The 72,089-nt window shown below is 47.1% G+C and overlaps 1 protein-coding gene across 1 annotated transcript; it reads left to right on the top strand.

Annotated features, from left to right (window-relative positions):
• The first annotated feature begins 31,304 nt into the window (after positions 1–31,304).
• On the top strand, positions 31,305–70,981 carry LOC119456593 (uncharacterized). The gene is made up of 4 exons (XM_037718423.2): positions 31,305–31,490; positions 51,157–51,392; positions 58,334–58,675; positions 70,591–70,981. Exons 1-4 carry the CDS (start codon positions 31,359–31,361, stop codon positions 70,916–70,918), a joined length of 1,038 nt encoding a protein of 345 aa, XP_037574351.2. The 5' UTR covers positions 31,305–31,358; the 3' UTR covers positions 70,919–70,981.
• The last annotated feature ends 1,108 nt before the right edge of the window (positions 70,982–72,089 follow it).

The following is a 72,089-nucleotide window of genomic DNA, read 5'->3' as shown; positions in this document are numbered from 1 at the left end:
ACACATATAAATTGTGTACCTTCGAAAATAAACATCGGTAGTTAGGCAATGTGTGTCTGTCGTCATCTTTCTCTGTCTTCGTTTAGTCGCGCTGCACATTTTGCCAGGAATCTGTACCAACTAGCCCCAAAACGTGCTTTAGTGCATTACTCAACATCACCTTTAGAGGAATTGCCACCACCGCAATCAATAAATCACCGAACGATTGAAAAATGGTTTCAGGCGTTCTGTATTATTACAAGAGCCTTTTCTAGTAGCACGAGCAGCGAGTGACACTCTTGTTTCTTAAGTAGCGGCTTCCGGTCAACCACCGACTTCCGGTTTGCGCGAAAAAAAAATGTTTCTAAATTCAAAATAAATCATTGAAAATAAAAACTACGAAATCGATTACTCTATTTAATGTTGGTGATAGATATGACATCAGAGCCTAAGTTTAGTTACAAATTGAGTTAGTTAAGTGACAGGAATGATTAGAAAATAATTAGAAATCACTAATTGCCGTACACCCATGTTCGTGGCGGTTTCCGGCTAGTTCCGTTCACTCGCTCCTCCGAGTTCGGTTTCCCGCCCGTTCCGTTCGCCATGGAAGCAGACGACGAGGACGCCGGGCCAAGTGTTGTGTACCGTCGAGTTTCCGACGATGAGGACGCCGGGCCTAGTGTAGTGTAGTGTAGTGTAGTGTAGTTTACATCGTTTACATCAAGAATCCACCAGCATTCTCTGTGTCTGTGTCGTACTTCACTTTAATAACACAAAGTTAACACAAGGAAGACACAAAGTTAACCCAAACAATACACCATGGTACACCAACGCCGAGGTGAGAGTGCCCCTTGCAGACAACTAAGTCAAGGATTAGGGTCACTTTTATCTTTTTTTTGTATTTCGCCCACATAGAAAATGCCATAAGAAGACACGACACGAGTTTAAAGCCCAAGCTTACAAAACAGTGCCACGACCACGAATGCTGTCCGTTAAAACTGTCCACCGTTTGCAAGATGACAGCGGATGAAATGAGCGTGCTCAGATGCACACTGGAACGGCAAGGATTGGTTGAGCTCAGAATGACTGCATCTGTGGCTCAGCCAAAACAGCGACCATTGGGGTTCAAAAGAAGAGAGATGGCTTTGCTGAGCGAGACAGCGAGACGTCAGTTGCCAGCGGCTCTGGTGTCAGGAACAAAAGAAAGGGAAAAAAGTGTGCACATATCCCACGCACTGTTGCGAAGCATCTGCAAAATGCGATACCAGGTGGACCAACGTGTTTGTGTAAATGGAGCAGTTAAAATTAAATTAAATTATGGGGTTTTACGTGCCAAAACCACGATCTGATTATGAGGCACGCCTTGGTGGGGGACTCCAGAAATTTGGACCACCTGGGGTTCTTCAACGTGCACTTAAATCTAAGTACACGGGTGTTTTCGCATTTCGCCCCCATCGAAATGCGGCCGCCGTGGCCGGGATTCGATCTCGCAACCTCGTGCTCAGCAGCCCAACACCATAGCCACTGAGCGACCACGGTGGGGGGTAAATGGAGTAGTTGTGTGCGTGTGTGTGTCACCAGCTGCAGCAGGCTGCAGCCTGCAAACTCCACGACGATCTGGAAGGAAGTCGGCTGGTCTACACAGATGGATCAGTCCTGGCGAACGGATCGGCCGCTGCAGCCTGCACCATACCGGCTAGGGCGGCCAACAGACAATGTTGGATCCCCTTCGCCGCGAGCTCCACCGCGGCAGAACTAGCGGGGCTCCACCTAGCCGCCGATGTACTGGCTGAGGACCCTCCTGTGCAACCGGTGGCAGTGCTCTGCGACTCGAAGCCAGCGCTCCAGAGCCTAATCAATCACCGCCGATCAGGGCTTACGGGGGCCCTGCTCAGCTCGAAGTTCTCGGCATTGGCTGCCGCGGGGGTCATCATCTCATTTCATTGGCTGCCTTCTCATGTGGGAATAGCCGGTAATGAGGCAGCGGATACCCTCGCCAAAACCGCCCACCATCCTGAAGTGCCGCTCACACGAGCAGTCGCTTCCTCGGATTTTTCAAGGCAACGCCTAAAAAAACTGCTCACAACCGTCCACCCGGATGCCAGAATGGGAAATGGCAACGGTCCCAGGCCACTTCCAGAGTGTGGCTTTACCAGAAGGGAACGCGCAACGTTGCTTCGACTGCGCACCGGCTGTGTCTTAACGGCGGCGCGGCTGCACGCCAAGGGACGCTCCACCTCACCGGCCTGCGAACGTTGCGGCGACCCCGAGACCCTCGAGCACCTTCTCTGTGCTTGCCCAGCGCTGGCACAGGACCGCTCAAGGGTCATCACTGCCTGCAGACAACAGGGTCTACCTGCTGCGACAACCAGCGACCTCCTGTTCCCGTCGCCTCCCCACCTCCGAGCTCTCCATAGCCTTTTGGAGTTTGTGGAGTTGAACGGAATCACCGCCCATCGCTAAGCGCTCGCCCCCAGCAGGCCACCGCCTCCATCACCAGCCTCCTCCATGATCGGATGAGACTGTTGCTGCTTCTCCTTCTCTTCCCTTCCTTTCAACATCTTTATCTCCTTTTTCCCCTTCCCCTGACGCTGCGCCGTGCTCCCTATTGGGCAGCAGAAATAAGCGTCATCTTCTTTAATAAAATCACTACTACTACTGTGGGTCGCGACCGTACGTGTCTGTGACGACCGCATGACGACGATCGTATGAAGGCAACGGCATCATTTCTATGCCGGCCGTTCAGCGTGAGCTTACGACATGGCCATTGTTGGTTTCTACATAGGTAGTGGACGAGCGTAAGCTAAAGAAATACGGATTGTGAGGTCATCAGCGACTACGTGTTATGCAATCGTACGTAGCTATGGCTACTTCATTGTAGAGATGGGTCGCTCAGGAGCGAGTCAGATCTTGTGAGCGGCTCTTTTTAAAGAGCGAGTGAGCGGTCGTTCAGTAAAAATGAGCGGCGGTTCATTTGGAGAAAGGGAGCCGGTTCTCTCGCGTTCAGAGAGCCGTGCCGATGCGTTCCGTCAGAGCCGGGTCTCCTGCTGGGTGCGACTTCCGCGCCATCTATTAGCGGTACGAGAAAGCAACTGCCCTCCCGCCCTTCCTCGCAAGAGTCGCCTTCACCCCCTCGCCTTCGGCTGAAAAACGAAAGAACCGCCGCTCACTTACTGAACCACCGCCCCCTCGCTCTTCAAAAGAGCGGCTCAAAAGATCCGGCGCGCTCCTTAGCGCTCAGGAGCCAGCCGCTCTTTTCGCCACGGCTCCCTCGCTCATCAACAGACCCGGCTCGTTCCTGAGCCGCTCTTTTCGCCTCGGCTTCCTCGCTCTTCAAAAGACCCGGCTCGCTCCTGAGCGCTCAGGAGCGGGCCGCTCTTTTGAAGACCGAGGGAGCCGTGGTTCAGTAAGTCAGCGGCGGTTCTTTCGGAGTGAGGAAGCCGGTTCTCTCTCCTTGAATGAGCCGTGCCGAACCGTTCCGTCAGAGCTGGGTCTTCTGCTGGGTTTCGATGTTTTTCGATTTCTGACCGACGAATGGTGGCCAGTGTGGGCCGACTCGCTCAACTGCAGTACTCGCTCGCAGTGTGTGGTGTGCGCAGCAGTCCCCTTGGTTTTTTGTGCGTCTTATGGTGTGGCACCCGATGCCACCGAGGGGAGAAGAAGTCTTAAATGGCAAAGGATGGTACCATTCGTTGCCTGCTGCTGTTCGAACGATGTCGCACGACTCTCACCGATCACACATCGTGTGATAGTCCAATAACACTTCGAAGATGGTCTTCCGTGTCTTTAAAGGGTCCCTAAACCACATCAGATATTTTTTTAACATTTCAAGTAAACGCGCATCGAGTTCAGAATGCCGTCACGATCAACGATGCCAAACGCTGCAGCGCTACGCGCTGCGGGAGCGCCACAAAAAACGAACAAACAAACAAAAAACAAACAATGCCATCTCCTACCCTCGCCTTTCCGGTATCCCCAGCGGTCGTCACGATGTCAGCAGGGGGAATCTGGTGATGTCAACTGCGGAAACGACGTCCATTGGTTGAACAAGAACCTACGACTTCCGGTTAGTCTGCTAGCAGGTACGCGCGCTTTCTGCTCTTCCTCGTAGTGTTGCTCGTTTGTGCGCCCTTGCGAATCGGTAATTACAGCCCGCAACGCAAGTGCCAAATCGATCGCGTTCCAACACAGTCGTGCTTAGCGGTCTGATTAGCTGCGCGAACAGAGTGCGACAGTGTTGGCCTTTCCAGACGTGCGCGCAACACAGGGTCTATAGCGGTACGCTTCGCATAACACGGGCCGGCACCGCAGCAACAGCGGGTATAGCCGAGAAGCGCTGAGCCCACGTTGCCGGCACGGTAACTCATCGCACGCCGTTTGCCACTCGCGGGCCGCCGTTCGACAGCGGTTCTTGCTCGCGAACGGCGAGATTTCCTTGCCGTACGTAGAAAGGATGAGACCGGGACTAATTTGTGCGGCATATTCACCGCTGCTGATCGCTCAACGGAGCTGATATCGTCGCTAGGCCTTTTCTGGTTCCCTTCAAAGCTAAAACGGACGGCGCTTTGAAATGAAATACCGACGCTCACAAGCCGCAATATTTTCTTATCGTTGCTATCGCTCTTCGCAATACTTGTACACAAAGAAGAAAAATACGCTATTAGCGGCGCCGTCGGCTGCGATGCGAGCACAGCCGAGCCCGTCGTCTGACGGCTGCAGCAGATATTTTCGTTGCCGGTGGCGGAGGCGCGCAGGTTCGCGGTCGTCGATTGCGCCATTGATGGTGCAGCGGGCGGGGCGCCGGCCGAACTGCCGTTTACTTTGGACACCGCTCGCGCGGCAGACGTTCTACGGCACTGGCGGATGGTTCGCCGTATGTGCCGCTAGCGTGGACGTGACCGGAAGTATGCAGTGTTTGGGAAGCGCGTTGGCGATGACGTATGTCACGTGACCTTTTGAGAAGCACTCGGCGAGGAGGGGAGACCAGCCGATGAGGAGAGTAGCGAATGAAAGAGCGAAACGAGCGAGGGCCGTTTTTCGATCATCAAACGCGTGTAACTCCGCTATTACGGCACCATTTGGAAAAATTCTCGCGGCTACGTGTTCGTTGTAGACTCGAGCACAACTGCAACACCACAACTAAATTTCGACCTCTGGGTGGTTTAGGGGCCCTTTAACGACAAGAGGTGAACGTACAGTTTACGTCCTGGTCTTCATTTGTGCTAATTAGTGTAGTCATGAAAATGTCGCCCATGACATCCACTTCAGTGCATTTTCTGAGCGTATATCATTAACACATCAATAAAACGCGGCTAATGATCTGTTGTGTTGTAATAGAACTTCATTTCTTTTTTTTTCTTTTTTTGTCCTCGGGTATGATGGCAGGATCGCCAGTATCGCGCGTGCACTCAAGAGGAAAAAAAAAAAAAAAAAAACGAAAGGTACGTGCGGCAGTTTTGTGGATCTTTCGTATGATTTTTGCATTGTACTTTCAGAAATGATTTCGACATTCATTTTGCATGGCGTTACAGCTTGCTCATATTATAGTATGTGAATAAATGAATAAAGTTGAAACATAATGTACAATCATTTTGTGTTCTTAGTTTGACAAAAGTTGATTTTAAAGTACCCCAAAAACGGACAAGCTTCTGAATGACGATGAAGTTACATTTTTCTTTCTGAAAAAAGTACGTCGCATTCTGCCTGTCACAGTATCATAAGCATTTTATCCCCAATATCAGAAAAGAAAGCTTCAATTCACGCTTTTAATAAATGTAAAAATATTCTCTAAACATAGCGAAAATACCAATAACACGGTTATTAAATTACGCATATATCGTTTTATTTCAAAGCCACATAACTATAGAATATGCATAACACAGGCTACACGTTTAAGTGAACCGGTGAGCCGTTCAAGTGAACCGGTTCATTTCAGTGAGCTGAGCCGTTCCGAGCCGCTCACTGAAGTGAGCCGTTTTGCCCATTTCTACTTCATTGGGTCTACATGTTAAAACTATCATGACATTTGCACTCCGGCGAAGAAATTTTAAAGCATGTTTAACTTGGGCGATCATGAAGTCTGTACAACGTCGCACAATTTCAGCGTAGCGTTATATGGAGAAAGTACTGAGGAAAGCGGGCCAGTCTCAGAGATAGTGCAACCTAACCCTGTGGCACAGAGCGGTAGCTGTCACAAGGAAAGAAGGGCATTAAGGGGAGAGGGGGGTCAAAAAACGGCGATTTTCATTAAAGAAACAGGTTTTGTGTTTTTAGTTGTTTCAGCAACATTGATCTCTCCTATTTCACATGTGAAAAAAATCAGAGCCAGAAATGATCGGGAAAAGTATAATAAACTCGGTTAAAGCACTCGAGGTGGCAAGAAAAGGCACAGATATGACACATTTTCAAGCGCGCGATGCGTCAAACCGCGGTGTCGCACCCCATTGGGCTCGTGCAAGGTGGTAGGCCTAAGCTTTTTCTCTCCAAGGTTAGCTTTGCCGCATCACAATCTTCCCGGGAAGTAATAATAATAATTAACAGAAGTAAAGAACTTTTATAACTTTCAATCGCATTTTTCTCAACTTCATATTTTGAGCAAAACAAGACGCTTGTGCACAACATTTTATGTACTTATTGTGGTCCAATCAAGACCACATTTGATGGGCGTAATTTTTAGGATATGTAGAATGCACTTATCTAGAATTTAATGAAATCACTTTATTTTTTTAAGGATGAAAATTTTTAATGTACTCGAGCACCAGCTACTGAATATGAAGCACCAGATACGAAATTATCTTAAAATGTGTCCTCTAAAGGGAATCACATTATCTTGCTTATTAGCACTCAGTGGAGCGTTAGGGATAAGAAAAAAATTTGCACTGCTCTATCATGCTAACTGCCAAGTCCAGGAGCTGCACAAACATGCACTGCTTCTCAATTATGCATGGCACTTAGGACATGAAAGCATCAAGATACCCTAAAACTAAAAGTAGATTTCGAATGAAGAGATCAAGCTCTATAAGTGGTAGAATTTTCATTCGCCCAGCATCATTATTTAAGAAGAAATGTTTCTGAGGAGCATCTCCCCTTAAGTAGCTCAGGGCGCACGCGCCGAGCGTTTTCCAAGAGTTGGCTGGCTTCGGATCGAGAGAAGTATGCGCGTGTTCGTGGCCTAACCAACGCAAAGTAATTCTTCAAATTACACACCGGCATGCTGCCAGTCAGAACGTGGCTGCAGAATAAAGGGTGCCGATGTGGGCTTGTTGGTACAACTTGACTAAAGGTGGATGAGCGCAGGGAAGCACAAAGATAAAAGAAGGCACATTGGAAGGCATCCATTGTTATTTTGTCCCTGTGTTTCCCCGTGCTCAACCACCTTTAGTCAATATGCAGGATAAAGGCTTCTTTGTGGTATGGATAGTCAGCCACATCCTCTGCAAGAAACTGTAAACTATAGAACATGCCTTCATAGATCGCAGGGATGCAATATTTCATTGGTACGCACTTCAGCAAAACGAGGATTGTCTAAAGATAAGTGTAGTTGATGACGTTTTCGATGAACAAATTTGGAACTAAATGCAAACCTATAGCCCGTATCCACCATCTTGGTCGTCAGGCAGGCCGTCGTCCAGTGATTGCCTATTTCCAAGATTACAATGAAAAACAGGCCCGTCATACAAAATGCGAGCAGGCTTAAATGAATAAACATTTTCATCCAAAACGACTACAGCCAACAAACGCTGCACGTGCGTAAACTTCTTTGGGACAGCACTAGAACTGATCGAAAGAATAAGAAGTGCGTAGTTTTTTTGCGTGACCAGCTGAAAACGAATGCCTAGCGCTCTCTAAACAGAAGTACGTCACAAATTGACGTAGCGCACGGGCCAAGACAAAACATGGAAGAATATTAAATTTTAATGCGCGAAGCCTTGTAAATAAGGTTGGGAAACTTGAAATTTTGCTTCTTAAACACGATCCCCACATAACAGTCATTACGGAAACTTGGTTACACGATTACGTTAGCGATTCGGTTCTAATTCCCCGAACTATATATAGCATTTTCCGTCGTGATCGGCAGCTGGGGGCGGTGGCACAGCCATAGTCGTAGACATTAATTGTTTGGCATTCTATTAAAGCAAATGTAAGGCTACGAGAGCTTGCTCCTGCGAGTTAAGTGCTTGAACCAGTTTATTATTATGTGTGCTGTGTATAGACCCCCTTTGGCGCCCTCTGGATTTTTTCCCAAACTATGCGGTCACATGGTTATTTTCACTAACAGTGAACATAGCCATGTGAGTTATTCTCGCTAGCGATTTTATTATTTCCTGAACTGATGGGTGCAACCATGTCTCTGTCTTCGACGTTTACACAACCCCTTTAATCAATATTATGATTATATGTGATCTAAAACAGACTGCCATGGAGTATACATGAGAAGTAGGAAACACCCGCTTAACAATTGATTCAATTTTTATAACAATGACGTATCTACGTACTCTGTTGGTGTGGTTGGTGGTGTCTCAGACAAAGCGGAGTGTCTCTCCTTTCCGCTTGGGGATCGAAGATCACAAAAAACAGGGCAAAAATTTATCAAAAATTTCCCTAAGGATGATGACCATGCCATCCATATTAGACTGTTTGTGGGTCTCTCGTAATTACATGACGGGCAGTGTGACGTCACTCTGGGATGCTCTAAAAGGCAATATTTCTTATTGTATTAAAAATTTTGTTCCCAACAAATGGTGTTCGCACCAACAAAATCAATCCGTGGATGACCAGAGAAGTTATGTATTTATACCGTAGACTAAAACGAGCCATAAAGCAGAAGAAACTTCCCCGCGTAATCTCCGATCCAAAAGACGAACTTGCTTCTAAATTTTTTGATGCCAAATTTAGACACTTTCCTGCATCGTTGCCTGACTTTTTGATAAGAAGCCCGGAAAATTCTGCCGATATTTAGAGGATACAAATACTGTACCGCGTCAAATATACGTTGAAAGTCAATGATGCATCGAAAATTAATGAGCTGTTTAATCGTTACTTCTGCTCTGTATTTACCCCTTCTCAGCATGTATCAATGCATGGGAACAGTCTTACGGAACTATCCCCTGATTTTATAACGTATGAGGGTGTATTTTCATTGCTGCTGAACCTCAAAAGAAAATCCCCAGCCGGTCCAGACAATATACCGAGTAAATTTTGCGCAGGTATGCCGAACCCATTGCACATATTTTAACACGTTTTTCGTCTTTCCTTCGACAGCTCTGTAAATCCTGACGACTGGCGTATACGGCGCGTGTAGTACCAGTGTTAAAAAAGGCGACCGTCTAAACATCAGAAGCTACCGGCGGATATCTTTGACTTGCATGTCATGTAAGCTTTTAGAACATGTAGTGACACATTATATCACCCCGTTGCTTGACGAAAACAGCTTTCTGCCGGTAATCGAACAAGGTTTTAGGAAAAAATTTCAACAACGGCACAAGTGGTCACAACGATTCACGAGTTTGCTTCGTCGCTTCATAAGAGAAGTCAAACTGATGCTATTTACATGGATTTTAGCGAGGCCATCGACCTTGTTACGCACAGCAAACACCTTTCTAAATAGCATAGCATAGACCTTCCCTTTAATCTGATTAGCTGGATTCGCTCTTATGCTAACAATCGAAAACAGTGTGCTCAGGTAGATGACATGTCCGGCATATGGCTCGTGTCATCGGGAGCCATTCAGGTATGGCACCTGTCCTTTTGTTAATGTATAGAAATGCTACATCTATATTCACATCTACAGATACTCCAGAAGTAAATATAAGACTTTTTGCAAATGACTGCATCTATTTAACACCATTCATGCCCCGAACGACCAGCAATTCCTCCAATATAACCTGTATGCCGTTTCCAAGTGGGGTGAGGATTGGCATATGAGATAAACAGCAATAAATCTGTCTTCATGGATATTACAAGTAAGAAATGCCCTCTTAAGGATGCGTATTTCCTTAACAACTGTCATTGTACTGAGGTTAAAAAACACGGACGCGCCCGCATATATAGGTGTTACATTCACGAATCAACTAACATGGTCCAACCATTCAAACAAAACATGTTCTTGTGCCCTTAAAAAGCTTGGTTTCTTGCGACATAAACTAAGAGCAGCACTATCAGATATCTAATTATTAGCCTATAATGTTTTTATCAGACCAAAATTAGCATATGAAAGTGCAGTTTGGGACCCATACCTAAAAAATGATAAAAAAATGTCACAGTTTCGCACACATGGGGTCTGTCGATCCATCTCGGAGGAATCCATCTCAGAGAACGAGGTGGCTAACGCAGCTGCACGAGGACTTACTATCCGTGCACTACGCGACCAGGACCCCAATAATATGCTGGAGGAGAACAGGGACCGATTACTTACATATAATGAAGTCACGAAGCATTATTACATGAACAGAAGGGAATTCCCAGTGCCACATGCTAAGCTCAATAGAGCTCAAGCGGTGACTCTGAGATTGTTACAGACAAGAACTTTATTACTTTATTAACAAGCTATATCCAGAAAGAGAGGTACCAATCAATTGCGAGAAGTGTAATGGCATCATTACTCTGGATCATATGCTTTGGCAATGTCCTGTGGCTTTCACAGACTGCGACAAGGAAAGAGACTGGTGGCGGCGAGTGCTTCACAGTGGAGTGCTTTTAGATCAAGTACAGGCCGTCCAGAAGGCCCACGACACGGCGGTAAGGTTAAACCTTACTGTCCCGACGTCGGAGCCGCCTGCGTCATCCTAAGGGTTGATCTTCAGGACCCGAATAAAGTTTATCATACCATACCATACAGTTTCGCCCTAAGGGCGAAGCAATGAATGCGATAGCAACACAGCAATGTCATACGAAGTAAGGTGAGCGGCTTTGGTAGCAATATGAATTGTAGTAAACATGAGCTGATTAAGTAAGCAGGTGTGCTGCGGCGTAAGTAGACCGACATGAAAAGAGACTCGATGACCAGGAGAAGGCGCGTGTGAAACGGTGGTGTTGATGAGAAGCGCTGCCCGTGGGCAGCGCGTGCGAAGGGACACACCTGTAGCGCTGCACTGCCGATCCGGGCAGCATTGCATGTATAGCGTGCGTTGGAAACTGTGGCCCGACTATTACTAACTGTGGTGTGAGCGCGCAGAAACAAACATGAATAGATCACACTGAATGACTGCAGACAACGACTGTCAAAACGCTGGCAGCAAGCGCATATACGCCGCAGCGGGCGAAGGTACGTGCGGTCTATCGCTTCAACGGAAACTGAGCGGCGAATGCACAGCGCATAAAGATCAGAGCCGTGTGGAGATAAGAGACGGTGCGAGCGAGCGACGAGCGCGGTTGTTGGCAGAATAAAAATGCGCCCCCCCCCCCCCCCCCCACGCTCCCTCCGGCGCTCGCTTCCCGCTTCCTTGCTTGCGCGTGGAAGATTGAGTGCATTCGCTCTCCGTGACAGCGTGCGTCCCCGCACGCTTCCGCTCGGGCATACTGCGCGCGGCGAAGATTTTATCTATACGGAACCTCACGACGGCGGCGACGACGACGGCGACGCCGACGGCAGAAATCCGGTGGAAGTGTCCATATAGTTGCTATCGCAATAAAAACACATAGAAAACTTGACATGGTGCAACGAAAAGCGGATAGATTTACCCTGATTGCTTACCAGAGGAGTTACTAACCACCAAGGCTTATGGCACTAACATCATCCTCCTTTTATAATAAACATCATCATCATCATCATCATCATCATCATCATCATAAGCCTAGCTATATTTATGTCCACTGCAGGACGAAGGCCTCTCCTTGCGATCTCCAATTACCCCTGTCTTGCGCTAGCTGATTCCAACTTGAGCCTGCATATTTACTGACTTCATCACCCCACTTAGTTTTCTGCGATCTTCGACTGCGTTTCACTTCTCTTGGTATCCATTCTGTAACCCTAATGGTCCACCGGTTACCCATCCTACGCATTACGTGGCCTACCCAACTCCGTCCCCCCCCTTAATGTCAATTAGAATATCGGCTATCTCCGTTTGCTTTCACATCCACACCACTCTCTTCCTGTCCCTTAATGTTAGGCCTAACATTTTTCGTTCCATCGCTCTTTGTGCGGTCCTTAACTTGTTCTCGAGCTTTTTTGTTAACCACCAAGTTTCTGCCCCATATGTTAGCACCGGTAGAATGCAATGATTTTACTTTTCAACGACAGTGGTAAGCTCCCAGTCAGGATTTGGCAATGCCTGCCGTATGTACTCCTACCCAATTTTATTCTTCTGTAAACTTGCGTCTCATGATTAGGGTCCCCTGTGAGTAATTGACCTAGATATTCGTACTCCTTTACAGACTCTAGAGGCTGACTGGCGATCCTGAATTCTTGTTCTCTTGCCAAACTATTGAACATTATCTTCGTCTTCTGTATATTAATCTTCAAACCCACTCTAACACTTTCTCGGTTAAGGTCCTCAATCATTTGTTGTAATTCGTTACCATTGTTGCTGAATAGGACAATGTGATCTGCAAACCGAAGGTTGCTGAGATATTCGCCGTTGATCCTCACTGCTAAGCCTTCCCAGTCTAAGAGTCTGAATACTTCTTCTAAGCATGTAGTAAATAGCATTGGAGAGATCGTATCTCCTTGCCTGACCCCTTTCTTCATAGGTAACTTTCTACTCTTCTTGTGGAGAACCAAGCTAGCTGTGGAATCTTTGCAGATATTTGCCAAGGTATTCACGTATGCCTCCTGTACTCCTTGATTACGCAGTGTATCTATGACTGCTGGTATCTCTATAAACCCCACAAAGCCCGAATGGCATTCCACATCAAAGAAAATTAAAACGGCTTATTCACATTTATTTACGGCTATAGGGGGGCTGTACAAAGACAACATTGAAACAATAATTGTCTGCACATTAATTAGTACGATAATTAATTACTTAGTAATTGATTTGCTGAACTATCCACAACTGAGAACTCTCTTCGGTATATCAAAAACACTTGTATGGGCCCTGCATAGGGTTTGCAGTGCTTAAATCAGAGGTTTAGGTGCCAAAGTCAGCGTATCAAAATTTATACATTGGGCTTTGTGGGGTTAAATCAAATGCCTTTGCATAACCTATGAAAGCCATACAGAGAGGTTGATTGTATGCCACAGATTTCTCGGTTACCTGATTGATGACATGGATATGATCCATCGTAGAATATCCCTTCCTGAAGCCAGCCTGTTCTCTTGGTTGACTGAAGCCAAGCGTTGCCTTGATTCTATTGGAAATTAACTTGGTGTATATTTTATACAATACTGAAAGTAAGCTAATGGGTCTATAACTCTTCAGTTCTTTGACGTCTCTCTTCTTATGAATTAGTATAATGTTGGCGTTCTTCCAGCTTTCTGGTACACTTGAAGTCGTGAGGTATTGCGTATAAAAGCCGCAAGCTTTTCAAGCATGATATCTCCTCCATCTTTGATTAAATCAACTGTTATTTCATCTTCCCCAGCCGCTTTTCCACGGGTATAGCTTTACAATACTGAAGAGCAATTGTCAGCCTGAAGTTTCCCCATTCGCTCTGTTTCCGTAAATTTAACATTAGTCCTGAAACTTACCTAAGACCTCGACTTTCCAGACGAACTGCACATACACATGCTCAAATCCTTGGACGTTACTTCGTGCGCACTAACTTTTTCATGACCTCTTATTTTTTACTCGGTCCATCAATGAATGGACGCGTTACTACAGGATGCATTTTGTGAAAAGGACTAGTCCTCACTTAGAAAACTATGTATATTTCTCTGTATGACCATATGCTTCTAACTATGATGGTTGTCAATATAACATTGCGCATGAATGTACTTGACTAGTTGTGCTTTGCTGTGTTGCACTACTTCTACCGATATATACGAACCAACGTCTTGTCGTTGTGAAGACGTGGGTGTGTATCCCATCTGCGGCCGTTTGTTTTAACGCGATAGCGTTAAGGGCCCCTTGTCGCAGATAATCCGGCGTCGGCGTGGATGTCGGCGTCCGTGTTGGAGAAAATCATCCCGAACCACCCCGACCGCGCAGGCCTTCCGCGTAGTGCAAGGTGTTAGTGAAAAAAATTGAATTTCTCACAATGAAATCCATCAGAAAAATGGTAAAATACGACTTAATCACGATCTACAGACATGGTGGCGTCGGACTGTTATTTGAATGTACGAGAAAACATAATTCTGTTACGAGGAAACTGAAACACAAACCCCTTTTGCCAGTATTTCTACCATAAAGACTCGGGTAGGGTACACTCGGGTAGGGTACATTGCGAAAATCTTATCCAGATGGCGATCGCATCCTCGGCAGGTCAAATTGGCACTTGACCTGCCTAATGCGTTTTGGACACGCGCGGGCGTCTGGGGAATAGCAAACAATTGATAAAATAATTTTAAAAAGTCCTAGGGCCTTCATATTTTAATATAAGACGACTTATATTGCAATGCAAGATAAGTAAATGATTTCTGTTGGAAAGCAATGCATTTCTGTTTGAAAGTGAAGCATGTGTTTAAGGGGATCGGTGTAAGCTTGGTCTTTGTAAGCTGGCTTTCCCATGTTCTGTGTTGCAGTAAAGCCGACTCAACGCAAAATGCGATGCGAACGGGGCCCGATAACGCTATCGCGTTCCACTCGTAAAGGCGAAGCTTAAGCGTCCTCCATTTTTTTCATCCACTTTCATTTCCATTTATTTAACATTTCTTTTGTTCGACTAAGAAGTACGAATAATTTCCCCTGTGATGTCCTTCGTATCATTTAGTGTTGGCTTGTTACGTTCTGATAATAATGGGGCCCCACGGTTCACCTTCTTTCGTTCATTCATTGCGAGGGTCTCGACTCAGTCATTAGGTAGCTTGCGAGGATTTATTAGCCACGTGCGTGCTCTCCCAAGATCACGCGTTACGTGATGCTATCGGGCTAAAAAGGATGTTCCACATCCGCCCACCATGGTTCTGAGTGGCGCTCGCTAACACTCCTAGGGCTATATCTAGTAAACATAATTACCGAAGTTAGTGGACGAGTTGATGGCCGTCACTGTAGCACGATTGGTAGTGCAACGCACACGTAATGCGGAGGTTGCGGGTTCGGCTCCTGTCGCTGACAAGTTATCTTTTCGTCCACTTTCATTTCCCTTTTCTAAATTATTTTCTACATTCACATTTCAACACCCAATTGCCTCGATGCTTCCCTTGGCTGCATTGTCTGTTGGCATTATGTGGTCATGATTAACAAAATCGAACCCCTCGGTTCTCTTTCTGCTCTCGGTTATATATATATATATATATATATATATATATATATATATATATATGAAGGAAGTATTTCTTCGGCCGGACCCCGGCCGAAACATCGAAATTAAAATGTTTTTGCGTTTCTACGCGCGCCTGCACCTCTTCTAATTTGTGATATATATATATATATATATATATATATATATATATATATATATATATATACTTTGTGAAAGGTTCGCTCACAGTCAAAACTCGTTAGATATTTCCGATATTTATTTCTAACTTTCTTTACTCTGGCACTGTGTTTCCCAATTCGCTTTGCCGAGGTAAACCGGATGCCTGCTTTTTCCAACGCCACCGTGCCCAGTGTCACTGGATCCCGGAAGTGTTCTTTCAGAAGGCGAGGTGGCTGTAATGGAGATTTATCCGAGCGAGCTTTCTCTGACGCACTAGGCCGGCGCGCCGTTACGCAATACACGAGACAGGCGCCAGCGTATATGGATCGGCCTTCCCGTTCTCGCATTATAAGTGCAGCACCGGCAGGTGAAGACACCGAGAGCTCCATTATTCCCGCTAACCTATTTATCGGCGTCACCGTTATCCCCCGTTGCCTTTCTCCGCTCGATGGCAGGCGACGCGTTGGGGACAATAAGGAAGCGGCAACGCTTGCCCGGGAACGGGAGGAAAGGAAGAGCAAGCCGTTGCGTCACTTCCTGTCCCAGCTCTCAGCGCCTGAGCACGCGGGGTCAAGACGCTCGCTTTCTTCCGCTTTCGTTTCCGCGGTTTTGGGGCAACGTAAGCGGCCTTTTGTTCCCATGGAGCCGCCTCTGGCGGCCGCAGTGCTGCAGTGTGCTTCGAGCCAACACATGTCGTCTGCTTCAGACAATCTCGTCTGCTGCTATCCCGCCGTTCGTCCGCTTCTGCAGCCGCATCAATGTTTGGACAGATACTCAACGCTACTCCTGGAAGAACAAGCGCAGGGAGTCAATGCCGTTTTTGTTTTGCCCTTCTTTTCAGCCACCTGCTTTCTCGCGGGGCGGAGACAATCTCTTTACTTCATCGGGTCCCTCTTTCGTTTCCAGTTCTGGCGCTTTCATTTTTTTTCTTGTCCTCTTCTCCCTTCATCTGCCGGAGTGTTCTGGCGACGACGCGGTCCTTCATTTCCGGGCGCTCACTTCCGCCTCGGTAGACGGTGTACACGGCGTGATCTTCTCCGCGGCTTCCACATAGCGCTCACGCGCGCCGCAGTCTCTTAGCCGTGCCCCCCCCTTCGTTTTTGTTTACCGCTCATTTCAGCCTGCGGGGAGCCCGCAACGAAGACTCGTTGATCACACCTTGCTGAGCCGAGGGCAACGGCAAGAGCTCGGGATGAGCTGCGGGAGGGGGCCGCGTTGCTGTCTGGGTCACCCTCGCTTCCGTGCCGCTGTCTTCGCGTCCCCAGGCGTCGTCGTCGTCGCGTTCCCACATGTTACACCACTGCCAAAGAGAATTCACAAGGTGCGAGAGAAAATGCAGCAATCAGGAGAAAACGGTTCCGGCACCGTTCAGGCTTGCTCAGACCGCAATATCGAAAAAATTAGCCAGTTCTTTTTTAAGGTGAAAAACACTTGGCAGTGACAGAGTTAGAGCGGTATTAGCAAAGTGCTGTCTAGTTGTCTAGTTGTTGTCTGTCTAGTTGTTTATTATGTGACATTACTGGTGTTCTTGTGTGAATTTCTGTTCTCATGTTCTCAACCAGCATCTTCGAAGTAATGTTCACTTAGTAGTTTGTTCTTTCTTTAAGTAATAGCGAGTTGGCACAATGTGTTATGATAGTGCTATGTTCGTCTGTTATTTGCGCCATCCTCGTCTGATTTGCCTGTGGTCGCATATCGCAGTGTTATAGCAGCTGGCTGCAGCGCATAAAATAAGCATAATAAAATAAATAATAAAAAGAGTAAGTGCGTAACAAATGGCTTGTTTGTTCTTTCTTTAAAAAGTTATTTAATAAATCAACCTGCAAAGTTCAAAAAACAAAAGTTTTTATTGGGCTGACTTCGCGACCGGGCTGTCCTTACATAAGTATACATGAAAACACTTGTGCTGACTTATTCACTCCTGTGAGATCGGTGACCATCCCATGGTGCTGGTGGGTCATATGGGTGACTATGCTTTCGGTGCTGATGCCCGTGGAGACACTTACTATGTTTGTGACGTATTCGTGTGTGTATGGTGCTTCTGGATATTTTCTTCTTGTTTTTTTTAAATGTCTTGGCGAGATCAACCTAGTTTTCCGTATCTGGTATATGGCCTCTTTCGCGAAACACGAAAACACTCGACAGGTGCTGCGCACGCCACCTTCTCCGATATATACGCTCTGAGATATTAATCTTGAATAAAGAAACCGCACACACGAATCGCTCCTGTTGGTCGGCTAAATAAGAGCACCTGTTTTAACTCACATAATGATTGATTTACGTCGAAAGAAAAAAAAAAAAAAACCAGCCATACTTAAACAGCACGAGGGTCCGGTTCCGCTCTGCTCGGGTTGCGTGCTCCCAGAACAGCTCGAAAGGTGCACGTCGTGGTCACTCCGCCCAAGGCGTCAACGGATTTATAGAGACGCCCATACCCGGTGCCATAGGGTTAATCAAATCATAAGAAGCCAACAAACAAAGACACCAAGGACAACATAGGGGAAGTTACTTGTACTTAGTAATTGAATTAAAGAAATAATACATAATGGAAATGAAAGTGCATGAAAAAAAAAAACAACAACTTGCCGCAGGTGGGGAACGAGTCCACGTCTTCGCATTACGCGTGCGATGCTCTTACCAATGGAGCTACTGTGGCGCCGTACTCCCATGCACTTTCTGGGGTATTTATGTTTTACTACTAGCACTATAACGCTGGAAGTCTATATACATAGACCAAACAATAGGATATACACGTCACAACAGCATTAAGCGTTCGCTGCAGAGCACTTATATACATGACTTACAACAACCATTACCTACGAAACCAAGCACGCTACGCACTACGTAGATGTCACATGGAGTTGAGTCTGCTTGAATTGTGGTTGGTGCTTGAGTAATAAATTTGGGACAGCCGGCTCTGACGTAGCCTGCCTTCCCAAGTTTCTAAATCAAAATTTAAGCAAAAATAGTTTGAAAGGAAGAGGAGCCGATCTAAACCTTCCAAGGACGACCGCTGTTACCTTGACGAACAAACAACAACAACAACAACAACAACAACAACAACAACAACAACAACAACAACAACAACAACAACAACAACAACAACAACAACAACAACAACAACAACAACAACAACAACAACAACAACAACAACAACAACAACAACAACGACGACGACGACGACGACGACGACGACGACGACGATAACTACAAACTACCACCGACCTCGTGGGACACCCGAACTGTGAAATAATTATTAAGCGTAGCACTTATACTAAAATTGTTATGGAAGGTCAATTAATCTAATAAAGTGTCCTTACGCTCGTTGACTTCAATTCTTTGCTAGATTTCCCCTTGTCAGCTTACTACTTTAGTGTACCTTGGTTTAGCCACAACCCTCGGTGCGTCAATGAAAAGGAGTAAATTTCTCTTCTCTGAGCAAAGTGACTCCTGTGCTTCATTGGATGGCAACATACTTGGCTCTCTTAATCATTAACCTTTTTCAAGAGCCAAGATGACCTCAAAGGCACGAAATTCCGGCAGAACCCATCTCAGGATAAATATCGACGTGTAGCCGACAAATACATATGCTAGCATTGATAAATACGCTAGCATTCTGCTGATAAATCGTAGTTGCGAGTCAGCGCGTGTCCTGTGCACTTTCTTTTCTGTCGTTTTGTATTCTGCGAGCGCTGCACAATTCACAAGATGAACCTCCAAACATCTTGTAACGTCACGCTCGAAGCTGCGTTATGACATCCAATTTCGCAAAACGGTTTTAACAGGCAGTATTCATTCCGTCATCGAAAATTTATTATTTCTTTGGTGGTTGAAATTGAGCCTTAACCCTTTATGGACGACTGTTGCCTACAGGCAACATACCAGAAAAACATTTTTTTCCTTCCCGAGTTCCGATATTGAGTACAAAGTTTCTCACTAAATGTCTTTGGCTAACACTGACTGATAGGTAGCAAGCGCAATTCGTTGGCTTTGAGGAGAAACACAGGACGAGGAAGCAGAAGTTTAGCACGCGACTACCTTTATTCTGAAGGCACGGCCAGAGGAGACAGACCGATGCAAAATATTTGGTTGCAGGGGTATCACACATGTGATGTAAAACAAATGATATGTACACCTGTGAGGCACATATGATGAGTTGCTGTCTGTACAAATTCCAAGCAATGCAATAGGTGGCTGTCGTGAAGCTCACTTCCAGTTTTCGGCCCGGTGTTTCCTCTGTATTGCTGAAAACATTCCCGCAAGTTATTTTTGTTTTCGGTGATGATTCTTATTATCGATGTGTTTTACACATTCAGATAGAAAATAATTTTTTTTCAGGTATTTACAAGTGTCGCCTGTAAAGGGTCAAAAGTTCCCGAGGGCTGACCGAGTAAGCAACATTCCTCGTCATCTTCTATCTAACAAAGAAAAAAAAAGTATGCTTTATAATCTTACTGTGCTCTACCAAATGCCTTTAAATGATCAAAATTATATGGACATCCTTCTTTATTTATTCATGTTATACTTTAAAGTACAGCAAAGGTTGGTTGGTTGATACTGCTTGATATCGTTCAAACCGTTACGGGAGGTAGGCCATGAAGAGGTAGTGGAAGAAAAAAAAAAAAAGGCTAGAAACCGAATTTTGTTGATCAAAGGGTTAATAATGGTATTCATTATGAACAATAATTGTAGAGGCGCTAAATTATCTAAACTCGGTTATTATGAATTAAAAAAATATCCCAAATAAGAGATGGTAATAATATCGACAGTCATTTATGTTGACATAACATAAGAAATTAGCATGGCAGTCTCTTTGTATTTGGTATAAAATAACATATGCATGACATCACATGGAGAGAGAGAGAGAGAGAAAGATTATTAAATAAAAGCGAAGAGGTCGGTCTGAACTCCTATTTTTCTAGCTTGAGGTAGGGAAACAAAAGGAGATGAAGAAACTGAATATGACGATGGTGAAGAGCAAAGGCACGGAAACAAAATAAATGAAAACAAAAATCCCCGAAGTCCTTTAACCAGTTCACTATACCTCAAGTTACCCACAATGGCCTTCATGGCCTGGTCTGCGCAGTCTTTTGGCCATGAACCTAAAAGAGAGTTTTGCAGAAAGCGTCCGGTTGCCAATGCGTGCCAAAAATCCTTCCATTGATTGTCCTTTCGCGCAAGTAGAGTGGTCGCACAAAGTCCATGGTATTGTCTCCGGCACGGCGCAGTTCTCACAATTCGGGCTGTCGGCACGATCAATAAGATGACGATAGCGTTATGGAAAGGCCACACCAAGTCCTTTTAGCCGGAGGCGAAAGCGCCTTCAACCGCACCTGGGGTTCAAAGGGCGTTCCACGTTCACCGCCTCGGCCTTGAGTGGCGGTGGTTAACACTCGCAGGGCTAATCTCGTACACATGCAGACACCCAAGAGAGGGGCCGTACGGATAGTGCCGTGGTAACTTAAGAGGCACAATGTACCACACGTGAATGCAGAGATGTGGGTTCATTCCCCACCTGCGGCAAGTTATGTTCTCATTCACTTTCCTTCACCTTATCATTTTTACTTTTGAAGTAAACAACAATTAATCTGTCGTATGTTTGCTCTGCTTCATGGTCTGTAATTTTTTGATGATTGTGACTAGCAAAAATCGAGCCCCTCGTTTCCCAGTCATTGCTCGAATGCAGGCTAAGTCGGCCAAGATACACTTGGTTGCATAGGGAAGTATATGTAAGGCAGGTGCTGACCACGTACTGATAAGTTTGTCCAAAAGAAGAAAACAAAAATAAAAAAGGTCGTGCTCACATTAGGATTTTGTACTTGTTCTTCATCCTTTTCAGAAAAACATAAGAATTTAGCTGCAGAGTGTTTCTTTCCCTCGTGTTTACGTTTTATTATGCATTGTGAGCAAGATGAGGCATCATTTGCTGCTTTATTAGTTCGCCTATCAGTTTAGCGCGACCTATCCGTTATCGCACTCCGCGATGCAAACATGGAGAGAAAACGCCGTTGTTGCTCGTTGTTAAGAAACAGGAAGCAATCTATGGCGATGCAAGAACAAAAAAAAGTGGTGAAATGTATATATTTCTTTCTTTTATTTGTTCTGTTCTTTTGTAGCTTGTGACACAATGTCTGAAGTTGCGCAAGCTACGAGATATAGTCCTTTGCCCTTTTTCCCCGAGTTCTCACGAGAAATCATGGAGCAACTGGCGAAGCTAAATCCTTGTGCGGCGTGAGAGAGAGCATCAAATAAGCACTGTCTTACCGCTTAAGGCAACAAAAAGAAGAAAGGTGGGAAGCGAGGTACGAGGCGGTGAAAGCAAGGAGATGGTGAGAGCGCCCGGCGGAGAGTTTGTATTTGGAGCGGATTTCCTGGAGCCACAACATCCGCCATGAGCAGGCGCCCACTCTCTGAGGCGCAGCATCACAGGTGGAGCGGTGCCGCCTGCACGAGGGTTCGCATACCTGAACGCCTCCCCTCCCTCCCTTCCCCCACCGCATCCAGGCAACGTCGACGCGATACGTGCGACGCAAGCGCATTCAGTGGCCGGGGCCAGAGCCCTCGGTGCGAGAGCCCCGTCGCGAGCTTCGTACCAGCTTTAGCGAGGGGTGCCCGGGGCAAGATTCATAATGGCGGTCACGCGAGACCACCAGCTTTCGGCGATGCTACTGGAGGCCTGTATCTTTCGTACGCACAGCGCATGCATCATCTCTCCCTCTCCACTTTGAGCTATATTTTTCGTATACGTGCGGATCGTCTTGGCGAGAAAGCGATGAAATAACGGGCAGAGATGCTTTCTTTCTCTATCTCTCTCTCTCGAGGTTTACAGAGAAAGAGGCCAAGCGGGGTCTTGCTGGATATTATGCAATGATGAGACGAGAAATGGCGAAAGGAGAGAGAGGGAGAGAAAAATAAAAAAGAGACTAGTTGAAATTCAGCAAAAGTTTAAAAACGGCTGAGGATGAGACGACGCGTGAAGGAAGCAAGATAAGCGAGAACAAATAACCTCAGAGGGGAAGCTATCAATCAAGCGACAAAAGCGAGCTCGACGGAATAGCGGTTCCTCAATGGCCCCCTCTCCCGTCTGCTCCAATGGTTTCCCCACGTGGTTGTTCGGGATCCTTATTTATGTTTTCTCTTATATGAGGAAAACGGCAGATTTAGAATATCTTCCGCGCAGGACGCCGAGGAGCTCTGGTGTTTTTGGTCGGGTGATACGGGGGCGAACGTCCAAGGAAGGCGCCTCAGTTTTGTGCAGTGTTTCTGAGCCCGGACGCCCGTGCGCCTTCAAACGATGCGACGTCGGTCTGCGATTGTCGGTCTGTGGTAGTACCCAAAGTTCGGCCCGACGGGTGCGTCAATAAGAGTAACATGGGACCCAGATAGATTAGGGATGGAATAGTATAAGGCTAATTGACGTATCAAATTGTAAACCTGTTGAATTTGTCTTGCCTTAGGCTTGTTGAAAGCTAGCATTCGTGCTTATATGTACAGGTCCAACTAATATAGCGGAAACAGGGTGGTACCTTCGACGTTCTTCATAACATTCGTGATACCATAACTCAACTTCTTCATAACATAACAGGTGGAAGATGAAAGCGGAAGGTAAAATTGGCTGGGCAGGTAGAAGCAGATGAACTTAAATTACTCGCACAAATCATAGCCGGAACGCATCGCTGCGATCTGCAGATAATACTTTGAGGGTGATATTAAGCTTGTCTTGTGCAAACTTAGGCAACACAGTAGAAATATCATTTCCGTGTATCGCCGTATACTTTTATCTTTTGAGGGCTCCTCAGACACGTTCGCATTATAGCCGGCGCCAATAATGGTGGAAAGATCGCCTTTCAGTTCATATTAATAAAAAACATTATAGTTGTAACGAGTTTGTTAAGCTACTTATAGTTACAGTACGGTACACAAAGAGAAGATACTTAGGCGTAATGCGCATTGAATTAAGGCGCGAAGGTTGAAAATAAGACCGCCTGCTTTACTTTTAGAACATGACAGAATATGCAATCATTGAGGACAATAAGAGAAAGAAAGCAAGGTAAGAACGAAACGGAGGGAAGAGGAAAGTGTTTTTAACTTCATGGAAAGGAGTGAGCCTTCGATCCTCATGAGCGAGAACAAAAAGAGGTGCCGTAAATTTCAGTTTGCCAAGCTGGAAAACTCCAGCTCGTGGCCTCATTTCTGCTTTTATAAGCTTTTTTATAATGTAGCATTACTGCAGGCACGCTACGTAAGCCAACTGACTTCGTTGCTGTTGTTCTTGCATCTTTCTAAATCACGCGCACAAACGCGAATTGCAAGATAGCCTGCCAGAAATTGTGTTACCGACGGTATGTAAGCTGACAGCAGGTTACGACTGGTGGTTCTCTCATTCTTGTCATTTCATTTCATTTTATTTGATTACTCTCAGGGCCCCTCAGGTGTCACAAAGAGGAGTGGGGTGACATAAAAAGTGATATACTTATATACATAAACAGTTCTTACGCAAGATGGTAAAATAAAGCAGATCTCCCGGTTGTAGGATCAGTGATGGCAGCAGGCAGGTGGTTCCAGTCATGACCACAAATGATGCAACGTGCTGATGGGTCCTGAAGTGTGGGATGCCAACTTTTAAATGGTGATCCGTACGTGAGGACTCGTGAGCGGGTCTGTAAGCAGGACACCTTTTAAACTGTCATTGGTGTAACAGATGCCAAGAACGATAATCTTGTAATTGCGATCTGTACAACCAAGAACAACGAAAGGACACACCATGACAAAAACGACGGAATACCAACTACAAACTACCGGTTATTTGCGCTCTGTCGTCCTTGTCTGATGTGTTCCTTGGTGGTATTTAGCTGTACTCAGTGCATTACAAGATAGACTAACTAGCGCAGTGTATCAGCGTAGTCAAGGTCATTGTTTTTTTATCATACAACATGCGACATTGATACCTGGGTTATTGAGCTTCACCTGCTGCAGTGAGGAATGATCATGACTTGTGAAGGCAGAGGCAGGAGTTACCGGAACACCTGAATCGCGTTGTCTTTGATATGAATCGAATCAGACATTCTTGGTCAGGATGAGACAGAGAAGAGGATAGGTTTTACGTTATACTGCGCGGTCCCACTGTGTAATGCGTGTAGTGCTGGAAGCCTGCCGTCTCCAGTTAATATGGCCGAAACCCATTGCTTGTTTGTCTTGAATACAATGACGGAAAAAGAGGGAAGGTTTCGAAAGTAAGAATAATTACACGCACACCAAAGAGAAAATGAAAAAAAAAGAACAAACAACCGCAATGTGTAACACCAAGCGTATTCCAAAGGATCGTTTAGGTGATTCCTGGGTGATTAGGTGATTCCTATTCGTGTTGCGTGTGTGTGTTTTCTTTTCCTTCCTGCATGTCTATATTTTGCACTAAGGATTGCAAGAGCAATGATTACTAACTTCCGCATACTGACATGGCTTCGTTTCTCTTTAATCTGGTATCGTCTATTTGAAGCAGTAATTTCCAGATGTAAATGTACGAAGCCACCTTACTTTCTACCCCTTCCCAGAAGAAGGTGTATCTGCTTTTAGGGCTACTCATTTGCGAAATGTACGAGGTGTACGGTAGAAAGAAACAGTGCACGCGCTTTTTATCTCTACTGTGTCTGCACCGGGAAGCACTTAAGGTCTGCTGCGAGTAAAACAACTTGTGTTTCGTTAAGGGGCACCAAAATGACAGCTATGTCTTTGTAAATCTATCTTACGTCAAAACCAGGACGCATTCATCTGTAAACAAGCGAGCTATATCTCGCCGAACAGCAGAACTCGCTCGCCGCCGGTGCACCGCGCCAGGCGCGCGGGACTGCACGTAATTGAGCTGAGAATATAGAGCGTATACTCGGGAGGCAGCGGCGGCCGTGTGGGTGCGTCGCGGTGGCGGCGAGGAGCGCGGGGGGGAAGCGCCCGCTGAAAAAGGGACGTGCGGAAACTGAATCCCCACCGCGGGGAGTGCGCACCCGCCGGGTCAAAGTTCAACGGAGGTCGTGCGAACGTTTTCGGCCCCAGTGCCGCGGACTTTCGCTCGGATTAGGCGATCGCTTTCCCTCGTTCGCGCCTCTACTCGCGCGTGCTTTTGCTTTGCCGCGAGGCGCTTTACGCGGATTGCGAAAGTGCCATCGGCGTGTTATCGTCGAGCGATGTATTACGTAGCAGCTAGTGAAGTGGCTATGAAGTTTCCTGGCCGGTAATTGGTTTTTGCAGAGGCATGGTGAAAAATCGGGAACGAAAACGAGAGAACAGAACGCAGCGTCTCTCTTAGTTAATAACCCCGCTATAGAGGCGTCGATTGTTTGAAGCGAACTACTGCGCAGCGTGTTTTACGGTTCGTAACGCTAGTGGGATAAGACGAATTCGGTTGCGGAGTTCGTTATAACCTACCCTAGCGTAAGCCGAGCAATATTGCCATAACTTTTCTTGTACGGTGGACATATTTTTCCTAGAATGTCACTTGGAAATACATTATAAACGGGCCCAGTCGTAGACTATTTCTACAAGGACGCAAATAAAGAAAAAGATGTTTGACCAAAAAAAAAAAAAAAGGGAGGGGCAGGGGGCTCAGCATTAACTTATTTTGCCGTAGCGCTAAATGTAGTCTCTCCACTGTTAAGGTTTCACTAATTTAATGCGTTATATTGTAGCTTATCAAATGAAACGTGCAAACATGATTTCTGATTTTCGGCGGGCAGAGTGTGCATAGCAGATTACGGCCTGTAATTACTTAATGCAAATGGTTAATTTTTTTTGCGTTTATGCTCTATATTTATGTTGGATACTTGAAGAAAGTGACATCATAAATCCAATTCACCTTACTCGGCTTTTACGAGGCTCACGTTTCGGAATATTCTGCCTCAAGTTTGCCACTCAGGGTGGTTAATTACCTGCTCAGTAGCTTAGTGGCCATGGCGTTGAGATGCTAAGCTCGAAGTCGCGGGTTCAATCCCGACCTTGGCAGCCGCATTTCGATGCAAGCGAAATGCCAAAACGCCCGTGTGCTGTCCATTGGATGTACGTTAAAGAACCATAGGTGGCCGAAATAAATCCAGAGTCTCCCGCTACGGGGTGCCTCTTAACCAGATCGTGGTTTTGGCGCGTAATATCCCAGATTCTCTCATGGCGGCTAATTTTGCATTCTGAGGCGGGATGTAAGCGCGATAACGTGCTTTTGCTAGGCACGAACAAAATCGTTATCTGTTACGCCCTGCTTTCAGACTGGAGCGCAAATCACGACAGTTAACACAACTTTGTTAGCTACGTATACGTAACAGCATAAATTACTCCTTATCTAGAGACACCAATTGGTAGACACAAATAGTTCTTTAAAGAGATCTTTAACGCGCCCTCAATGCACAGGGCACGGGCGTTCTGGCATTTCGCCCCATCGAAATGCCGCCGCTGCGGCCGGGATTTCATCCGGCGACCTCGTACTTTGCAGCGCAACTCCATAGGCGCTAAGCCATCACTGCGGGTCAAACTTTTAAAATAATGCGAGTATAGGTACGACAGCTTGTGTGTTTGTAGATGTGCGCTTACTCGTACCTAAGCAACTTCTTCACGTGCAACAGATGCACGCTACATTTACAATATTGGTGATAACGGACTTTGGAAACTTTGCGACTTTGTGCCGACTACGGCGAGAATGGAATCCGACCCCGCAGCTTCCCTGGCAGTCTCGGCTTTCTCGTTTCGCCTTCCGAACTTCTGGCCAGCTAATCCCTCCCTTAGGCTAGCGCAAGTCAACAGTCAGTTCGTGACGACCCGGATAACATCAGCAGACTTCAAAATTTCATCACGAGTACGCACACATCTACGAACAGAAACTTATTTATATAGAAACGTTGCGAGGCTATAGAAGGTGGTAAAGACTTCCGACGTTGCTCGACGAGCGTACAGTTCTGATCTGGTCGAGAAACCTCCCAGCCGCCGCCAGAGGCACCGGCAACAGTCACGGACGCCGCGCGCGTTCGGTGCAACCGCGGGCAAAACGCGGACGGCGTCAAGAACAGGTCTGCGCATTGCTGGTGCTGCTACAGTTCTATAGGTTAGGAGCTTTGTTTTATGTGTTACTGAAGCGAGACCTTTTTTTAAGAAAGTACAGTCTTTTTAGTGCTGATGACGTTGCATGATTTACCTGTGCCTCCCATCTGAGGGCATCTGATATGATTATTCCAAGATACTTGTACTCTTTAGTAGGAGTAGGACTCAATCTGACCTTGACAATACTTATTATTTGTGCACGGATTGGTTAGTGTGTCTTAATACCGCGAAAACCTATTTAATTTCTTTTAATCAGCGTCGTTCTTACACGTCAGGTACATACACGATTATGGGTGTTAACCGTTTGATCGACAAAATATTTAGGCATTCTTCTCCCCCACCGTCCTATTTGGTCTTTCCATATAACGAACAGTGTCAATAAAGCTAGTCGTGTCCTTTGTTTCCTACGGCGCAACCTATACACTTAGACCCCCCTCCTACTAAACTGTTAGCTTTCATAACAGCGCTCGTGTTACGTATCGCTTGTTTGTCCGTGTTTGATTTATTCGCGCTGTAAGTAATAATGCAGATGTACCGACTCGCCCAATTAAGTAGCTACTGTACTACAGCTTTCATAATGCTCGTTCCTCCCAAAGTGGAATATGCATGCGCCGTTTGGGACACTCATCTTGGCTGCAGAAGAAAGCGCCCCCAACCTTTCCTTTTCCAAACGAACCACTTATAGTACTCATCTTTTGTTCTTACTAATGCACCTGATATTGTTGAAAACCGTGCCACAGATATATATATTTAAAATCTATTCCCGCAACCACAGCATAACTCAGATAAAATCAGATTGCAGCATCATTACTCTGTCATGTCGCCGTAAATAGCTAGACTTTGCCTCTTTCACAAGTTTTACAACTCCCATCTAGGCCATTCCGTCATTTCACCGGCTCATCGTTCGACAACCCACATCAGCCATCATTTTACAGTCTATCCTCCTCCGGCCCGAACATCTGCACTCTCAACGTCATTCTTTGCCAATACACCAAAGGACTGGAATGACTTGCCCCCTACAACAATGGCGCGCTCCATCCCAACTAGTTTCAAGTATTTGTTATGTGATATCGAGTCACCCGATGCCCACCCGTCTTGTAATACACCCTTATTATGAGTCTTTGAATGAATGAATGAATGAATGAATGAATGAATGAATGAATGAATGAATAAATAAATGAATAAATGAATAAATAAATAAATAAATAAATAAATAAATAAATAAATAAATAAATAAATAAATCGTTTACTATGTTGCCCAGGAACAGCTACGGAGCCTGCGTAATGGTGCAATCAAGAAGTAATGCGCAAGACAAAATGTACAGAGAAGACAAATGTGGTAAACAAAGCAATGTGTGACCGAGAAACAAATAGGGAAACAGAAAACGAGGAGGCGGGCATAAAAGGGAGTTAATCATACCACATGATTGTTATCTACATATTGTTGCTTTGCAGTGATGGTGAATAACGACAGCAGCGCAACGCCAGTCATGAAACTTACTGTTTATTGGGCGAACAGATTGACGTCGACGGAAGGCGGTATAACGACGACTGCATGACGACAATGCAATGACGTCACTGAAGGAATAACAATGATAAAACAGCGTGCACGACGACGGCACGACGACGGTTGTGTGACGGCGATGGAGTGATTAGGACGACATGGCGAGAGTCGGATGACAAACTTGGCACGACGATTACGCAACGACCACGACAGTATAATGACGCGGGACACACATACTTAGTGAGCCAAGCTATTAGACAACCATTGGGCCGGAGTAGAAGGAGTGACACGCCAGCATGACGACAGTCAGATCACGAAGCTGGAATGACGCCGACTGAACGACCACGACGGCCTCACTATTGCGGCGTGACGACGAATGCGTGACCACTGGATAACGAAGATGGCGTGAATACGACGACATGAGGAGTGTCGGACGACAAAGCTAGAACGACGGCGATGCAACGACCACGAAGGCATCGCGACTACGAGCCCTTACTTAGTGGCCATTGGGTAGGAATAGAAGGTGTGACGAAGACGGCATGGCGAGAGTTAGTTATCACGAAGCTGGAATGACAACTATGGAACGACTACATCACGGCCGCGAGTCCATTCCTAGTGGCCCAAGCTGGTGGACAACTTGGGTCACGGCGTTGGCGTAAGAGGATGGATAGATAGATAGATAGATAGATGGACAGATGAAATCGGCAAAGAATAGTATTCCCATTAATATTGTGGGAGCAGACGAAATGCCAAACGGTAGGAGACAGTGCTATTGTGCGACTCAAAGGCAGCCCGGGTATGGATCTAGAAACCACCACCAGAACCACCAATAAATTGTGAGTGACCTAGGCTTCCGGAGCCCAACCAGACAGAATTCCTGGGCTTCTGCTGGTCCCGATAGGAAATTATATGCGCCAGCTAAATTCATGCACAGCCAAGCAAGTTTGCTTCGCTTCGCGGTAGGCTCCTCTACGCAGGATTTCCATGGCCGCCATGTTTATTTGGTGACTGGCCAAGCCATCATGATGTGAGCCATGCAAGGTACATGCCTACAACATGCACTGTGTCCTAGCAGATACGCGAGAGGTGCCTACACTGCCACTCTTGCAATGAAACTTCGACAGGTGACCTATGCCCGTGGGCTTGACTATGCCGTGCGGATTGGCTCTACAGCCGCAAGAAAAATAGCGAGCTGTGTTCTACTCCACGCCTGGTGCGAGACAGGAGACGAGGCTTCGAGAGTTCGCTATGTCATGTATTTTTGCGGTACCTTATGATGAGTGTGAAGCAATCGGCTCCGCCTTCAGCGAGGATAGGTGGGCTGCGCTTTTGGCCAGCCCTGAACTCAACGACCAAACCCTGGCCGTCCAGAGTACCCGCGATCGCGCCGTCAAGCTCGGCGTGGTGGTTCCTACGTGGGACTAGCCGGGTGGCGCGGGGTCTCCCCTGCGTTTTCTCTGGACGCCAATAAAGTTATTTCACTCACTCACTCACTCACTCACTGACTCACTGACTCACTGACTCACTCACTCACTCACTCACTCACTCACTCACTCACTCACTCACTCACTCACTCACTCACTCACTCACTCACTCACTCACTCACTCACTCACTCACTCACTCACTCACTCACTCACTCACTCACTCACTCACTCACTCACTCATCTGATGATGATGATGTTGCCTTATTTGATGGCAAAAACCCACTGGGGGAATAGGTCACGAACCGGGTGGTAATATGATAAAAAAATAAACACGAGGGAAATAAATAATCGGATATGATAAAGAAACCAAGAATAAATGAAATAAAATAGTGTGTAATAAGGTAGTCAGCCTCGCATAAACAGGGGGAGTAATATGAACTTAACACTAAAAATACCTAAGTGAAGGGTCGTCGTAACCTGTTTGGTCGCCCTGTTCTCATCGCCATTAGTCTATCCGTATTTCTCCTTTTTTTTCTCTCTTTCAAAGAAGCAGTTCAGGCCAGTGTACTCGATTTTTTTGTAAATAAATTATACATATATCTGTCGTATAAAAATTTTGTAAGGAAGCTTACGTCACCAGTCACAGGTATTTAAGTTGTCTTATGACGTACTGTAGTTACCCCGGCGTGTCCTGATTATGCACGTTAAGCGCACTCAAAAAGTGATATACATTGCTGCCTCGGTTCAGGCATCAAACAGCAGTATAATTTTCTTTTTCTTCGCAAAAAGAAATGAGCACGTACTCATCATTATTCTTCGCAGAAGGAGAAGACGTCTGGCACGCGTGCACAGCGCGCAGGGTTTGCTCGTTGCAATCACACACACCGAGGCGGATGATCGCTGGTGCCGAGAAAAGATGCAGCTGACCAAGGGACGCCTGCGAGCCTCACTGGGAGCCTTCCTGGCGTACGCGTTCATCTTCGACTACGCCGTGTACGTGTACAACCCATGGCAGAACTGGCCCGAGATTTTCCGCAAACCGAACCAGGTACGATGACCCCTCGCCTCTGTCGCTTTCTCTTGCCCCTCGAAAATGGGCGCCCCAATGCGCGCGGAGAAACGAATTGCTTCTGGGCGAACCTTTGCTGATCGTGGTTGCTGGGTTGTGCTACTCATGTAATCATACCAGGTGATTTTTTTACAGCCAAGCTGTATACCTCTCGTTGGTCGGAACATTTCGTGGCGTAAACACAAAACGCCATACCCCATACCATGATAAGTGGTTCTTGAGGGAAAGGGAAAGGTTGGCGCTATCTTCTGCAGCCCTTGAGGGAGCACGGCTCAGCGCCAAACCCCATACCAGCTGTGCGATAGCTTCGCCGAGCTGGGGGAGAGAGAGCTGAGAGAGTGAAAGCAGAGTGTAAAAATAGCATCGCGCAGCATAGCGAATGCGAGGTGGAGAGGAGGAGTGAGGCATGCGGTAGTGGGACGCGTAGAGCAGCTGCCGACGCCGACCGCGTTTCCCCGCGTTCGCGCGGAACGCGCCTGGTAAGCGATGCCTCTGGCGGCGGCTCGGCAAACTGAGGGGACGGGGTATTCTGCAAGAGTCCACCTAGTGGACTGTCCACTTCGGCTGTTGCAATTGGCTGCCGCTTCAGGGGCGCGAAGTTTCCGGCCCATAGACTTTCTCATTATAACACCTAGAGGGTAATCTGGCCCCACCGTCTATGCGAGGGCGCTGTGCCGTCATGGGAATGACGGGATATGTGTCTACGAGGCTTGTGTCGGCTGGTGTTGTACGAGGCTTCGCCTGAAACGTGCATATGGCTACACCAAGAATGCGTTCTTAAAATCTCTCAATAAAGATTGCTCACTCACAATACAGAATCAAGAGAAGAAAAGCAAGAACAAACGACAAGTTGTTCAAAAGCGAGCGAGAATCTTGTGATCTGTCCTACAACTTTAGCGGCCAGCTGCTACGTTTTACGTTTCATATAATTGTGCATCCAATAATAAGTCCCCAAATTTAAACAAAACATGTTTTGTGTAATAATAAAGCTAAAACACCTTTTTACGTGCTATTTCAGCAGGAAATGAATCATTGTGACAGACGGAACGGTGCTAGCCAGGCACGTCTTCAAGGCGTTCTGGCTCTCCAAGAACGATGCCAATCCGAAGTCAAAATATACCGGCATACTCAAGCATACCGCAGCCGTGGCTTAGTGGTAGAGCGCCCGCCTCGGCTGCGGGAGGCTATGGGTAAAAAACAACAAAAAAAAATATCTAGGGACTTTAGCATACCACAGCGCAGCAGCGCCAGATTTCCCTCTAGGTAACATAGTGAGAAACTCTATGTGGCAGCCAGTCGCCTTCGCGCTCGTGAACCGACAGCCAATGGCGACAGCCGAAGTGGACAGTCCACTAGGTGGACTGTTACAGAATCCCCCCCCCCCCCCCCCCCCCCCCCCCCCCCCCCCCCTGGACACTAGTTGCTTCCGAAAGACTGAAGTGAGAGCTAGGGAAGCTGAAACCAAGCGTCGCAGAAGAGAACATCCTGAATTTAGATTGAGGGAAGCCGAGTGTTCGCGTAGGCCAAGAAATGAAGATCCCGAGGCTTGTGAACGTGGCCGGTTGGATTCATCGCGATACTGCGCAGAACATCGCGAAGAAATCCTGAGCGCCAGGAAACTAAGTGTGTGGTTTGCCACTACTTTACCAGGCGTTCCCCAGCTTCTATGGTCTCGGGTGTTTGCGGTAGCAGAGCCACGCAGAATTTTTACAGCGAAGCTGTATACCTCTCGTTGGTCGGAAAATTTCGTCGCGTAAACACAAAACGCCAGGTTAACACTTGAAGGCAAACGGCATATCTTTCTTTGCAATCAAGCATGCATATATATATATATATATATATATATATATATATATATATATATTGCAATGAGGATGTTTGCCTAGCAGCACTCGATCTGACGTTTGAACGGTAGACTGAAACAAGTCAAAAGGGAGCTATGGCGAAGCGGGCGAGCAAGCGTTGCTTGTCTTCTTCTTCATTCACCAGCACCGTGGCCCAGTCCCTTTAGTACAATCACTCCCCACCAAAAGAGGAGCCATCCTGGCGACCTAGGGGCAGGAGAAGACAGGGGGGTCGTGGCACTGCTTTAGGCGGGAGACGTGGACAATTTCCTGGCCGCGACGACGCTGGTCGGAAGACGTGTCCATCGGCTCGATGAGGTAGTTGACTGCGGATGTTTGTCGCAGTACCCGATAGGGACCATGGTACTTGGAATGCAGCTTGGAGGAAAGGCCCGGTGGAGTAGACGGCACCCACAATCAGACCAGTGAGCCGGGAGTAAAGCACGTAGCTGTAGTGGACGTGTCGTGGCGATGCTTTTGGCGCCACTGGTCCTGGGATGTGAACGAGCGAGCGAGCTGGCGACTTTCTTCCGCGTATGCAGCCGCTCGGGAAACAGTCGTCGACTCCGAAGCATCCGGCCGGTAGGGTAGAATTGTGTCCATTGTGCATGAAGGTTCGTGTCCGTAAAGAAGAAAGAAAGGTGAAAATCCAGTGGTGCTTTGCGTTGCAGTATTATATGCGTAGGTTACGAAAGGCAGAATCCGATCCCAATTCGAGTGGTCAGATGAAACATACATGGCCAACATGTCGCCAAGGGTGCGATTAATACGCTCTGTCATGCCATTAGTTTGGGGATGGTATGCCGTGGTAGTGCGGTGAATGATGCGACACTCCTTTAGCAACGCTGTAATGGCGTCAGAGAGGAAAACGCGACCGCGGTCGCTCAGTAATTCTCGAGGTGCTCCACGCCGTAATACCAGGTTCTGAACGATAAAATGAGCAACGTCTTTTGCCGTGGCAGATGACAGGGCTGAAGTTTCAGCGTACCGCGTAAGGTGGTCGACAGCAACAATAACCCAGCGGTTGCCGCTGGGAGTGCTGGGAAGCGGACCGTATAGGTCAACGCCGAAGCGGTCGAACGCTCGAGCGGGGCATGGTAAAGGCTGCAAGGGGCCGGCAGCATGTTTAGGTGGCGTCTTGTGGCGTTGGCACAGGGGGCATGACCGTACATACTGGCGAACGAAACGATACATACCGCGCCAATAGTACCGAACCTGGAGGCGAGAGTATGTATCCAATACCCCAGCATGGCCGCATTGTGGGTCATCGTGGAACGTGGCGCAGATGTCGGAGCGGAGATGTCGGGGAATAACAAGCAACCACTTGCGACCGCTGGAGTTGTAGTTGCGGCGGTGGAGGAGGTTATCCCGAATAATAAAGTGCGTGGCTTGGCGACGGAGCGTCCGAGAGATCGGCGCTGGCGACCGGCTAGACAGGAAGTCGAGAAGCGAACAGATCCATGGGTCCTTGCGCTGCTCTGATGGCATGTCAGAAATGTTGAGGGCGAAGGCACCGCAGGCGGAAATAGACGAGCAGATAGGATCAGGTGACAGGGGTAACCGGGAAAGAGCGTCTGCGTCTGAATGCTTGCGGCCGGAGCGATAAACAACACGGATGTCGTATTCTTGTAGGCGTAATGCCCAACGAGCGAGCCGACCAGCTGGATCTTTGAGTGAAGACAACCAGCATAGGGCATGATGGTCGGTCACGATGTCAAAAGGGCGCCCATACACGTAAGGTCTAAATTTTGCGATAGCCCAAATAATGGCCAAACATTCCTTTTCAGTAACGGAGTAGTTCGCCTCAGCTTTGGTAAGGGTGCGGCTGGCATACGCTACGACGTACTCATCGAAGCCATTCTTGCGCTGTGCAAGAACAGCACCTAGCCCGACACCACTAGCGTCCGTGTGAATCTCAGTTGGAGCAGAGGGATCGAAGTGGCACAGTACTGGCGGTGAAGTGAGAAGGCGGCGCAGTTCTTGAAATGCGTCGTCACATGCCGGGGACCAGCCCGGTAGCTAGGAACGGCCGGTAAGAAGCGCGGTCAAGGGGGCGATTATGGAGGCAAAATTGTGGACGAAGCGGCGGAAATAGGAGCATAAGCCGATGAAGCTGCGAAGCTCTTTCAGGGTAGTTGGTTTGGGGAACGCGGATACAGCACTAAGTTTCGTAGGGTCCGGGAGGATACCGTCTTTTGAGACCACATGACCGAGGATAGTAAGCTTGCGAGCGCCGAAGTGGCATTTCTTCAAATTTAGCTGCAGTCCTGCAGTGGTGAGGCACGCAAGGACTTGCTCGAGGCGGCTGAGGTGTGATGCAAAGTCGGTAGAAAAAACTACAATGTCATCTAAGTAGCAAAGGCACGTGTTCCACTTCAGGCCTCGGAGAATGGTGTCCATCATTCGTTCGAAAATGGCAGGCGCATTGCAGAGGCCAAAGGGCATGACGGTGAATTCATATAGGCCATCAGGTGTTACAAAGGCTGTCTTTTGGCGATCGGCCTCTGCCATCGGCACATGCCAGTACCCGGAGCGCAGATCCAGTGAAGAAAAGAATTCCGCACCCTGTAGGCTGTCCAAGGCATCGTCGATGCGCGGCAGAGGGTAGACATCTTTACGCGTTATGCAGTTAAGGCAGCGATAGTCGACGCAGAACCTTATGGAGCCGTCTTTATTTTTAACGAGGACAACCGGAGATGCCCAGGGACTGTTAGAGGGCTGGATGATGCCACGCTGCAGCATGTCGTCAACCTGCTGGTCGATGATCCGGCGTTCAGCGGCCGACACACGATACGGACGCTGGCGCAAAGGGGTTTGTTGACCGGTGTCGATATGGTGAACGACTGCTGACGCTCGACCCAAAGACGGTTGGCCAATGTCGAAGGAGGCCCGAAAACGCTGGAGGAGCTGGATAATTTCCTCGTGCTGGACAGGTGCGAGTGCCGAGTCGACGGCATGAGCAAAGACGTCCACAGGGGCATCGGTCGCGCCAGGAGGAGTGACGGCGCAAAGCGGAAGTGGTGCCGCATCGTCAAACATGGTGGCTGGGAGGGTGCAGTCGAAATATTCAGAGCTCCCCAAGCACTCGCCGCGGAGTATGGATGAAGGGCACGCGGAGGGATTGCACACGTAAAGGGCAGCAGAACCGCCGCAAAAAGTGACGATAGCAAAAGGAAGCAGAAGGTTCCGACGGCTCGCACAAGACGCTGACGGCGTAAACAAAACAGATGAGTTCGCGACAGAGTCACACGACACAGGGACCAGAGCGGCTGAGAAAGGTGCGATGTCGATGTCCGTGGCAGCAACAACTTTAGTAGAACGGTGGTCGTCAGGGTCAAAGCAGGGCACTGATAACGTAAGTTCTGCACAAGCGCAGTCGACAACAGCTTAATTTACAGATAGGAAATTCCATCCAAGAATGACGTCGTGCGAGGAACGGGATAGAACGACAAATTCGACAACATAAAAAACGCCTTGAATGACGACCCGAGCTGTGCATGATGCTGAAGGCTGAATGCAATCCGATGTTGCCGTACGCAGCGATAGATAGATAAGTAAGTGGGGTGGTCACTTTGTTCAAATGGCGGCAAAACATTTCACTAATAACAGAAACGGCGGCTCCGGTGTCAATAAGTGCGTGTACGGTGACGCCATCGACGGACAGTTCAATTTCGTTCGCAGGAGAAAAATGAGGCCTTCAAATGTTCGACGTAAACGCAGTTCCTGCCTCGGGAACTGCGACTGTTAGTTTTCCTCGCGGGCAGGACTGAGTCGACGAACCATGGGGGAAAGGGATCGACGACGTGGGGAGGGCGACCGGCATGAATCGAAGGGGTGGCGACTAGAAGACGAGTCCGGAGGAAGATTAGACACATCATGACGCGGAAGTCAAGCAGGCATGTAGCCGGAGGCGCTCCCACTGTCAGGGAAACGGTAGTTGCGATGGCGGCAGAATCGTGCTACGTGGCCCGGGAAACCACAGGAATAGCATATTGGCCGGTTATCAGGTGTGCGCCACGGGTTGACGACAGGGGCTCCAGCGGCCGAGTAAGGAACGGGAACCGGGCGTGAAGGTGGTGGCGGCACATGGAAAGTTCCGATGGTCCGGTAGGCGTCAGGAGCCGGAGGAACATAAGGCCGGGCGACAACGTTAGCGTACGTCAGTGGTCCAACAACGGGCTGTGGATGAGGGGCAGGTGGTAGCGCCTCAGCAACTTGCGTTTGAAGCACCTGACGAAGCGAAGGAGCCAAGGAAGTTACCGGCTCAGGAGGGCTAGTCGCCAGAGACAGTTGCCGCGCGACTTCCTGGCGGATGAACTGGTTTATTTGCGGCATTAAAGCAGAAATGTCGGCAGCGTCACGGCTAAAATCCAAGGGAGCGAGATCCGCGGTATCCTGCTGAGCAGCAGAACGTGTCGTGGCATGCTGCTTGCGCAGCTCGTCGTACTGCTGACAGAGCTGAATTACCTCGGCAACCGTCTGGGGACTCTTGGCGACGAGCATCTGGAAGGCGTGGTCATCGACGCCTTTCATGACGTGCTTGATCTTGTCAGCTTCGTCCATGGATGAGTTGACGTGCCGGCAGAGCGAGAGCACGTCTTCAATGTAGCTGGTAAAGGTCTCGTCAGTGCGTTGAACGCGACCGCGCAATCGCTGTTCAGCACGAAGGCGGCGAACGGCGGGACGGCCGAAAACCTCAGTCAAAGTGCTTGTGAAAGCGGACCAGGTGGTAAAACTGGATTCATGATTTCTGAACCAGAGGTTTGCCACACCCGTCAAATAAAAGCCTACATTAGTGAGCTTGTCGCGGCCGGCCCACTTATTATATGGGCTTACACGGTCGTATTCGGCGAGCCAGTCCTCGGCGTCGAGGTCCTCTGCTCCGCTAAATATAGCAGGATCGCGCTGCCGGACGACGCCAGGGCAGACAATGGTCGGGGGTACGGGAGCAGCAGCCTGGGACGGTCCGGGATCATTCATAGCAGGAGCTCGTGGTAGCGTCCGACTGCGGAGTTCCAGGATGTGGGAGAGAAACCCAGCACCTCCACCAGATGCAATGGGGATGTTTGCCTAGCAGCACTCGATCTGGCGTTTGAACGGTAGACTGAAACAAGTCAAAAGGGAGCTATGGCGAAGCGGGCGAGCAAGCGTTGCTTGTCTTCTTCCTTCACCAGTACCGTGGCCCAGTCCCTTCAGTACAATATATATATATATATACGTAGTGACGTCACCACGGTTTCATATATAAAAGGGAGGACCGTCTAGCAACTCCTTGAGTTCATTAGAAGACTGCCATGGGTAGACCACAAAAATTAGACACCAGAGGACCAGCGTGAATACAATGCTCGCCCGTGGTAGGTGTTTGATATAGCTTCGCTGGACATTCACTTTCGCAGGGCGGGATGGCGGCCAACTTTTTTAGCTTCGCCGAATTCTTAAAAAAAATGGCTATGGCAAATCGTACAATTCCAGCCACTGAGCTAAATTAGTCGATGAGGCGGCCATTACTTCTACGAGAAATCAAAAGGTTTAATGAAATAATCAACAGAATGAAGTTAATTTAATTAATTGATCTATTTATTAGTGTAGTTATGTTAATCACACAATTAAGCATTATTTCTCGTAGATGTAACGGCCGCCTCATCGAGTAACTTAGCTCAAGGGTTAGAATTGTGCTATTTGCTACAGGAAAGTTTTAAAACCTTGGTGCAGCTTAAAAGAAAACGCACCTTACATAACAGCACTAATATAATCAGCTTACATGCAGCCCCAGATATGCAGGAGCTAGGCTCGGATTTCCAGCAGAATTACCCAGTGAAATAACAAACGGTACCTAAACATTGTCCCTCCAACAAATATCCTTTTTCAAGTGCATGTCCTGTTTTGTTTTGCCGGCCAAGGAAGTTATTGATATGCGCGTTCCTTGTCCACGCGGACCAGGAACGCGCATATCGACAGTTGCAAGTTGCGCGGACAAGGAACGCGACATGTGCGTTCCTTGTCCGCGCAAGCGTTCTAACTGCGCCTCCGCGGTAAGGCCAAATGAAAGCTGCTTGCCCCCGAGGAGTTCAGCAAGTCCGACGGGCGGCCAAGGCCAGTGGAGCCCTGGACTAAGGGAGCCACCCATCGGTCTTTGACCCCTGTCCTTACCTCCGTGTCTACATATAATAAAGTTTACTACTATAACTGCAAGGACCGCGCAGCGGCGTTCAATTGTACATTAATGCTTTGACATTCACAGCTCATAAAAAGTGCTTAGGTGTCCTCGGATTTTTTATTTTCTTTGATTTCCGCATTCTGTATGTGCCACTGGGGGTGTGCCCGTTGGCCGATCCTCCAGGAGGGGTATGCCCGACTGTGACACAAAAGGTACTGAATCCCTAAATGTTGCTTGATACCTGTCTTACGCTTCGGTGTATACACAGAACTTCAACCACCGTTTTTTGCTCGACAATCATCATACATTGCCTTCGTCTTTGTCACGTCGTTGCGTATGCTGTGCATCCGTCTGATTTGGCGTTTGTATTTCGTCATAGCTTGTGAGCGACGCAATGCATAAACATAAAAATGGCATGAGAATAAAGTGGGACCTTTGTGGTGCATAACCTTAAACATTTCACGAGATTACACGTTGCATAGCACGAAAGCAGACAAAATTGTACGCATCGCCGTTAGTAGTAAAGCATTTAATTGAACTTCACATAATTCAATTTCATTCACATAATTTAAAAATGTGCGTTAGATGTGCATAATTTTCAAGATCGTAAGCACTTCTTTGAATACCAACCCCGATTTCGGCGAGTGTGTATGTAACACCTAGTCTATGGTTGCCAAACATAGCTGTCGCCAAGTTTTGATATTAGAACCCTTAAATATTACTCAGTCGTATAACTGGTTTGCAGATGCTTTAGTGATGTTAAGAGACAACTATATTTATGCAGGTATTGTGTCGTGATTTATTGGCTGATCATGAACAGATAAGCGCCCACTGGCACCATATTGGGAATCAAAATGTCTTGAAATGTAAGCCGCTTTGCAGGAGCTAACATTGCAGACGCTGCACATAAACGTCGAATACGGACATTGCCTGCCCAGTCGATAGTGCTGTATTTCCGTCTACGTGGAATGTTTATCGAATAAATGAGTGCAATTTTTAAACATCGATGTAAAGCACGTGCATCAACTTTACCTTAATTTAAAGTTCCAGTCACGCGTTCAGGAACATCTTATCGTACTCTGTGTGCGAATGTGGCTGTATGTAGTAGATAATAAAAGCTACACTGCTATGGTAGCAGTTCTATGCAATCGCCATTGACGCCAATGCCGCGTCAATGGCTCAACACCACCAAGCTTGCCCGCTTAGACGTTGCTTGCAGGGAAGGTATCCCAAATTATCTTTAAATGTTTTTCACTTCAAAGTAGTGGAAGCGGCAGCTAATCAATCTATTGGGCGGATAAAAGCTCTCACAGCTTCGCACAGTGCAATATTGGCTGCATACGCACAGCGGCACACGTCGTCCGATTTAGAGATCCGTAGTTTTGCTTCTTCCTCTTTTATGTCTTGTATTTCGTGTCTACTTATTCTTGCCACCGCCTTCACCCGACTTCTTTCTCATTGCAACTCGTTTATAAGTAATTTTCCAAGTAGGACATTTGTTTGGCCATTTAACTAGGTATATCTCGGTTTATTTAGGCCATTTATCTTTTTATCCAGGGCGTTTATCTAGGTCAACTATACTCACAGGCGACCCTGATCACGAAAGAGAAATAACTAAGGGTATACATCAGCAAAAACCAATAGGCGGGCGTATAAGGTCCATGCAGCTCATTATATCTGTCAGTTTTTTTTCTGTGAGTATAGCGATCGTCGTTGTCAGGTATGGATTTATGTCCGTTGCAGTATTCTTAGCTCTCATATGCCTTGTTATACAACATATCCCTAGTATACAGTATTTTAGCGAACCAAAGCGCCTCCTGCAATTTCGCGTTCTGGTGCATTATTTCGATGACAGGAAGAAGGCAGTACGGATTATGGAGCAAACTTTTGGCGTAGCTTACACTCTACTAGAGATCAAGAAGCTGAGCTGCCTAGATCAAGTAAGCAGTGGTCGTTTACAGAATGAGTTCCGATTGATAGGAAACGAAATTTGATGGAGGCGTGGGGCCAGGTGATGTGAGGCGTTCAGGAAATTTGGCAGCATAGTAGCGTTCACCGCACAGTGGACATGAAATTGCCTGCTGCTGTTAATTATATTGATGTAGCGCTCGATCATATTTCAATGAAGACAAGTTTAAAGTTGCTCGATATTTTAATACGTCGTAAGTGTTCCCGCCTCTGCCTCTTTCATAATATTGATTAATATAACCTGTTTTGAAAGAAACATTTTTCTCCGCCTACCTACAGTTAATCAAAGTCAGACCACTCCTTTAAGGTAGGAGTGCCTGCTTGCCATACGAGCTTGTTTATCCAATCTTTGATCCATAAAACAAGCTTCGGATGAAACCACCTTCCTGGTTCCACCGCGCGCATCCCAGATTGTAAGAACTTCAAGTCTGCTGTATACAATGCTTTTCCTTAAATTTAATGCATATGTATGTTCTCTTTACCGCTCCTTTTCTTAACGCCTTCGCGATTTGGAGGTACTTGAAATAAATAAATAAATAAATAAATAAATAAATAAATAAATAAATAAATAAATAAATAAATAAATAAATAAATAATAAATAAATAAATAAATAAATAAATAAATAAATAAATAAATAAGTTGATCCTTTGTGAAGTTGTAGCATCAATTCTTCAGTAGTTACGCAACAGGTTAAGGAAGGGCTGAGGTTTTGTTTTCATTGCGATAGCAGTTATATGGACATCCAAGCGCATTTCTGCCGTCGCTGTCGCTGTGATGTTCCGTATAAAGCCCAAACACGAAAACATTGTTGCCGCGCGCCGTACGCTGTATGTGTGAGTGAGAGCTCGCCAGGGTCAGCCGACCATCGCGTCTCAATCTCGCGCTCGCGAGGGAGGAAGGTGGGGGCGGAAGAGCGATTGTTGTTTTGAAGAGGAAGAAAGCCGTCTTCTTTTCTGCGTGAGGCACGGGGGGCGAGGGAGGTTTTACTCCGGCGCCTGCTGCTTATGGCGCGGCCGCGCGATCACCGATCTTCAAAGCGGTCTGTGATGTGGACAAAATGTGCCGAATGCCGGTAGCATCGTATGCGCTGTACTTTCGACGTTTAGTTCGCTTTAAAGCGAGAGACGGCACGAATGTTAATTCGCTTGCTGCTGCTGTCGCGCTTCCTCACTCCAGCATTTTGACAGCGAGTTTCCGCAGTCATGGAGCGAGATGTGTTGATGTTTACCTGTGCCCGCATGAGGCCGTGCTTGGTAATTTAGTTCGTAAGGTAATGTTTACAACTTCATACATCCGATATTGTCGGGGTCATGAGGGAGGTAGTGGCCGAATACTGCACCAGGGAGGAAAATTCCTGTTCTGGTGAGGGAGTGACTTTGATGAAGCTTAGTGGGCCTGCCTAGTTTGGTTGCACCTGAACTAATATAGCCCCACTAGCTCTCGGCAATATTTTTTTGCCGGTGTCACGCACCACTCCATGCCTGAAAATGCAGTGGACTGGAGTAGGATTCGAACTTACGACCTTCAGATTTGAAGTCGGGTGTTCTACTCTGCTCCACGCCGCCACCTACAGCATAATTCTACAGCATTAGTGAGAGGGTAACAGTCGTCGAAATAAAGCTGAATAGGAGGTACAAAGTGAAGGTAGTACAAGCCTACGCCCCAACCTCTAGTCACGATGATGAAGAAATAGAACAGTTTTATGAAGATGTCGAATTAGCAATGAGAAACCGGGTGCAAACTCAGTATACTGTAGTCATGGGCGACTTCAGTGCAAAATTGGGGAAAAAGCAGGTTGGCGAGCAAGCAATTGGCAACTATGGCATCGATTCTAGGAATGCAAGAGGAGAGATGTTGGTAGAATTCGCGGAAAGGAATAGACTCCGACTAATGAATGCATTCTTGAGGAACCGCAGCAACAGGAAGTGGACCTGGAAAAGCCCTAATGGAGAAACAAAGAATGAAATAGATTTCATACTCTCTGCCGATCCAAGCATAGTGCAGAATGTAGAAGTGTCAGGTAAGGTAAAGTGCAGTGACCATAGGTTAGTGAGGTCTTGGATTTCTCTCAATTTTAAGAGAGAAAGAGTGAAATTAGTCAAGAGGAAACAGGGCAACCTAGACGCAGTAAGGGTGAAAGCAGAACAATTCAGGCTGGTGCTCGCAAACAAATATGCAGCTTTAGAACAGGAAGATGAAGATAACATTTGGCAGCGGAAGCAGCCGCAGACGGACAGGAAATCTGAATATCGGACTCTGTATTTACAGGTTGGTGACTTGGTCTATCAATATTTTTATGTGCATACGTGCTGCTGCTGCTAAAGCCGCCTGTGTGCTTCGAGTGTCCTTGGTGCCTGTTTAAATGTCTCGGTGTTGTGTGTGCCGATCTGCCGTCCCCGAAAATGACCTTTATATGACTTGCTGTGAATGTAAGTTCAAGTTCCACTTTGGTTCGTGTTCCGGTATAGCTGAAGAAGCTCTTGCAGGGAAGCGTGATGGCTCTAAGAAGTCATGGAAATGTGAAACATGTCGGGGGGTGGGGCAGGGGACGGACGCTGCAACCATTCGACAGGCGCCACATGGGGACATAGCGGCTAAACTTGTGGCCATTGAAATGAAACTAGATGCTCTTTTGGTTCTGCCAACAAAACTTGTAGAACTGGAGACGTCTGTTCAACATCTTTCTGATAAATTTGATGAATTTCAGATGAGGCTGCAGGCTCAGGAAAATGTTACCTCGCAACTATCGAACAGAGTCGACAAACTTGAACGGGTTGATTCGAGCAGTGAATTGGTCCAAATGAAATTCGATGTGGACAACCTTGAATACCGTAGCCGTATGTTAAATATTGAAGTGCACGGTGTTCCCGAAAGCGACAATGGAGACCTAATGATGAAGGTGAACGAACTTGCGACACAAATTAACCTTCCGCTCTTGAGCAAGAACGATGTCTCTGCTATACATAGACTTCCGGCTAAACCAGGTAAAACTCGGGCAGTCATTGTCCGCTTTGCTCGGCAAGAACTTCGCGATTCGTGGCTAGCAAATAAGAAACACCTGAGGGAACAAGGACACGTGTTTTTATGTGAAAACATGACGCGCCTATCACGCGCTATTTTATCAAAGGCAAAAGAGTGGGCCCAGACCTCAGGTTATGCATATGTATGGCATTCAAATGACAAAGTTCTAGTGCGAAGAAAGAGCGGTGACCGTGCTGTAGTCATACGTGAAGTGGGCGATCTCGCCAATCTGGCAGCTTCGAAGTGATAGCGACATACGTGATAGCAAAACGTGCATCCTGTTATCTAAACCGCGATGGCGCCCCTACAATTCCAATTTTCCCGTGATGTTGCAGCCTTAAAATATCAGTGTCCTGTTTCCATTTTTCATCTAAATGCACGGAGCCTAAGAAAGAAGTTTGATGAAGTTAATTTATATTTATCCGAACTTAAGCACTGTTTTGACTTACTTTGTTTTAGCGAAACAGGGTTTACATCGGAGGACGAATGTGTTACTGTCCCTGGATATGAGTGCACCTCTGTTTGCCGAACAAAGAAACGTGGTGGTGGAATTGCTCTTTATGTTCGCTCTGGTTTATCCTATAGTATAATTCCTGATCTTATGGTTGTCAATGAATGTTACGAATGCATTGGTTTGCAATGCATGGATAACCTGATTGCACTTGTTTACCGCCCCCCTTCAGGATCGGTGAATGTGTTTCTGGAATTTATTGAAAAAATATTCGAACTATGTATTGAACTCAAACTTGAAACAATCTTAATAGGGGATTTTAATATAGATGTTTGTCCTGGCAATCTAGAATTTAGGCGTTTTCAGGAAATTTTTGAATCATATGGTTGTTCAAATGTGATTGACGTGCCTACACGCATTACTCCCACAACCCAGACAACGCTTCACCTCTGTGTGACGAGTTTTTCACCTGAACATATCAGAGCAGGGGTCCTGATGTGCGGTTTGAGTGATCACTTACCGATATATTGTTTATTGCCCCACAGACAGCCTTCCAAATCGACTCCTGTAAACTTCATGAGGCTGAGCATACTCAGATAAAAATGTCGAAAGATTTGTTGAATTAATTTCTGGTAATCGGTGGGATAGAGTTACTGCAAATACTGATGCAAACACAGCTTATGAGACTTTTATATCGACTTTCGCGCAGTTATATGACCGATATGACAAAGGACCACTTGTGAAATACAAAAAGCACAAAAAAGCAAGCAAGCCTTGGATATCGCGTGATCTTTACAACAGAATTAAACTACGTAATAGACTTTTTCAATTTTTTTTGAAAAGCCGAAGTGAAGATGATTTCCGGGCATTCAAATCGGAACGAAATAAGTTGAATTCTGATATCAAACGCGCCAAGCAAGAACATTACATGAACAAGTTTGCGGCTGTCACGAGAAATTCAAATACGATGTGGAGAATGGTCAATGAGATAATGAACAAAAACACTACAGCTAAAAAAAGATTGCATTTCAACGTAGCGGACTATCGGACGTTCAAACTGCGAATACATTCAATTGACACTTTATAGATGTTGGTTCATCCTCGCAACTTGATGTACCGGTCACTTGCACGGAACATATATCATATCGGTGTTCTTCTACGATGTTCTTGGTGGCCACTGATGAGCACGAAATACAGACTATATCTCATCATTAAAAGATCATTGTGCTGCTGGTGCAGACCATGTAAAAGTGAAGCCACTGAAAGCCGTTAGCGAATAAAGCGGCCTGCATGAGCACGCCGCTAGCACATATCTGCAACCTAATTCTTTCAAATGGCGACTTCCCAGAAAAAATGAAGCTGGCACGGGTGACTGTTATTCATAAGGGTGGTTCAGTAAATGATATGAATAACTATAGGCCAATCTCCGTACTTTCTGTTTTTGCTAAAATTGCTGAGCACGTAATAAACAAAAGACTCAGTGGGTTTTTAAACACGCAAAAAATAATAGCACATGAGCAATATGGTTTCTGTAAGGAAAAATCTTCAGAAACTGCTTTACTTAAAATAAAAGAGCAAATCCTTGACAACATAGAAAAGCGAATACTAACTCTCGGTATATTTCTTGACTTTAGAAAGGCGTTTGACTGCGTTCAACATGACGTCCTTCTTGAAAAACTACCGCTTTACGGAATTCGTGGTGTTGCATTATCCTTAATAAAAAGCTATTTAACCGGAAGAACCCAATACACAACAATAAATGGCGTTAGTTCGGAAGTTCTCACCATTAAATGCGGCGTGCCGCAGGGCTCCATCTTGGGGTCAGTCTTATTTTTATTGTATATTAATGACATTGTAAATGTTCAAGGCTATTCTAATATTATGCTATATGCCGGTGGCAACTAACGTCTTTTTCTCAGGAATGGCTATACAATTAAAACCTTTTTGAACAGGCTAACATCTGGTTACAGCAATTGGATATGTGGCTCAATGCAAACAAGCTTCAGCTAAACATAGGTAAAACTAAGTATTTACTTTTCAAATCAAAAGGAACGATGACTCACTCGCATTTTCAGCTGCAATTCTAAAAAGTAAAGATCGAACAGGCAAACCAGCCAAATTTCTGGGCGTCATATTCCACTGAAGACATGTCGTGGACGCCGCATGTAGATTCTCTCAGAAATAGTATTGCTCATGCAGTAGGTGCGCTAAACAGGTTGAGATATCTGTTACCGACAAGCGTGAAAATCAACATTTACAATGCCCTCATACATTCTCGATTAACATATTGTCTCTTAGTTTGGTCGACCACTACTAAATATAATTTATCATCACTTCAAACACTGCAAAACCGTGCACTACGTGCAATAGGAAACTTAGGACGCATGGAAAGCACCAAACCAATCTATAGCAAATACGAAATATTGCCAGCATCAAAACTTTGCACATATAAACTATTCCTCGAAATTTTCCGGCAATTTCAGATAGACAAGTCCTCTTTCCAAAAACAATACCACGTAAAAACAACAGGATATAACTTCAGAAATAGTCTGGTAGTTACACCACGCAGTAGAACCAAATATGGTGAACAAAAACTTGCCGTGTAAATTCCTCGTCTCTTAAATGACTATCCTCTGGCCACAGATCTTTTAAATTCTGGAACCTCCAAGCAAACTTTTAGAAAAGTGATAAGAAAATTATTGTTTGCAGAAGAAGAAAACCAAAGTTAGGCTATCATGTATATTCCTTCGAAACCCTTTTTTTCTTTTTTCGTTCTGGCTACAGGTGTTTGCAGATTACGTAATATTGTTTTGCTTACCTAATTTTTTGGCTTGATCTTGGTTTACTGCTGTGTATCATTCTTACTTCATTTTTTTCGCTTCAAATGCTTATAAGATGCATGTATAAAGTTGTACTTGCCTTTACTTTTTTCTTTTCCTTTTTTGAATTTTGCGATCAATCTGTTTATTATAAGTATAATTGTTTTTCACATGTGTCTTTAATATATTCTGTACTGTCATACTGCTGCTGCTGCTGTATGGGTGGCACGGCCCAGTCAGGCAATGTATTGCCTTTAGCTGTGCTCCCTAGGACAATTCTTATATTGTCCTAAATACATTAATAAAGAAAGAAAGAAAGAAAGAAAGAAAGAAAGAAAGAAAGAAAGAAAGAAAGAAAGAAAAGGAGTGAAACCGTAACTAGGCTGATCTCAGAAGCAGCAATTGAAGTGGGAGGTAAGGCACCAAGGCAACCAGTAGGGAAGCTCTCCCAAGAAACAAAGGACCTATTAAGAAACGACAAAACATGAAAGTGTCCAACTCAAGAGATCAGATAGAATTCGCTGAACTCTAAGAACTGATCAACAAGAAGAAAGTAAGGGATATTCGAAATTATAATGTGGGAAAGATTGAGGAAGCCGTAAAATATGAACGCAGTATGAAATCAGTAAGACGAAAGCTTGGCATAGGACAAGGCATGATGTATGCACTGAAAGATAAGCCTGGTAATATCATCAGCAATTTCGATGACAGTAAAAGCAGCGGAAAGAATTCTATTCTGACCTGTACAGTTCCCAAAACACCCAAGCTACTTTCATTCGAAATAGTGATGAACCAGGATACAGAGGCTCCTTCTATAACTAGCGATGAAGTTAGAAGGGCCTTGAAAGACATGACCAGAGGAAGAGCTGCTGGAGAAGATGGAATAACAGTAGATTTAATCAAAGATGGAGGAGATATCATGCTTGAAAAGCTTGCGGCCCTTTATACGCAATGCCTCACAACTTCAAATGTACCAGAGAGCTGCAAAAACGCCAACATAATACTTATCCATAAGAAGGGAGACGTTAAAGAATTGAAGAATTACAGATCCATTAGCTTGCTTTCAGTATTGTATAAAATATTCACCAAGATAATTTCCAATAGAATCAGGGCAACACTTGACTTCAGCCAACCAAGAGAACAGGCTGGCTTCAGGAAGGGATATTCTACGATGGATCATATCCATGTCATTAATCGGGTATAATAGAGAAATCTGCGGAGTACAATCCACCTCTATATATGGCTTTCATAGATTATGAAAAGGCATTTGATTCAGTAGAGATACCAGCAGTCATAGAGGCATTGCGTAATCAAGGAGTACAGGAGGCATACGTGAATATCTTAGCAAATATCTACAAGGATTCCACAGCTACCTTGGTTCTCCACAAGAAAAGTAGAAAGTTACCTATCAAGAAAGGGGTCAGGAAAGGAGACACAATCTCTCCAATGCTATTCACTGCATGCTTAGAAGAAGTATTCAAGCTCTTAGACTGGGAAGGTTTAGGAGTGAGGATCAACGGACGAATATCTCAGCAACCTTCGGTTTGCAGATGACATTGTCCTATGCAGCAACAATGGCAACGAATTACAGCAAATAATTGAGGACCTTAATCTAGAAGTGTAAGAATTGCGTTGAAGATGAATATGCAGAAGACAAAGATAATGTTCAATAGCCTGGCAAGGGAACAAGAATTCAGGATCGCCAGTCACCTCTAGAGTCTGTAAAGGAGTACGTTTATCTAGGTCAATTACTCACAGGGGACCCTGATCATGAGAAAGAAATGTACAGAAGAATAAAATTGGGTTGGAGTGCATACGGCAGGCATTGCCAAATCCTGACAGGGAGCTTACCACTGTCGCTGAAAAGACAAGTGTACAATCATTGCATTCTACCGGTGCTAACATATGGGGCAGAAACTTGGAGGTTAACAGAGAAGCTCGAGAACAAGTTAAGGACCGCACAAAGAGCGATGGAACGAAAAATATTAGGAGTAACGTTAAGAGACAGGAAGATAGCGGTGGGAATCAGGAGAACAAACGGGGATAGCCGACATTCTAGTTGACATTAAGAGGAAGAAATGGAGCTGGGCAGGCCATGTAATGCGTAGGATGGATAACCGGTGGACCATTAGGGTTACAGAATGGATACGAAGAGAAGGAAAGCGCAGTCGAGGACGGCAGAAAACCAGGTGGGATGATGAAGTTAGGAAATTCGCAGGGGCAAGTTGGAATACGCTAGCGCAAGACAGGGGTAATTGTCGATCGCAGGGAGAGGCCTTCGTCCTGCAGTGGCCATAAAATATAGGCTGATGATGATGATGACATCCGATAAAGCTTCTATCCTTACTTCGTATAGCTGTCTACTAATTTGCTATCGCAACTGATGCTTCGCCTTCCGGGCGGAACTGAGATGTTTTGTTCAGCCTTTAATTCACTGATGACACCGACGGCACCGCTATCACAGAGCTAGAGCAACGGTCTGACGGCGACGCCGCAAGTGCAGCAATAAAGTTAGAATGTGGGAAGCAGCACGACACAAAGAATAAACGGTCAAGGCATTTTTGTGTCGTCTGTACTGCGCGCGACTTCACACATTCTAAAATCTTTAGTCACCAACTCACCCAAGTGTCAAACTTGAAGTGAAGAAATGTTGCTTTAAGGGGAAGCTTTACCTCAGGAGAATACCTAATTTATGACAAAAAAATTATGACATCGTTTTTCTCAGCATACACAACGCTAGCCTCGATGGAATATGTTGTGCTTATTTATTTATTTATTTATTTATTTATTTATTTATTTATTTATTTATTTATTTATTTATTTATTTATTTATTTATTTATTTTTACTACAGCCTTATATTTTAGGGCTATATCAAGAGTGGGTGAAACTGCAAGTGACATAAAAATTAGCCACGAAAGAAAATCACCAGTCCTTCCCCTGTCGAGAAAATGGGGGTAAGCTAAGCTTGTCGTGTGTGTATCTGACCTTCATGGTGATTTTCCTTTTTTCTCCCTCTCTTCCTCTCTCTTTCTCTCTCTCTCTTTCTTTCTTTCTCTCTTTCTCTCTTTTTTTGTCACTGGTATGTGCCATTGAGCTCGGACCCTTTCTGCACTACCACCAGGATCGGCCCCCTTTTTAGCGTGACACCACCGCCACCACCACCATCACCGCCGACACTTGTGAGCCTATAAAGCTTCGCTTAAAAAGAAAAAAAAAACGCCGACAACAATGAAAGCAATTTAGATATAGACAAGTGTACTAATGAAAGTGCAAGTTAGCATTCCTCTTTCGAGTCCCTTTAATGTTGTGGAAGTGAAACATCTGTGGATTACTAGTGAGCCCCGTGGGCGGGGTTTTTAGTCCCTCCCGGTGGCTTCGCGCAGATGCGGCTGCTGCTGGTGGCGGACTCGCGGCTGTCCTACTCGTCGGGCGTGTCGCTATCTGCGTGGGACGACGAGCGGTTCGTGCGGCGCACCTACCGAGCCGCCCTGGAGCACGTGCGGCCCCACGCGGTCGCCTTCCTGGGCGACGTGTTCGCCGAGCCGCCTGCGCTGCCCAACGATACGCAGGAGCTCAGACAGCGCTTCTGGGATGTCTTCGGGCCGCTCAACGAGTCCATGTAAGCCCGCTTAGTGACACCAACCGGCACTCTCGCACGCACTGCGTGAATTGTATACTCCGTTTCAGACACCAGGTGCAACGCCGTCGAGATTAGAGAGACTTTTACGGCGAAGCTGTTAGCCTCTAGTTGGTCGGGAATTTTCGTGGCGTGCTCACACAAGAAACGGCTGCTGGAAAAGGGGCCTGCAGTTTGAGTTTCCGCGTAACAGAATTATCTTTTCTCGTATGTTCTATCATGTCTGCAGGTTGTAAGTCATACTCACCGAATTTTCTGACGCATTTTACTTTGAGCCTTTCAATTACTTCAATAACGCACTTGCGCTAGCAAGGGGGGGGGGGGGGGGGTTGGAATAGGATTTATATTGTGTTAACGGTACCGCCATCTAGAGGCCGCGGCCACTCAGGCAGACCTCGAACGGTAGCTGGAGAAGGGCTTTGTCTTCCAGTTTCCGCGTCACAGATTTATATTGTCTCGTGTATTCGAATAACAATTTGAAGCTATAATGTATGCAGCTTGTGTGTAAGTCATACTTAACGCATTTTCTGACGTGATTTACTGTTAAATATTAATTTAGTTCAATAAGGCACTTGCACTTGGCAGACCGCCTAGGTAATTAAGGATATATGCTGCACTTCCGCGCACGTGCGTGCGCGCGTGACGTTGCTAGTGGTGGTGGTGCTTGTGTAACGTCGCCTAACGTCAGTTGGGGCGGTGGTACTTGCCTAACGTCCGCACCAGCTTAGCTGTACATTCACTTTCACAGGGTGGAATGGCGGCGGATTCTTTTTCTTTTGCAGTGGCTGCGTTCGCACTTGGAAATTGTTCGAGGTTTTTTAGGGGAGTGGGAGTAGTGATTTTTGAGACCAAATCGAATAGTGACAGAATCGAATCGAATTGAATATCGAATAGCTTTCGAATAATGAATAACGGTTATCAGATTTACCCTACACGAAGTTCACATCCCAGCATTCTTAAAGCTAGCAAGTTTCTGTTATTACAGAGAGCATTATGAAGCGTTCTTTATTAAAAGCACAAACGAAGCATCAGGAGCAAACTACTTTCTTCGCATGTACAGGGCTCTTCAGAGTGTGCGAGTGATCGCTGTATAGCCTGTAAGTATGGCTACTTAAGTGAGATAGCGTGTTCCACTACACAAGGTCTCCTGTTTTTATGCGAGAGCATCAAATGACCCATTGAGCGAAAAAAATCAGAGCATATCCACGGGGTGAATGATGATGAGTGGGCGAAGCTCCGGAGGGAATCATCGGATCTCCCGCTTAAGGGGACGCTAGCACAAACGCGTTAGAAACGTGCAGTACTCTCTAGTAAGGGGGAGCGGCCACAGCGTCTTACGCAGCCATTTACACATGCCGGAACGTGCACCGCGTTTGCCGACGCCATCACATGACTGCTGAGAGAGTATACCCCCCGTATTCATAAACGCTCCTCGACTTGAACTTGACTTGCCACCGCTTTGGGCAGCGCGTTCGAAACGCGTTGAAGGTAAGGCGGAGAGGCCACAGCGTCTTACACCAGCTTCTTACACGGGCCGTAACGCGCTAGCACAAACGCGTTAGAAACGCGCTAGAAACGCGGCCTTTCGTTAATGCTGGGTATTTATTGCCATCGTGGTGCGTTTGTCCTTGTCCGCTTCGTGGCGTAGTGGGCTAACGCCTCGCGCTCGGAGGCGAGGGGTCCCTGGTTCGATTCCTCGCTACGGACACAACTTCGGAATTTTAGGGGCGAGGCTCCTTATAGCGGCACCCGTTCGTCCCCGTCGTCGTAGTGTGTAACCAGTCTGAGAAAAATGAGAAAAAAATTCCGAAGTTGTGTTGTGTCCGTAGCGCGGAATCGAACCAGGGACCCCTCGCTTCCGAGCGCGCGGCGTTAGCCCACTACGCCACGAAGCGGACATGGACACACGCACCACGATGGCAATAAACAGCATTAACGAAAGGCCGCGTTTCTAGCGCGTTTCTAACGCGTTTGTGCTAGCGCGTTACGGCCCGTGTAAGAAGCTGGTGTAAGACGCTGTGGCCTCTCCGCCTTACCTTCAACGCGTTTCGAACGCGCTGCGCAAAGCGGTGGCAAGTCAAGTCGAGGAGCGTTTATGAATACGGGGGGTATACTCTCTCAGCAGTCATGTGATGGCGTCGGCAAACGTGGTGCACGTTCCGGCATGTGTAAATTGCTGCGTAAGACGCTGTGGCCGCTCCCCCTTACTAGAGAGTACTGCACGTTTCTAACGCGTTTGTGCTAGCGTCTCCTTAAGCGGGAGATCCGATGATTCCCTCCGGAGCTTCGCCCACTCATCATCATTCACCCCGTGGATATGCTGTGATTTTTCTTCTCATTTTTCTCAGACTGGTTACACACTACTACTACGACGACGGGGACGAACGGGTGCCGCCATAAGGAGCTTCGCCCCTAAAATGTGGCGGTGTCTGTAGCTGCCAAACGGCACCTAAATTCCCATTGGCTGTGACGCCCCGTCGGGAGCGCGCCTCGACAGAGCAGGCGAAGGGGAACACCTGCTGCCGCCTTAGCTCGCCAGGTGTTGCGTGAGGGGAGAGGGCATCGCCGCGACGTCACGTCACCAGAGCGCCTCGACGGAGCAGTTACGGCGACGCGACGGAGAACGTCTTCGATGTGCAGCCAAGTGTGGCTCTGAACGCCCGTTTGCTCGAAAACGCGAAGCGGAGCGGCGTCGAGTGGCGGCGTTGAGCCCCGAGGAACGTAATGGACATTTAGCACAGAAAAATGAAGTGGAAGTGCATATGCAAAACTCGAGTGCAAAACTCGAAGGACCGCTCAGCGGCATTCAAGTGGACATTAATGATTTCGCATTCACAACTCATAAGACGTGCTTAGGTTTCTTATGTCTGTACTATGCCCCCGGGGGTGAAAATTTACCGCACTTCTGCACCAATCTTACTGTTTAATTGGGCGCCGTTGACATTTTGAAATATTGGACATGTATTCGAAAAATATTCACCTTTGCGAATAGTGACTATTCGATTCGAAGACTGAATCGAATAGAACACTATTCAATTGTTAATTAAGAAGTTTCGAACATTTGCACACCCCTAACATTTTTTCAGCTATTGTGCTAAACGGATGGTTCTCGAATGTTACCGCTGCTTCTATCAGTTGTCTATATTGTCGCCGAACTCTGAACATTGAAATAAATAAGAACCTTGTGCAACAAGATTGCATGCGGGAAGCGACCAATTTTTGTTTATTATGGATGGCACGCGAGCACCTTTAATTATGCTGGAATGTTCGACGAGTCAGGTATAAATAGCCGACGCGCTTGAGCAGGAGATCAGATTCTCGACGATCGCCGACTTCGCTCGCCGCTATCGTTGTGCTTGAGTGTTACTTGTTTTGTTGGGCACAAGTTCACCCAATAAAGATTTAAACTCATATCTCACAGTTTTGACACTGCGTCGTTCTTCACCGTCACTATAACATGACAAGATTATATAAACGTTGAGAAGGAATTATGCGGATCACGTATATGATAGACGTTACACAATCACGAACAATCAATAAAAGCAATCGTTCGATAAAGAAACTGGATTGACTAACAAACTTGTCCTTATTCTTCATGATACAATTTCACGCGTCTGCTGATCACGGTGCTTCATAAGGACCAAGGTTTCCGCAAAAGAATGCACGCAGCCTCAGTCACGGCAATGGCTAGCAACGTGCGAGTGTGACGTCTATCCATGCATGTCATTTAAATAATTCATTTTCAATATTCACATGCTCTGTTACTTCTATATAGAAATTCAGTTGTTAGACCAGTGCTTGTCCCGTCCTTTTTCTGCTGTCTTTGGTAGTTTGTGCGCTGTACAAAAATGCATGGTGTGAACGATGTATTATGGCGCCTATATAGCGAGAAATGAGAATAGAGGCAAACATCTTTCGCTCTCTTCCTGTGTGTTAAGGTTACGCCTAACATTTTTCGTTCCATATCGCTCTTTGTACGGTCCTTAACTTGTTTTAGATCTTCTTTGTTTAGAATAGAATCCTGTTCTTTTCATTGGTTAAAGCCAAGTGTTGTCCTGATTCCACTGGAGATTACCTTGGTGAATATTTTTTGTAATAATGAAAGCTAGCTAATGGGCTTATAATTCTTCAATTCTTTAACGTCTCCCTTCTTATGGATTCGTATAATGTTATCATTCTTCCAACCTTCTGGTACACTTGAAGTCGTGAGGCATTGGGTATAAAGGGTTTCAAGCCTTTCACCTATGATATCCACTGCATCTTTTCTTATTGCGATAGCAATTATAGGGACACTCAAAGCGGATTTCTGCCGTCGGCGTCGCTGTCGCCGTGAGGTTCCGTATGACGTAAACGGCGATGAAATCGTCGCCGCGCGCCGTATGCTGTATGTGCGAGTGAAAGCGCGCGAGGGACGCGCGCTTTCACGGGGAGCGAACACACGGCGGAGAGCAAACGCGCGTTCTGCGCCGTGCTTCCTGAAGGGCTGCAGAATTCCTCCTTTACAATCACCATATATATATAGAGCAAACGCAACTTCTCCGTCGCGCGAAAGGACCGTGGGGGGACGGGAGAGTAGGAGGGTAGGCGACGTTTAGCTGCGGCACCAAATGCGTATTTATATAAAAAAAGTTGTCGCAGTTTCACCCGAAAGGCGAAGCATCAATTGCGATAGCAACTTAGTAGAGAGCTATACGGAGTAAGGATAGTAGTTTTATCCGCTGTACAAACTTGGACATGCAGCAGCACCGGCAACACACAGCACTGTTGTTGACGCCGTCGGCGTTTTGCCCGCGTTCGCACAAATGCGTGCGGCGTTGGTGACTGTTGCCGGAGCCTCTGATATAAATAGGCACTTGGTGCCGCAGCTAAACGTCGCCTCCCTGCCCCCCCCCCCCCCCCCCCCCCCCCACGGCCTTTCGTGCGTCAGAAGAAGGTGCGTTTGCTCTACATATATGGTGATTGTAAAGGAGGACAGAGACGCCTACTTCTGCAGCCCTTAAGGGAGCACGGCACAGAACGCGCGTTTGTTCTCCGCCGTGCGTTCACTCCCCGTGAAAGCGCGCGTCCCTCGCGCCCTTTCACTCGCACATACAGCGTTCGGCGGCGCGCGGCGACGATTTCATCTTCATTGACGTCATACGGAACCTCACGGCGACGGCGAGGGACGGCGCGATCGGAGGTCCCAGAATCTAGCTGCCGGCACCAAAATGCTATCTATATAAAAACGTTGTGAGGTGAGAAGGTGGTTAAAGACTCGGCCGTGCTCGGACAAGTGTCCCGTTCTGATCTCGTCGACAACCTCCGAGCCGCCCCCTGGCACCGGCAACAGTCACCAACGCCGCGCGCGTTCGGTGCGAACGCGGGCAAAACGCGTCGACAACAGCAACGCGTCTACAACAGTTCTGCGCGTTGCTGGTGCTGCTGCATGACCAAGTTTATACAGCTGATAAAACTACTATCATTATTTCGTATAGCTATCTACTAATTTGCTATCGAAATTGATGCTTCGCCTCTCGGGTGAAACTGCGACATTTTTAAATCGATTGCTATTGCATTTCTGGCCGCTTTAGCCCGTGACATGTCTTGCAAGGCCCTTTTAACTTCTACGCTAGTCATAGAAGAAGCCTCTGTATCCTCTTCATCACTAGACACCCAATGAAGGTTGCATGGCTGCTCTGGGTACTGTACAGGTCTGCATAGAATCCTTCTGCTGCTTTTGCTATATCGTCAAAATTGTTGATGACATAACCCTGCCTATCTTTCACTGCATAACATTTTGTATCCTCATAGAACTGTTCTATTTCTTCATCATCAGGGATGGACGTTGGAGGGTAGGCTTGTACTATCGTAAATCTATATATCCTATTTAGCTTTACAACGACGAATGCTACCCTCTCATTATTGCTGTAGAATTTATCACTGTTGCCAGCTATGTCGTTGTAGATAAGAAACCCTACCCCGTATTCTCTCGTATCTAGAAGACCTCTGTAGCAGAGGACGTGGACGTTAGTTAGCACTATATAAGCCTCACCAGTTCCTATAACCTCACTCTGGCCAATCATATCCCAGACAATGCCTGATAATTCCTCAAAGAGGCCTGCTAAGCTAGCCTCACTCGAGAAGGTTCGCGTGTTAAACAGGTTCAGTTTCCAGTGGCGCATGTCCGGATATAGAGTTTCTCTACTACATCGCCGGTCTGGCCACCGCCTTGGTCAGGTGCTCCACAGCCGCTGGGAACTCAAGGCCCGGGTTAATTGTAAATGTCATGAGAAGTATTGGCTAAATACGGCAACAGGAAAAAAAAAACTGTTCTTTTGGTGAGGGAGGGGCTTGCTGAAGTTCAGTGGGCCTTCCTAATTTGGTTGCATCTGGACTGGCACTCGGTAATTTTATGTCTGTTTCAGGCGCTACTCCAAGCCTGAAAATGGGGTGGTCTAGAAGAGGTTTCAAAATTAGGACCTTCAGCATAGAAACCTGATGTTCTATCTCTACTCCATGTCACCACCTTCTGATTTAGGTGCATGTGAAGAATCCCAAGTGGCCAAAATAATTCGTTGCCCTTCACTACGGCGGCCCTCATAACTCACTGTGCAGTTTCGGAACTAAATTCCCCAATTTATATTTAAAACCTCACAGTCAGATGACGTTTATTATACAATATTTTTAACGGCGCGAGAACACACAGAGAACGGGACACATACAAGCGCTGCATGCAATTGCTCAGCAACAAGTCGTTTTGTAGATATCACATTTATTTGTTATGAAATGTGACTAGCCCAATGCCACGTTTACATAGGCGCTCAACATAATCTGTACTGCCGATCTGGCAAGAGACCTGTCGTCTCCTCAAGAATTCCATTCTCAGTATGCGATGGCTTCGCTCCCAATTCGATGCTATGTGCTGAAACAGAACGTCCTTCCAGCGTGTCGGTGGTGCTTCCCGGTGAGCGAGACTTGGGCACCGAGCCGGATGACCCGCGCACTGCGTCGCTGGCGCGCGCATTCCGCCGCGAGTTCGGCGCTGCCAGGCCTCGTGTGCTGGCCGAAGGCTTCGAGCTGTTCCCCGTCGACTCGTTGGTCTTCGAGCAGCTGGCCCGGGACGCGCCGGCGCGAGAGGTGCGCCCGGGCTCGGTACGGGTGATGCTGTCGCATGCACCGGTCATCCCGCTGCTGGACGTGCGCCTCAACTGGACCGTGACTCTGGCCAGCCCCGACGTCATCTTTTCGGCCCACGAGCTGGCGTCCGCACTCATCCGGACCACCAGGTGTGGAGCCAGCACTGCCAGACCTGTCCCGCAGACAGCTTGCGACTGTTCACATAATGGATAAAACCTTCTGAATCGAGAGCGATGGCGTACTCAGTCGCCCTGCAACACTAAATATGAGCAAGTCCAGCTAGCTTTAGCGTAATTTGAATCTGGCCAAAGTCATCTGCCGGCCATCTTAGATTGCAGAGCTTTAGCATAAAGTACGCAAAGAAAGACAGACGTTATACGTGTTAGAATATGATGTTTATTGTCTCGTGCATTCTTCATGGTATATTATATTTCAGTGACACGTTGTAACCTACGTTATTGTTGACTATGAAAGAAGACCAGGAAAGAATGGCGGACTTGTGCAAGTGAATTCCGTTGACAGACATCACGGCACCTATAGGCGCAATGCTCACTCATTTCAAAGCCAATTCGTGGTTATGGTTGCAGTACAAGTGTATATAATAAGACTAGCGATTTCACCATCTGGAGAGATAACGGGTCACCGGCACCTTCTCCTTAGGAGTAAGCCTGAGCGTCGAACGACATGACATCAGCGTTCTCGAGCTCCGTGCCCTGCTGCTATCGTGTTCCTGTGACTTAAACGTGTAAAATTTTTCTTTGTAATTTTCTTGCTTTGTAAAGAAGTTGGGTTTGTTAGCACAAAAGAAATACAAGAGGATGATGTTTTAATGTAATCGATTGGGGGGTGTCGCCCAGAAAAGAGACAATATTTCTTTTTGCAGAAGAAGCAGTTACAAGAAAAGAAGTCGCCGTTTCGCCCTAAAGGCAAAACATCGATTGCTATATCAAATTAGTAAACAGATATACGAAGTAAGGATAGTAGTTTTATCGGCCGTATAAACTTGTAAACATTCGCTTACTAACTAAATCAACAAGTGTGCTGTGAGGCACACACATGCAAAGATAAACACATCTCACTCGATGACCGCGCACACTCGCTGTCAAAACGCTGGAGTGAGGTAGCGCGGCAACAGCAGCGAGCGAATCGACGACCTTCATGCTGCCTCTCGCTTCAACGCGAACTAAGCGGCGAAAACACAACGCACACGAAGGTACCAGCAGTCTGCGCAGAGTCACCATCGCAGATCGCTTTCAAGATAGAGCCCGCGCAGCTGCGCACGGCCGCGTCGCACGCAGCAGCCGCCGGAGTAAAACGCCCACCACTCCTTCCATCCCCTCCCCCTGATGCCTTGCGCGCGACGGAAGACGGCGGGCTTCCTCCCCGCTTATAATCCCACATACAGAATACGGCGCGCGGCGACGATGTTATCGCCGTTGGACTTTATGCGGAACGTCACGGCAACGGCGACGACGATGGCAGAAATGCACCTGGAGTGTCCATATAATTGCTATCGAAATAATAATAGCGCAATTGCGCTCAAATAACACTGAACCGCTAGTGTGCACAATAGAATGGCGGTAATTTTTTATATAAGCTTTAATGAATGCTTTCAAGATCTTTCTGCGGTTTTACGTGCCAAAACCAGCTCTGATTATGAGGCACGCCGTAGTGGAGGGCTCCGGATTAATTTTGACCACCTGGGGTTCTTTAACGTGCACTACAACGCAAGCACACGGGTGTTTTTGCATTTCGCCTCTATCGAAATGCGACCGCCGCGGCCGGGACAATTGCGCTAATGCTCAAAATTGGCTTTCTTTCAGCAAAGTACCAGAGGTAGTCAGTACATCTACAGCTATAGACTTCTTGGACATACACGTGCGAACTGGTGTAGGAATGCCCATACCAATTCGTCGGAAAGGCGTCGTCCTGGGGACTCAATTAGTCGAAGTTGTGTCAAGTGTGCCAAGGGATTCGCGAGAAGCCGTTTATGAGAAGTCTGTAGTGGGCATTTAGTCTTGGTAACTTAGGGACAGGCGATTTCTGTGGATCGCGCTGAATTTCATCACATGTGACGATTTGGACAACAAGTACAAAGTCCTGGTACGCGAAAGTGTTTTTTTTTTCAATGCGAATGGCAGTCTTGGCATTGACGGACCAGTTTTCTTTTCGGCTATCTGGTTACCCAGCTATACCATAAAAAATGTGGGCCGATCTCAAATGTAGTGCAGTCGAGTAAGTACAGTCTAAAATGTGGGCCTTTCACCTGTGCGTGCGCGAATGGGTATGTGCCGCTCTTCAACGAACCTCTGTCACACACCAAATGACGTCACTGTGTATGTGTGTGTCACTGGCATGCGCGGACTTCGCGACGGCACCGCCAGAAGACGCAGCGGGTCCAGAGGGGTGCGCGACAGAGGGGCCCGACTGCGGTACACGCCTCATAGAGGACGCGTTTCGGGTATTCGCATGCTTGAATTGCCATCGTAGATGAGTTCTGACCGAATCTTTTCAGCCAGTCCTTAGACCGTGATCGCATCTTATATTGAGTACAGGCTCAAGTATTCTCAGGTGCAAGTTGAGGTGCACAAGAAATACAATAACAATGCTTTTCAAGTAGAAGAGGCACGTCCACCTCTTTTCAGATGCAAGCACGGCGTTTTGAAGTTCACTGAAATACTGCCTATGAAGAGAAAGGCCCGAACGCAGTCTGATTGTGTTTCCACTTGCTGATTCTTAGATGCCAGTAACCACTTTTCACTCGTACGTCTTTCTTCATCCCACAATTCACATTGTGAATCGATGTGAAACTAAACGCTGCTGTATTCTTTTAGGAGGGGAACAACAGACGATGCGCTGGCTCTTTTTAATGGCTGACTAACGTCGCGGAGCATCTGTTCAATGTTATGGCGAAAAGGTGGGCTCGTTGACGGCTCGACCTGTCATTCATAACGGCAGCGCAGTATACGGAACACTCGGAAAGAGAAGGCAACGACTGTGACAGGAATAGGCGCTGGGCTTTCATTGAAATTGATTTTATTTTCAGAAACTTGCGCCACCATGGTGCAAACATCGGGCACACGTGAAGGGCTATATATATATGCTTATGCAGGCATACTTTACCCCTGGCACACCCAGGGTTAAAGAATACCTGCAGTGGCTACCGCGCAACGGGTAAACTGATGCTCAGCCTAGAAGAGCAACCTGCATGTGATCTATGGGACGCAATTATTTGGCAGCAGTTTGCATTTGGCAGGCTTGCGTGCTCTTGGCAAGAAAGTTGGTGTAAGTTTGTTCACAGGTTTATATACATTCTAATTACGAATAGAAAAAAAACTGTCATGACAAAAAGGTAACTGTGACTGTGAGAATACTGTCACGCGTAGTGACTCTGCGCAACCACAGTGACACAACGCAAGTAATGAAACTAACTCTTAATGGGGCGAACATGTGCTTAGTAAAACGAGTAACACTCAGCAGAATGATAGCGGCGAGCAAACTCGTCGATCGTCGAAATCTGATCAAAGGGTGATGCGCGTTGGACCAACGTAATCGCAGGTGCTCGCATACCTTCCAGAAAGTACAACACTATTTGCGTTGCGCAGGCAATATGATTACAAGGTTCAGCGATAACAGATGCAACGCATAGAATTCGCTACAATAATCGAGGATCTTCTGATACATGCAGGACAACGGACACTTCGTGGCTTTCGAAGTCTGCACTCGCCAGCGTACTTGAATGAATGCGTCAGTATGCATACGCAGCGGCGCGTCGTTTATTCATGACATGGTTGTGTCGGGTTATCATGCCGCTGTTAGTATAGTGCGCTAGAATGTGGGGTAGTGTGTTTAGGGATAACTCACGGCTTCCGCACTTGATGTCGAAAGCCACGAGATGGCGCCACCAGAGCGTGGGCAGTTGCATCATGCACCGCATCCGATGCGTTACGGCGCTTTGCATACATCGCGCTTAAGAATCTGCCTTTAATCGATAACACGTCAATGCTAACAGGTCCCTGCTTCGACGGCATCCTGGCTGAGCCAGGATCCGTTAGAGAACTTCTTGTAAATGCACAGAGAACAACTGTGGAATGAAACATGCAATTCTTGCAATTACGTGTCATACATGAAAAATTGTATAAGTGAAAACCTACTCCTTCGTATGCAGATATTACTCAAACAATACATGAATATTGTTACGGGGAAAGAGAGGTTTAAATTCTATTTACAGAATATTTACAGCTGGCATACAAAGCATACAAGATGCAAAACCAGTGCGTGCGACATCAGAGAGCGTCGTCGTCTTCTGTGTTGTCCTCAGTGCTGTCTGGAGCATTGCTTAGTAACATGACCCCCGTCGGCGAAGGCGCCGTCCCGGTGCTTGCTAGATTTTCCGACTGGTATCGCTTAAGGCGTGTGACGTGGACGACATCGGTGGAAGATCGAGACGTGGTGTAATCGAGGGTCGTGATTTCATATGTGACGTCAGTGACTTGGTGCAAGACCCGGTCCGGGCCAGAGTAAGGCGAAATCAACTTTTCACAAAGGCGAACTCGCCGTGACGGTGTCCAAAGAAGGATCATATCGCCAGGGTTGAAGTGGGCATCGCAGTGGCGGGCATCATAGAAGCGTCGTTGCTTTTCCTGCGAAGCGGTAAGGCGCAGCTGCGTGCAATCTGGCGGGCCTCGACAGCTCGGAAGATCGCTTCACTGGCGTATTCTGACGATGAGTCAAGAACGGCGGGAAGCAATGTGTCAAAAGGCAGCCTTGGATTTCTTCCGTACACGAGATAAAACAGAGAAATACCCGCAGTCATGTCGGGAGGAATTATAGGCAAATGTTACTAAGGGCAGAGGGGCATCCCAGTCATGATGGTCGGCGCGGAAACATACATAGCAAGCATGTCTATGATAGTTCTGTTAAGACGCTCTGTGAGGCCGTTGGTCTGAGGGTGGTACGCCGTTGTCAACTTGTTTTGTAGCCCAGAAGTGCAGGAGGTCCTGGACAACCTTCGATATGAAATAGCGGTCCCGGTCTATGAGGAGCTATCGAGGAGCGCCGTGGTGAAGGATAATGTCTTCGAGCAGGAAGTCGGCAACGCCGGTTGCACAGCTGGTTGGAAGCGCCCGAGTGATCGCATACCGGGTCGTGTAGTCGGTAGCGACTGCTATTCACGTATTTCCGCTGACAGAGAGCGGGAAAGAAGGTCAAGACCGACCCTAAAGAATGGATCCGATGGTACGTCAAGGGGTTGAAGGCGGCCAGCTGGGAGTACTGCTGGTTTCTTGCGGCGCTGGCATTTTCACAGGCAGGCGGCAGACGGAACGGTAAATACCGGACGTTTGACGCTGTGGCCATTCATCAACGGACGTTTGACCCAGTGGCCGGTCATCGTGATCGAAAATGTCCCGGTACGAGGCGAGAAGGTATCGAAGTGCGTCCGCAAAGTGGGCTGGAAGGTCAGGAGCGATCATTGTCGCGAGAGGTTCTAAATCTCGGGTTGTAGGGCACGAACCAGCAGGGGTAGACGACGCAGTATCACGAGATAAGGCAAAAATATGGTAGTCGGAAGCCGAGGCCAAGGTTTCAAGAGAGATGGCCTGAGGTAGTACTTGAGGACAGAGGCCAAAATTCACATCAGGAAGACAGGTGGCATTGTCTTTTATGCGGACAACCGTGTGGGGAGATGCGACGTCCTGCGACAGGAGGATGGTGGCTTTGGGCGGCAGGACGTAATCGCCGTCGGCGACAGGTGGATTGGGTGAAACGGCAATATATAGGTCACTTCTCTGCGAGGTAGGTGAACGTAATCGGTGGAACATAGTCGGCAGGGCGTAGGATCAGGAGGGTCAATGGCATACGGTAGGGCGAGTTGGACAACACCCGCAGAGCAGTCAATAATGGCCGAATGTGCCGACAGAAAATCAAGGCCTAAGATGATTTCGTGCGGGCACTACTCCAAGACATAAAACAAGATAGACGTACTATGGTGTCTGGCTACAGTGACACGGACGGCGCGCATTCCAGTGGCAGCTGGAGTTCCACCGTCGCCTACGTGGACAACGGCGAGCGGGGCAGGAGTTAGGACTTTCTTAAGGCGCGTACAGAGGTTGGAGTTCATAACCGATATGTATGCTCCTGTGTCAATAAGTGCTGTTACAAGCCGAGGTTGCGCGACAAAACGCTGGCCATCCGGGAACAAGCGCCCCGGTCTTTCGAGTACTTCGGCGGATAAGGTTAAGGGCATTAGCGTTCTTCCCATGTGCGGAGAGAACCCACGCTGTCGCAGAGCCAGGGGCGTCCAATTCTACTCCGAGTACTTGTACGGAGGAATCCACTGTAAGTGACAGTACTTGAAGTTGAGTGAGGCGGTCTAAGTCCGCTTGCAAACGCATACACACGGAGATGCTGTTGCTGTGACGGTGAATCGAGAAGCCGTGATACAGGGTGGTTTTTAAGCACGAGTCCAAAACTGACAGAAGGGAGGGGAGCTGATAGTTTATATACAAAAAAGCATTCACGTGGTTCCACCACTACTTTTATTGCGATAGCAATTATATGGACACTTCAACCGGATTTCTGCCGTCGGGGTCGCCGTCGCCGTCGCTGTCGTCGCCGCCGTTGCCGTCGCCGTGAGGTTCCGTATAGAGTCCAAGGGCGATAAAATCGTAGCCGCGCGCCGTATGCGCGAGTGAAAGCGCGCGGGGGACGCGCGCTATCACGGAGAGCCAACGCACGGCGGAAAGCCAACGCGATTGTCGCGTGAAAGGCCATGAGGGTATGGGGGGGAGGGAGGCGGGGCGACGCTGTGCTACGGCACCAAATGCTTATCTTACAACCCAACCAAGGGGAACTGGCGACGCAATCTTCCACGCGAAAGAAAAAAAAGTGGACAGGCAGCACGGGAGGGAGGGGGGGAGCAGCTTCTACTCTGCCAACAAATACGCTTGCACTGGCTGTGGTGGCCGTCGCCCGCACCGTCTCTTATCTCCACACGGCTCTGACCTTTGTATGCGCTGTGCATTCGCCGCTCAGTTTCCGTTGAAGCGATAGACCGCACGATTCTTCGCCTGCTGCAGTGGCTGCGCTTGCTGCCAGCACTTTGACAGTCGTTGTCTGCGTGTGATTCAGTGTGATCTATTCATGTTTGCTTGTGCGCGATGACACCACGCTTGCCAATTCAGTTAGAAAGCGAATGTGTCCAACTTTATGCGGCCGATAAAACTACTCTAGTATCCCTACTCCGAATAGCTCTCTACCAATTTGCTATCGCAATTGATGCTTCGCCTTTCGGGCGAAACTGCGACATTTTTTACTTTTACACTGAGCCCAGCGTTACAGGAGCATAATGAAGCGAGATGAAGGGCATTCCGGCTTGGTTGATGCCAGTGTTTTCGAAGCAGACCAGCCACCCTCGTTAATTAGGAAATCAGCCGCGCGCTTCACACAGTCATTGAGACCGGAGGCAGGTTGCGGTAGGATGACTTCGTCCTTGGCTCCGCCGCAGGCGGCAGTACGGTTGCATGTGAAGAACACAGGCTGTCTTGGTGGGCGACCCGCGCAGAACTAGGAGGCGAGTGGTGCCAACGGCGGTCAGTCCAGGTCGTGGACGATGTCCAGGAGACGAAAGCCGAGGGATGATCGAGCAACCCCTTGCGAGGCTTGTGGTAGACCTCTGCTTTGCCTGCGAGGCCAGGCGGCAGGTTTAGGAACCTTCAGTGAGGGGCGGTACTGTAGTCGTAAACTCGTAACGCAGGCAAGGAGGCGACCGCCAGTAAGGCGATGGCTTCCGAGCCAGCACTATCAAACAAGACTTGTGGAGCGATAGGAAACGTCTTCTCTAATTATCGGCAGCCGGCAAGCAAGTGTCCCGCACTAATACCTCGAAACTGTTGCTAATAAGGGTTCTTGTGATGTGGACATCTCGAATACTGACCGGCGTTACCTTTTCAATAGCGATATGTGTGTTACAATTGATAATTAAGAAGGAATTTAGTCCAAATGACTAAATAATTAGCTATTGGCGATCATTGCATAGTTTTTGATGTTCGCTACTGAGCGCAGAAAATTGTGTAGGAAAATTTTGAATTTTAGTAACTGCTGTGGCATTTGCAAAGCATGGATATTTATTACACGCGCTAGATATTGTCATTGTTCCACAATCTAAATTTTGAATTCGTAGCAAGCTTTCTGACGCAGTCCCCAATAATCTATAGCTGGTGGACAAAGATTTTAGCTCCTTACTTCCTAATCTGCGAGAAAAAGCCGGCAGATCCCACGCCCTGTGGGAATCGATGTTAGGCGAAGCAGTGTGCGGGGAACATACCAAGTTAACACAACGACCATGAGAGCACCAAGACGTAGGCGGCTGTATCATGATCTACATCACACAACGTCATGACATTCATGTCATGAGTCCTCAGGAGTCCCTTTAGCTACGCCTAAGAGACCTTAAGGCGAAAGGTTTAGTCATGCTCATGAATTAGTACCACATTTCACTTAGTACCACATCCGAACCCACTTCATTGGGTTTTGAGTGTTAATCTTTTTTCAGAGTCATTGTCGCTTTTGCTGAGTCATTGTCATGACTATAACGTCTACAACTATCCTTTCGTGTTTCCTTCATTTAGTACCCACGTCCGAACTCATTTCAGAGGTTTTTGAGTGTTAATCTTTCTTGCTGAGTCATTGTCATTTTTACTGAGTCATGCTCATGACTATGACTTCTACCATCATCCTTTAGCGTTTCCTTCACTTAGTACCCACGTCAGAACCCATTTCAGTAGTTTTTGAGCGTTAATCTTTTTTTGCTGAGTCATTGTCATTTTTGCTCACTCATGGTCATGACTATGACTTCTACCATCATGCTTTAGCGCTTCCTTCACTTAGTACTAATGTTAAAACCCATTTCAGTGGTTTTTGAGTAGTAATGTTTTTTCGGTGGGTCACTGTCATTTTAGGCGGCTGTTTCATGACCTACATGACACGCATGTCATGACATTCATGTTATGACCTATCATTTATGCTCGCCATACACTATGGTCATACTACGCTAATTTTGGTGCCTACCAAGTTAACGAAACGAACATGAGAGCACCAAGATGTAGGCGGCTGTTTCATGACGTACATGACACACATGTCATGATAATCATGTCATGACCTATGATTTATGTTCGTCATACACTCTTGTCATACTATGCCAATTTTGGTAACGATACGACCATGAGGGAAGCAAGACGTAGGCGGCTAGATAGATACTGTCAAAGTGGCAAATGTTCGCCAAGAAATGCTACGCATTTAAAATAATCGGGTAGGCTAGGCTCTTATCAGGGACGCAGCCGCAATGGAGTACGTGAAACGTCCTGTGCGTGCTGCTGGGTTTCCACGAGCACTAGAGCACAGAAATAAAGTAACCAAATTCACAATTGATATTTAATCACGCATTACAAAGAATGCACGCTTAACTATGATAACAGTAGTGAGGTTCCTATGGTCTAATCTTGCTATAATGCCCGCTGCCGATTCGTAATGGCCTCGTTTGTATCGCGCGCTCGCTCTTGTTTCTTCGAGGTGGTGGCGATGCGGGTTGGGGGTGTAATAGTGAGTCGGACAGCGACTGATGCGACTCGGGTTGGTGAGGTGACTAGGTCAGTAGCTTGCTGGGCTGGCAGGCCTGATGCTGCCATCCGATCCATGGCGTTTCGCACATTGAGCAAGTGGAACATGGAGTATAGGTGCAAATCATTGCTCACTTGAAGCCTTATAACTACTGATGAGCAAATGTTTGAGAGAGAGAGAGAATAACTTTATTGATTGTCCAGGATGGGGTCAGGGGTGTGGAAGGTTGGGAGTCCCTTCCCTCCTCTCTCAGCCATCGGCCAGGAGGCCCTGCTCTCTGGCAGCGGCCCCGGCCATCCGGGCAGCCCGGGACTGACTCTCGGCGTCCGAGCTGAGTAGTACCGTCGCCCACTGCTCCGTTGTAGTTATAATTTTTCTGGCTTCGTCTGTGGTGATTATTCCAGGACAGGCCCAGAGTACGTGTTTGAGGTCTGCCCTTGCTGTGCAGTTTTTATATCAGTCGCTATACAGTTCTGGATAGTAGTGACTGTATAATACCGAGTTGGGATACATCCCTGTCTGTAGTAGTTTCCATGCAACTCATTGTCTTTTGTCTAATGTTCTGTCTGCCTCGGGATATTTTGTCCTCCCCAATTGATAGTGATCTACGATCGGGGCGAGAGCTGTTCTGGTGTGTTTCTTACGCTAGCTCGGCCGGTTAATTCTCGAGCGCTAGGTTGTGAGCATCTTCGTTACCGGGTAGGGCTGTGTGAGTTGGTGCCCAAATTATTTGTACACTTCTGAGCCTTCCTCCGCTAAATCCCTTCACGATCTTCAGTGATTCAGTCGAGATGCGTCCTCTCGCGAAGTTTCTATAATAAGCGACTCCAAGACGGCAGTCAGAAACTTCGCGAGATGACGCAAATGTTTGAGTTTGATGGGTAATACCTACTGTGGCTTAGTGAACTCTCTCGAACGAGATGTCTCTCTCTCTCTCTCAGATCGACAAACGCACTGCCGAGATATACCTCTCTTAACGCCGAGCGAGAGACTAAATTTTGCTTACAAATGTATTTACATATTGATTTATTTAAAATACATTAACCCCAGCAGAGATAGCTGCCAGAACTCTTGTTATAGTTTTTAACAATGTTGATTTACCGGTATATCTGCTGAACCCCAATTATGCAGTTTCGGTGAGACAAAACTGGCTGCGGTGGGAGGCCATGTTCGGTGAAGTTTTCTTTGTGGCGACTGAAGGTTTAGATCGCCGTTTGTCTTGCTCCATCTTGTGGCCAAAATTAATAATACCCTCTACACTGTACACGACCAGAAATTTGATAAATATTGCCCTGTGCTGACCGAACTGAGTCGTTTCACGTCTGACGGTGGTACTTATTTAGTTCTACCTGTAACAATGTGATGCTGAAATTTTGAAATTGTACTTGTATATCAACATGGAATTTCCCGCAAGCCGATAAATAAATTGAGTGATAAATGAGTCATGGCAAAAAAGTGTGCATTGATAAGCTCAAATATCGACATGCTCCAGGCGAAAGAAACCCGCGATCTAACCATGACTACGTCATAAAGCCGTACCGAACATACAGTGATAGATTTCGATACTCATTTTTTCCGGATGCGATAGAAATGTGGAACCAATTGCCAAACGCTATTCCTAGCCTAAAAGATGTCACCGACTTTGAAAATGCTGCTGAGGCGTATTTACGGGAGTTATCAATTTAGTTTGTAGTGCCAAGTGATATGTGCGACTTGATGTTCATTGTACGTATTTTGATAAATTACATAAGTGTGCTGAACAGCATTCAAGCGAACATCTTATTCACTGTGAATCCACAAGTGTTAAGCAACTTTGCGTAAATTGACATTGTCCATATTTGATGTATGTAATTGTATTGTCCTCTCTGTTATGACCCTCTATGAGGGTTGACAGTATTAATAAATAAATTTAATAATATGACCACACTTAATTGAATCAACTTACAAAGTTTAATTACTTGTGACCCAGTGACGAGCCTCCCTCTACACCGCGCGACATCCTCGATCACCAAAGACAGGAGCGGAGGCAATATGGACGCCCTCATCCTAAGTTAAACAGTCAACAGGCGAGGAATTGGCGCCGACTTCAAACACACACATACCCAAACCTACATACACTTAGCCGTATTCACCAAGCACGATACACTGACGAATGCCCGTGGTGCGGGGACACGCCAACGTTACCGCACATCACGTGGATATGCCCAAAGAGACCGAAACATATAAACTCCACACTACTAAAAACACAAGATTTTAACAGGCAGTGGGAGGCGCGGCTTGCGGACGAGGACCAGGACAGCCAACTGGCTCTCCTGGACCAAGCCCAGCGAACCGCTCGTGCCAGTGGAGCCCTGGACTAGGGGAGGGGCCCCAATCACGGGACCTAAAATTTCATTTTATTCATTAAAGTTTCTCTCTCTCTCTCTCTTGTTTGTTTCTTGTGCAGGCGCAACCCGACCGATTTCGCGAGCATGGTGAACGCGGAGCAGGGCCAGCTGGAGCGCTACCTGGTGTCGCAGGAAGACTTTCTCGAGCTGGTGGTGCCGCCCTGTTCGAGCCGCGTCGCGTACCACACGGGCTACGGCGTCGCCCTCTTCAACAAGCCGATGGGCGGGGAGGCCAGCTTCGACTACGCCGTGCTGTGGACACCCATGCGTGCGCTGCACCTGTGGGGCTACGCGGTGGTGACCGCCTACGGGGTTACTATCCTAGTCCTGCCACTCGCACAGCTGGCGCGATTACGCTGGGCCTGGCGCAAGAACTTTATGCGCTGACTGCCGGCAGTCGATCTTTGTTTGTGTGTTTCGACTACGCATTACGTTAGGTTTCGCATTAAACACCTCTGGCGCTCCCTTTTACTGCCTTGACCTGATGTGTTGTCATATTCAGCATATAATAAGTTTTTTTCGTCTTGCGCCAGGCGTACTAATTCTCTATCCCGGCTCCACGATCAAAAAGGTCATCGTGCGACCCCAAGGTGGTTTCGTGCTGACCGCCCTACGACCTTCCCAACTTACATCTGTACTGCGTGTTGCCGTCTCCCTCGCCGACTATGAGTATACAGAGAAGCGCAAGCAGGAAGAATTCCGGCAGAACCCATCTCACGATGACTGTCCTGTCGGCGTTAATGCGACTAGCATTCAAGCAATGTAGCGACTCGCCGTATTACTGACGGGACCTTTTAGGATCTCTATTGGTAATTCCGAAATTTCTACTGCTTCGGCTTATGCAACACGTACAATGTATGACACTCGTTTGCCAGGGTTGCCCATGACTTTGACGTCATGATGACGATGCAGTGACGACGATGGAATGACAAAGAAGGAATGGCGTCATGAAACGATGGCGGCAGTATGACAACGGCGGCACGACGACAATGGCTTGACGTTTCTGAAATGATGACGACGGCGTGACCAAAATGGGGTCACGTATGTGATGAAGACGATGGCGCATTTTGAAGTAAATCAAAGGTTCAAAATAAACTCTATAAGTTATATAACGTAATATAACTCTATTTTCCATGGGTTATAAAGGAGTACCTGCAATGCCACTCCTCCAATCTTACTCGGCGACCCATTGTTCCCCCCCTTTCCGAATATTTCCACTTTCCTTGCCCAGATCTCGCCCTACTTTCTCGTACCTGCTTAGAATCGGCACCTTCTGTGTAGAGGGAGCTGTATGAATCATGCGAGAGAAAGCTCGACAGAAACGGTTGCTCTCGCTTTCCACGCTGCCTAATGTTTAGTAATTTGTGATGCCTTAACGCGATAATTTCTTAATGTATTACAACTACAACTCGTGTAAGCAAGGTTGCGTCAAATCATCTGTTGAATTTTCGTTCACATTTGCGCGTGTAATATGTGACATTCATTTTTCGCCTCGAGCGGAAGAAGTGTGCTTTGGCCGCTGGTCGCAGAAGCCAGGCACTTTGCTCGTTCGGTGGTG

Source organism: Dermacentor silvarum, chromosome 6 (genome assembly GCF_013339745.2).
Source record: "Dermacentor silvarum isolate Dsil-2018 chromosome 6, BIME_Dsil_1.4, whole genome shotgun sequence".
In the NCBI taxonomy this organism is placed as follows: Eukaryota; Metazoa; Arthropoda; class Arachnida; order Ixodida; family Ixodidae; genus Dermacentor; species Dermacentor silvarum.
This window is presented reverse-complemented; position numbering and strand designations above follow the sequence as displayed.

Coding starts and splice junctions, on each gene's coding strand:
- LOC119456593 (XM_037718423.2), top strand. CDS start 31,359: ATGCAGCTGACCAAGGGACGCCTGCGAGCCTCACTGGGAGCCTTCCTG. Junction 31,491..51,156: donor TTTTCCGCAAACCGAACCAG/GTACGATGACCC, acceptor GGCTTCGCGCAG/ATGCGGCTGCTGCTGGTGGC. Junction 51,393..58,333: donor GGGCCGCTCAACGAGTCCAT/GTAAGCCCGCTT, acceptor ACGTCCTTCCAG/CGTGTCGGTGGTGCTTCCCG.